Genomic DNA, 65,202 nt, shown 5'->3' with positions numbered 1-65,202 from the left:
ATAATAACTTGCTGGTCAAAAATGTCATAGTAAAATGTATGTAGCAACATTCTATGTAAAGTTATGAATTCCACCACACCTGGATGATGTGGGTGGCACATGTTGACACTAATGTAGCCCCATTTAGGCAAAACTGGTCAAGCAGCTCAGAACCAAAGGACAAGTTGACACCTCTAACCAGGTGTCATGAAAGCTGATGGGCCATCACCAATCAAGAGGCCACTCTTTGGAAAGAAAGGGGGAAAGAAACAAACAGATCTGCATCTCAGAAAGCAGTAGCATAAAACCTCTCCTGCACCAGACTCCATGTCTCTCTGCTCTTAGCTGCAAAGAACTTTATCTCAGAAAAATGCATTTCAAAGGGTGGCAACTAGAAAACACCCCAAGTTCTTTCTCCTTATCCATCTCTCTTTTCCACCTAAGAAGCCAAAAGAAACAGCATATGGGCTTTGGGAGCAGAGCGTAACCTGAGATTTTGGTCAGCAATGAATTGAAAACAGGTGGTAAAAACTTCACCTTGAACCAAGTCTAGTTAAGTTTAGAAAGTGTTTTATCTTTATTTTTCTTGTGACCAGTTCTGATTTTAATGCCTCATTACTTGTACTCACTTAAAATCTCTCTCTTTATAGTTAAACAAACTTTTATTCTTTAATTAAAACTCATCCAGTGTTGTGAATTGTCTGGGTAACTTTAAGGTAGCACTGTTGTATATTGATGCCCTTAGAGGTGCACAGGACCTAGTATAGCTGGACTGTCCAGGTGAGGACTAGATAGTGCAAAACACGTGTTTTTGGGGGGGTGAATTCAGGACTGGGAGTGTTTTGGGGTCACTTTGCGAATAGTAACAAAGGCTACTGGATACCACAGTGTGGCTGGTGGGTTGCTGACCGGCTGTTGGAGTCATAGCTGTTGTACCCGGGCTGTGGCTATAGACAGACAGTCAGGGTATGACGTGTTTGTGAGGAATCCAGATGGGGAGCTTTAGCAGCAAAGTATTGTGAGGCCCCCCCAGGTTGCAGGGCAAGTGGTGACACAGCCCCTCACTGGTTTGAATTGCACCGCAGAATGCTATAGCTTTTAGCCAACCTGAAAGTACTAACCATTATACAGGTAAAATTACCCTTTCAGTCAAGGATGACAAAGTATTTTGCAATTGTGAATGAGGCTTTGCAACATCCCTGTGGTCTAGGAAAATATTATTTAAACCCATTTTACAATCCTGCAAAAAGGGCACAGAGAGGTTAAGTGATTCGTGCAAGATTGCACAGGAAGTCAGTATCTGAATTGAGACCAGAATTCAAGAATCATTACATTACCTCCTGTTGGAAGGATCTCTTTGCAGCACTTTCTGCCTCCACTATGTGGCTTATTGCCCTTTGGAGTCACCCCAACGTACGGTGATGGGTGAAGTGTATTCGGTATTATGTAATGCAAACTGAAATTCAGGGCGAAATACTTGCAGTCTATGCAAGTTAGCCAGTTTTTGACTGCTAATAATTCATCATTTTTTTCTGGAAGAGGGCAATCAAAATAATGATGCCTGCATGAATCACATTAGGTCTCAAATGAGAATGTTTAAAAGGACATGACATCGTTCCCCCTCATGCTTACCTTTTAAAAAACGGCTAACTTGAGTATGAGATATGTGGTAAAACCCTTGCAGGTTCAACACTTCCATATCAAGATTCATCCCAGATCAGAATAGAATATAAACTCCCCAGGATGTGCAAAAGCAATTGTAATAGAAACATAGCTGGCTTCATAACAATAATTACCGTATACTGCAAAAAGACTTGTTGCATACAGACCTTAATGTCCTGGAAGCCCGGGTACTCTGGAATACTGGGTAAGGTGCACATGCTGATACTATTAGACCATCTCTGTGTCATCATCATTCGAGAGCGGCTCCTGGAGAGATGGAATTGTCCTGGATCGGTTGGCTTTTCACTGAAATGTAATACTCTACAGTCTTTAACAGGAGAAGTTCTCAGGCATATTCTTGAGTCAGGCAGCTCCATTTCAGCCCAGTTCCAGACCTTAGATGTCGTTTGTATTCTGAAATAAATTATTTCCCTAGATTTCACCTAACTCGTAATCATTTAAAAGCACAGATAAGTCCCTGACAAGCTGTAATGCTGAGCTCCAGTGATTGGCTAAAGTGAAGTAGTAGAGCATTTGCTGGCCTGAACTCTTAGAGGTCACAGACAAGCAGTGTCTTTGGTACTCTGTGAGGTTTGAAACCCACCCCAGCCGCAGATGCTGTATTTATCAGCTGAAAGCTGTCCATGGTAGGTCAGTAAAGCCAAGCCACCAGTACAGACGGGGTTTCGGTGTTGGGGAATTTGCAGGGATTATGAAAGCTCTGCCTTCTGGCATTAAAAGTCCCCTTGCTGTCACATCATATAACCTGTTGTGACTGACGGTGTGAGAGCAATTTGAGGTACTCAACAGACAGCATGTGCAAAGAGGGTGCTGATGCACTTGCATGACATCAGTACCTTTCAGACTCTTTACCTCCAAATTAGCAAAACATTAAGATCTTTTTCTAAGAGAGCTATACGAGAATGTGTGTCCTATTAACCAAGAGGTCAAGAAGTACAGTATAAATAACTGTAATGTAAAGTTCTTCTCAAGAAATCAAAGGTCATTAGGGCTCCTCATTAAGGGTAGATGTAGGTCCTAGAATTCTGACCTGAATCCAAACTTCCCCATTGTTTGCGGGACTGGATCACTGTTTGTGCATGGAGGGCTAGAGTGCCAATAAATTAACATTCTTACACTAGTAGCTAGAGGCCTCAAGCAAGATGGAGGCCCCGTTAAGCCAGGCACTGTCCATACTCATAGTAAGAGATAGTCCTTTCCCTGAAAAACTTACAATCTAAATAGACAAAAAGCAGGAGGGGAAACGGATCTGGGGCTTCGGTTTGATTAAATCCCAACAAGTTTGCATGTTAATAGTCTCCTGTAGAACTGTGCATATATATGTGTGTGTGTGGATACAGACACTGTAGCTGTGTATATGTATATGCGCATGTTCAACTCAAGGTGTTGATATTGCTCTATAATAAACCCACTGAGAGACCTTCTTTCTCCCACATGCGCTAGTTGCATTCAGCTTGCTACCTTTGGATGTTTGATAACTAGATGCACAGCAGTCTCCTTGGAGAGCCCTGAACAATGAAATTCAATCTCACTGTCGGTCAGAGCTCACATCGGCCCTTCCAGTCTCCTCTGAACACTTGTGGCCAGCATCTCAATGTCAAAAGTCAGTGAAGCTACACTGTTTTACACCAGCTAAGGTTTATAGCCTTGGAGGAATGTGATTATCTAGCTACCTCAGGTTGGATGTTTATTTAGGTTTGGTATTTTAAATAAGTTCATGCACTTAAGGCTTGTTAGAAATGTACATTTAATATAGAGAAACATTATGGGATAGGTCCTCAGCTGGGGTAAAGCAGCCTGGTCTGATTTACTCCAGCTGAGGGTATGTCTCTATATCTTTGTATGAGGCACACAGGAAATCATTGGCAAAGACTATATGAATGCTATGCTGAAATTAACAATTTATATTTACAGAAGTCAGGGGGTACATCTACACTGTGATTAAAAAGACCTGCAGCACTAAGTCTCAGAGCTGGTGCTTACCCGGGTTCCCAGGGCTTGGGTTCTGGGGCTAAAAATTGCAGGTAGACATTCAGGCTCCGGTTGGAGCCTGGGATCGGAGACCTGCCCCCCTTGCGGGGTGTCAGAGTCGGGTTCCAGCCCAAGCCTGAACATCTACATTGCAATTGTATAGGCCAGCAGCCCGAGCCTGAGTCAGCTGACCTGGGCCAGGCCACAGGTCTTTTATCACGTGCATATATACCCAGGATGTTCAAAGAAAGTGATATAATCGTGACTCATCCCTGGTGCATATCTAGTATTCTGTATTATTGTTGTGTGCTATGTGGTGGCAACCAGTATGTCTTATATATAAATACACTGTGACCTCATTAGAATTACAGTTGGAACCTTCACAAAAAGAAAAGGAGTACTTGTGGCACCTTAGAGACTAACAAATTTATTTGAGCATAAGCTTTCGTGAGCTACAGCTCACTGGAACCTTAAGAGTGCATTAATGAAGGCTTCCTGGCATTGAATTTCTTGGACTACTAGCCTTGCAAAAGTCTCTCCTAGTTCAACTCAGTTACGAAATGTGTCCTTATTTTAATCCTTGCCTCCCCATATCTACTCTAAGCAGTGGATTTATATGTTCTCAGAGCCTATGTAATTCTCTGACTACGTTCCAGCCAGACCAGGATTGACCATAACTATGTGGGTGGGCAGGAGGCTTCGTGCTGGGTCACAACAGCCACGTCCGAATTGCGTCAGCCAGTAGGGACAAGTCGAGTGAAATCTCTCTTGTGACGGAAGGTGCTTTACTCAGCCAAGGTGAAAAAAAGAGCAGCAACAGGAGCTAATTTCATATGTGACACAGGGAGTTGTTATTTCTCCACTGCAAAGCAGGAGATTGTGGTACTAATTATATTGCTCACAGTTGTCATCTGTTTCACGGGAATAATTAATTGCCATACAAAATAGCTGTAGTTGACAGAGATGCTTTACGAATAGTGTCCTAGTGTAAGCCCAGAGGCTTCAAAGGAGCCTCCACAAATGTAGCAGTTACTGTAGACGTAGAAAATAGTTTTTCCTCTTTCCATTTCAACCTGCAGCCTGAAAGCCTCTTATTATCAAAATTAATTCCCCATCCTTCACCAAAAGCATTTGCCTGGCTGTTAGTGAGACACCAGCAGTTTTTATCTGTAATTGCTCACTGTACTTAGTGAATATGATAGAGACACACACACTGTGTCACTTGCATGGGGCTTAAAAAAAATTACGAGTTCCCCTTTTAATCTGAGGTTCTGATTCTGCTCCCTGTGGATTAAAACCCGAGCCCATACTGACTGTTCTCCTTTAATCTCATGCTCGTTCCTGTACCCTATCATTACTGCATACAGAGAGGCCAATGTACATCTCTCTATAGTAGCTCTCAATCCTATTTAATATGAAGTTTTCTATTATTCTTTTATCCTCAGGTGAAAAGAAACATGGATTTCTGCAATATGTAAGCCTCATTAATTATTTTACTTATATTTCAACTTCTGCACTTTATTAAAAAGAAAGTTTTTTTCCCAAATAGAGCATCATGTTTTTATTTCCTTACTTGTTTGAGTTGCACTTGTCAATAGCCCTACTACCATGAACAAGGCAAGCAAGATTTGACCTGTCTCCTTATTTTTGCTTTTTAAACACCAGCAAAAAGCAATATAAACAAATAAACAAAAAAAATGTCAGGCTCTCATCCCTTTAAAAGTCTGTGTTACCTCCACTATCCTTCTAATCAATAAGAACTGGATAAATTCATGTTGGAGTTTTTTGACATACCACTTAATCAGAGAGGGATTGTAATAACAGTGATTATAATTAATCATAAGTCATACTCGGCACTAGAGCAGTGATTTAGTTACTTTTTATGGAATCACTGGATGCCAAATAAGTTAATAAAAATGTTTCAATACCAAATCTGAAACAGGTAACCCATGTCACATAATTTGTATAAAAGCTAAGATTATTGATGAGAAAAGCAAACTCAAAGCAATATTTATTTAACAGACCATTGCATAGTATAGCTGTGATAAATAGTTACTGGTTAGATATTTCCATACAATACAGTACCATTTCATTTTTAAAATGCCAGCAGTGTTAAGCTATCAAGACTAATTATTTTAGTCTAGTAGTGCAATAAACCAGGAAAATCTAATTCTTTTATCATTTACACTAGTGCAGCCCCCATAACTTCAATGGAATTATTCCTGATTTACACCAGTGTAGGTCTGAGCAGAATCGGGCTCTCAGAGCACAGTAGACAGTCCATTTTTGACACGGAGGCAGATTCATGTACAAATCAAATCCAGTTCAGGTGTTTGTCACATCACTAAGTAGCATGTGCTTAGTTTATACTGAATTTTTCATCTTCAAAGCACTGAAAACGAAGGTCCAGATTAACTCCCACGCACACATGCAGGGGGTTGCAATTTGTTAGCTGCACCAGCCAGCTCTAGGTCTGGAAAAGCAGGGATTGAAGGCTCTTTACCCGACTTCTGGCAGACTTTCTGCCATTTGGCTTCCACCATCAGCAACCCAGAGGTGATTTTCTCTCTTAGGTGCTTTCCTATCCACTGTTACCACAGTATCTGAGTACCACAGCACAACCTCTAATGTATTTATCTTCCCAATAGGCCTGCAAAGTAAGGGCTATTATCCTCATTTTACAGAGGGAGAACTAAGGCTCAGAGAGACTAAGTGACTTGCCCAAGGTCACACAGAAAGTCTGTGGCAGAAGAGAGACTTGACCTGAGTTTCCTAGGACCCTGGATAGCTTCCTAACCACTGGACCACCCTACCACTCATCTAGCCCATTAGGTAACATTTGCAACTCCCTATTTTGAAGATCAGGAAACTGATGTCCAGAAATGGCAAATGACTTGCCTGAAACCCACAGGGGTCGATGGCAGAACCAGCTTGAGAACTTAGGGAGGAGTTCCTGGTTGCCAGGCTTGCTCTCACACCACTAGAATGTACCACTCTCAGCTGACACTGAACAGAATAAGGCATCTCTCCCGTTACAGGCTGAATGCATCTGGGCTAGGGACTAGATTCAGAGTAAACCTACATCAAATACAGGTCAATATTTATGCAGTTTTTACCCCAAATCAGCAAAACGTGGCCATCCCAATCAATGTAGGTGACCCTAGTGTTCACCACCCTATTTTAGATGCATTGAACCATGCCGTAGCACTTGCCTCCAGGGCACAGGAGACTAAAAAAGGGGCATAAGTGAGCAATTTGTATCTAACCCTGCATCAACATTTAAAAAACGTATTCACAAAGAGAGCACACACTAGGAGTACAGAGAGGGCCTCATGTCACCCCAGGGCAAGTGCTCCCCATAGTAGTGGGGGTAACAATGACTGTCTCCAAAGAGTTTCCCCTACTATTCTGCCAATATGGACGATAGGGGGACTTTGAAATGAAGCGTGACCAATTTCATGTGTTGAATTCTAGGGGAACAAGGCATGGGGAGGAGAGAAAAGTATGAGGGCAACCCCTTTCCACCTTCCCCAGTTTTTTAGTCCAGTACTTTCTTTTCTGTTTTTAGCTGTTAGATTGTAAGAGTGAGCAGAGTCTGCAATCCTTTTGCATCTTGTGTAGCACCAAGCACCTCCCTTGTGCTTAACAAATTATAGTAATGATTTTGGGCTCCAATGTGTGGATTTGAGAAGCTTCAAGGCACCTTTTGCCTGTACAGCCAACATTAATGCAGCCAGTATCCTGACTTGACAGTGTCCTTGGCAGTACTAGGGGGATGAGCTTCCTGTAAGACTGAACTGTTCCTGCATGCTTCCTCCAGTGTATTAGGCTAAAACCATCAGTCACCACCTCTATCTGCTTATCCCAGATGTTTGTTTCTCAAACCAGATGTTGCAATGCTGGGGTGAATTAATTCATCAGGAGCCTACAATGACAGAACCTAGTCTTGGAGAGCATAGAGAAGGGTAAGGCAGTAGGGAAGGAAGCAAGGAAATCCAAATAGTTCCCAATGTCAGACACAATGTGACATTGAGAAAACCCCGTATATTAGGCTATCCTGCTGGTCCTAGACATTTGTGTTACAGTGCTGGGAAAGGTGACCTTTTATTAGTAGGGCTTTTGGGGGGGGGGGTGTTTTAAATTCTTTAAGTTAATTTAGTGGTTGTGAAAGGTGCTGAACTGACAGCATGGGAGATGTCAAGTCTATGTAACAACAGGAAAGGACACAACATTGAACAGCACCCAACATTCAACCCCTGGCTTAGATCTCATCTTTGCATGACACACAACAGGGAGGACAAGGTTGTTGCCATATCATTCACTTTGCCATATCTGAATGTGGGCTGCGTAGTATGACAAAAACCCAGAATAAGGGGCAGCAAAAGATTTTTCATGCAGCAGTGTTAAAGACCATGGGCTTCCTTCCTTAGCACCTTTCTGTACCTCCATTTCATGATTCTATATGTCTAATGTAAAGCATTTCTAACAATAAAAGCAAAGGGACACCACAGAGTGTGGAACATAGGGAGTCTGGGGCCCAAAATGTCTCTTAAAATGAAGGGTAGTTGTGTGGTTCCAACCCCCAAAGGTTCAAAAATCATGTCAGGTCCTAAAGCATCTTGATATTTTAAAATGAATACATTTTGGTTTCTTTGTATTTTCTCTCTAGTGTTGTAGCCCTCATGGGTCACATTTTCCTGCTTCTCTTCACACCCATGAGGACCAGCAATATACTTTTTTTTTTAAATGAAAGCAGAGGGTCTCACCTAATCCTGTGAATCCTGGACCTGGGGCTTTAAGAAACACATCAAATATTGTTAGACTTGCAATGAAATCATGAGAGTTATCAACACTATTGTTGCTCTGCAGCGAAATTGTGAGCACAAGTTACCTTTACAAGTGGGCGCAAGCAAGGTGACTGAGTGGTACTAAGGGTCGAGCACCTTCCATGTCAGTTCTCTTACTTTCAACATAACCCAGTGGTAGGTGCCTCTGGGGAAAAATTAGCGACAGATTAGCTAGAAAAGAAGCTCGGGTTTAATGTGGGCAGACAAAGTGCCAGTCTGAGGAAATAGCGGATTAATTGCAATCATCATCATGCCAATGAAATGCACAGCTATGCCTCTTCCTCTGGCCTTAATTCTGCTAGTAGGCACTCATTAATGCCAAGTCACAGTCCCCCCTAGTCCCCTCACTACTTCATACTTTTCCCTTTAGACCTAACCCTTCATCCCTGCCTCCAATCAAGCCCATAATCAATGTGACAGAAGCTTTACAAGGAATGCATGTTTAAGCCCACAGTGAAGGCCCTTTATATCTCTGAGCATTTGAGTGCTTCTCTCTGTGTCATATCCAGCATATATAGCCCTGTAGCGGTAAGGAGCCCAAACCAGTACTCCAGTTAGGGCTTTGCCATATCCTTGTACAATGGTATAGTATTTTCCCTTAGCTCACTTGTGGCTAGAAAACTGACACCACTTCTGTTTGCTGCAGAACTGTGGAACGTCTTGAGACGAATGTGCCCTGACCTCAGTAGTGCTGAAGGATGTCTTGCTGTTTCTTTTGTGGGGAACAAATTGTCATTGCACTTTAAAGGAATTTGTTATCGAGGGGGAAGGGAAGATGAAGCTTGAGATGTGAGAAGAAGTATATGTCTTTTTTTTAGGCCAAAATGTTCAAACTTGGATGCTTCAGGTTAGGCCTCTACATCCACCTAAATAAGTGGCCTGATTTTCAGTGAGTTGGAGCTGCCACAGGTGTCAATGATTTCAATGGGCAGTTTGGGGGGAGAGGCTGCTTGTATTTTCAAGCTGGCTCATGCTGAACCCAAGACCAAGGAAAGACCAAGGTGATGCTGGTGGAAAGAGGAAATGCTCTGAAGAACTGTGCAAGCCAGCCCTACATTCCATCAAAGGCATACAGCTGGCATTCAGAAGTGATGCAAAGCCTTGGGGTCCTGTTTGATCCTTCATTAAGCTTGGATGACCGGGTAGCATCAGTATCTAAAAATACCGGTTTTTACCTCCAGCTTGTTAGGAAATGTTGTACTTTCCTCCCTGATGAGGACTGAGGCACACTGATCCATTGCCTCTGGACTGAAGTACTGTAAGTTTCTGTATCTGAATCTGATGAACAGGCTCCAGCTGGTACAGAATGTGGCTGCCTTCTCCATGGCTTAGGCTACCCTGAGCTCAAGTCTCTTCTGGCTCCAGACAGCTGCTGATGCCTGTTTAAGGTCTTGGTCCTAATTTTCAAAGCAATTCACAGCTCAAGCCTCAACTACATCAAGGACTGAGTTTTGATCTATGAACCACCATGACAGCTGTGCCCTGTCTGGGGCAATGCAGAGCGCAAAGCTCGGACAATGTTTGGGAGAGGTGGGCACAAAGCATTTGCTGTCAAGGGGATCCGACTATGGCACAAACTCCCAGAGGAGAGCAGGCAAAGCCAGAGACTGGGCATCTGTAGGAAACGCTGCAAAACCTTTCTCTTTGGAAAAGCCATTCCATGCTCAGAGTGACACACAGCACTGGTATCCCCTGCTACCCAATAATCCCCAACTAACCTAAAAAAGGGAAAAGAAAAGAGGAAATTAACAAAATATAAAAATCAAAACCAAAACAACTTACCCTAAACAGTTTTTTCCCTGAAAAGGGAGAAATCCCAGATACTCCAAGAAGCCTACTGGGGCCTCTGCAATTGCTACTGATTTTACATGGAAGGTGCTCAAATACCTTGGTGACAGGAGCCCAGGACATGCCACTTCTACGCTGAGCTGCATGCAATTCTAGAGGTGGGCCACCACCACTTCCCTACCCCTGTCTGTGGACTCCGATGATGGAGTACACTCGGCCATGCCTGAGGATTTCGCGGATGGGGAAGATGAGAAGGAGGAGGAGGACAAGCTTGGGGAGAGCACACAGCACACCGTTCTCCCCGACAGCCAGGATCTTTTTATCACCCTGACTGAAATACCCTCCCAACCCAACAAAGCCGGAGAAGGGACCTCTAGTGAGTGTACCTTTTTAAATATAATACTTTATAAAACCAAGCGTTTTTTAATGATTAAGTAGCTCTGAGGACTTGGGATGCATTCATGGCCAGTACAGCTACTAGAAAAGTCTGTTAACGTGTCTGGGGATGGAGTGGAAATCTTCCAGGGACATCTCCATGAAGCTCTCCTGGAGGTACTCTAAAAGCTTTTGCAGAAGGTTTCTGGGGAGAGCAGCCTTATTCCGTCCTCCATGGTAGGACACTTTACCATGCCATCCTAGTAGCAAGTAATCTGGTATCATTGCATGACAAAGCCTAGCAGCATATGGTCCTGGTGTTTGCTGGCATTCAAGCAACATCCGTTTTTTATTTCTCTGTGTTATCCTCAGGAGAGTGATATCGTTCATGGTAACCTGGTTGAAATAGGGAAATTTAATTAAGGGGACATTCAGAGGTGGCCATTCCTACTGGGCTGTTTGCCTGTGGCTGAAAAGAAATCCTCCCCGCAGTTAGCCACGCTCTGGGAGGGGGACATTGGTGCTGAGCTGTTTGCGTTTGGCTAGCAGGGATCTTCCCTGATACCAGCCACACGGTGGAGGAAGGGGTAAAGCGATCATCCCAGAGAATTGGATGCGGGGGGTAGTTTGATTTCTGCTGCTGCACATTAACAAAAAAACCCCAGAAATAAATGGCCAACTCAAAGTGCTCTGTTTGGTAGGGGAGAGGAGGGTGCTGCTGTTATGAAGGTTGCAGAAGCCAAAAGACTATGGCTTACCACGGCTGCCTGCAAGCCGAATTCTGTTGCCCAGCACTGTGTATGTGATCTCTAACACCAAAGCCGCAGGCACTCAATATAAGATGCAAAATGTGACCTTTTAACAAAATCACATGTGCTATGTAATGTGAATAGTGTTGTTCACCGTGAAAGAGTATAGCCATTGTTCTGTAAAATGTATCTTTTTGAATACTTCACTCCCTTTTTTTCCTCCAGCAGCTGCAAATGTTTCAAGCCTCCCTCCTCCATCCCAACAGCTATCTCAGCTAAGGCAGTGAAAAAAAATGCATGTGCAATGATATGTTCTTTGAGGTCATGCAGTCATCCAGCACTGACAGAGCTCAGCAGAATGTGTGGAGGGACACAATAGCAGAGTACAGGAAAGTGGCCGATGAACGTGAGGAGAGGTGGCGGCAGGAAGATCAGAGGAGGCATGAGGCAACGCTGGGGCTACTGGATCAAACGGACATAATCCAGTGTCTGGTGGAGGTTCATGAACGGCAGCAGGATCAGAGATTGCCACTGCAACTCCTGTTTAACTGCCCGCCCTCCTCCCCAAGTTCCATAGCCTCCTCACCCAGACACCCAAGAACACGGCAGGAGGGAAGGGGTTCCAGGCACCCAAACACTCCACCCCAGTGGACAGCCCAAGCAACAGAAGGCTATCATTCAAGAAGTTTTAAAGTGGCCTTTTCCTTCCCTCCTACCCTCCTCCCACACCCGACCCAGGCTATCTTGTGAGTTATCTCCCTATTTTTATAATCAATTAATAATGAATACATGTTTTTTAAACGATAGTGACTTTATTTCCTTTGCAAGCAAGCTGTGATCGAAGGGGGAGGGTGGGTGGCTTACAGGGAATTTAGAGGCAACCAAGGGGGTGGGTTTTCATCAAGGAGAAACAAACAGAAGTGTCACACAGTACTCTGGCCAGTCATGAAACTGGTTTGCAAAGCTTCTCTGATGCGCAGCACTTCCTGCTGTGCTCTTCTAACCGCCCTGGTGTCTGGCTGCACATATTCAGCAGCCAGGTGATTTGCATCAATCTCCCACCCCATCATAAACGTCTCCCCCTTACTCTCACAGAGATTATAGAGCACACAGCAAGCAGCAATAACAATGGGAATATTCGCAAAAAGAAAAGGAGTACTTGTGGCACCTTAGAGACTAACAAATTGATTAGAGCATAAGCTTTCATGAGCTACAGCTCACTTCATCGGATGCATTTAGTGGAAAAAAAAATGGGAATATTGGTTTTGCCAAGGTCTGAGCGAGCCAGTAAACTGCACCAGCGACTCTTTAAATGTCCAAAAGCACACTCTACCACCATTCTGCACTTGCTCAGCCTATAGTTGAACAGCTCCTTACTACTGTCCAGGGTGCCTGTGTACGTCTTCATGAGCCACAGCATTAAGGAGTAGGCTGGGTCCCCAAGGATAACTACAGGCATTTCAACATCCCCAACAGTTATTTTCTGGTCTGGGAAGTAAATCCCTTCCTGCAGCCATTTAAACAGACCAGAGTTCCTGAAGACGTGAGCAACATGAACCTTTCCCGGCCATCCCACATTAATGTTGGTGAAATGTCCCTTGTGATCCACCAGTGCTTGCAGCACCATTGAGAAGTACCCCTTGCGGTTTATGTACTGGCTGCCCTGGGTGGTCCAGTCCCAAGATAGGGATATGCATTCCATCTATAGCCCAACCACAGTTAGGAAATCCCATTGCAGTAAAACCATCTAGTTTGACCTGCACATTTCCCAGAGTCACCACCTTTTATAGCAGCAATGATTGCGTTGGCTACTTGCATCACAGCAACCCCCACAGTAGATTTGCCCACTCCAAACTGATTACCGACTGACCGGTAGCTGTCTGGCATTGCAAACTTCCACTAGGCTATTGCCACTTGCTTGTGAACTGTGAGGGCTGCTCTCATCTTGGTATTCTTGCGCTTCAGGGCAGGGGAAAGCAAGTCACAAAGTTCCATGAAAGTGCCCTTACGCATGTGAAAGTTTCGCAGCCACTGGGAACCATCCCAAACCTGCAACACTGTGCAGTCCCACCAGTCTGTGCTTGTTTCCCGGGCCCAGAATCGGCATTCCATGGCATGAGCCTGCCCCAGTAACACCATGATCTCCAAATTGCTGAGGACCGCGGTTTTTGAAATATCTGTGTTCATGTCCTCATCACCGTGCTTCCGTTGCCTCCTCGCCTGGTTTTTCAGGTGCTGGTTCTGCATAAACTGCACGATAATGCGCAAGGTGTTTACAATGGTCATAACTGCTGTGGTGAGCTGAACGGGCTCCATGCTTGCTGTGCTATGGTGTCTGCTCGGGCAATCCAGGGAAAAGGGTGCAAAATGATTGTCTGCCTTTGCTCTGACGGAGGGAGGGATGACTGACAACATGGCTTACAGGGAATTAAAATCAACAAGGGGGTGGCTTTGCATCAAGGAGTAACATCATCTCCTGGGTGCTGGGCAGAAGACAGTGCAGTATGACTGCTGGCCATCGTCGTCTCCTGGCTGCTCATTAGAAGATGGTGCAATAGGACTGCCAGCAGGACTGAATCGCCATGAGACAAAACTTAAAAGGGAAATGACCTGGCTGAGTCACTCCCATGTTTGCCCAGGCGCCCCTGACTGACCTCACCGAGGTCAGCTAAAAGAGCACCCTGGAGTACGGCGATGATAGCTACCAGTCATACTGCACTGTCTGTTGCCAAAAGGCAATAAGCTGCTGCTGTGTAGCAATGCAGTACCACATCTGCCAGCATCCAGGAGACATATGGTGACAGTGAGCTGAGCGGGCTCCATGCTTGCCGTGGTATGGCGTCTGCACTGGTAACCCAGGAAAAAAGGCGTGAAATGATTGTCTGCCGTTGCTTTCACGGAGGGAGGGAGGGAAGGGGGGGCCTGATGATATGTACCCAGAACCACCGTGACAATGTTTTTGCTCCATCAGGCGTTGGGATTTCTACCCAGAATTCAAATGGGCGGCAGAGACTGCGGGAACTGTGGGATAGATACCCACAGTGCAACGCTCTGGAAGTCAACGGTTGCCTCGGTACTGTGGACGCACTCTGCCTATTAAATGCAGACTAAATGCACTTAGAGCATTTGTATGGGGACACACACAATCGACCGTATTAAAACGCTTTCTACAAAACCGACCTCTATAAATGCGACCTAATTTCGTAGTGTAGACATGGCCTCAGACTCTTTTTCACCTCACACCAATTGTCATGCATCTCTTTGCCTTTATTAGATGGCTAATAGTCTTATGGGGAGAAACAGATGGCACTTATTTGCAAATGTTGGGCACATGTCTCACATAGCATGTTTACTATTGGATTTCCACCGGAGAGTCTGAGCCCAGATGGTTATACCTCTGCTGTAAAAAACTGAAGCAAACAGTCACTGATCACGAGGAGCCATCATAAGCTATCACTTATATTTCTCAGTGTTTGTGTGTTTCGAAAAAGCTTGTATATACCAGAGTACAGGAAAGAGATTAGAGATGCTTACAGTCCAGTAAGTAATGTATTCGGCTAGGATGTTAAATAAAGCACCAGCAAGGAAGTGGAACGTGGGGTGGGAGCCACAAAGGGACTTAGGCATCGCAATGCTGAGCATCATGGTGCCTAACATAGGAACAATACTGCAATCCCCAAAGCCTGAGTTTGGTGCCTAGGCTCCCTATACAATGCATGGGGAGAAATAGGTACTTAAGACTCTGATTCACAAAAAGCAGCACACTAGATGGAGCGCTGCCTACACTAGCCAATGGGAGGTGTCAAGGGGGAGGAGGCTAAACCATCCACCAGTTAGGTGTCTGCCTTGCTCCCTACAAAACAGGGGAGAGGGAGCCCCCCACCTTATAACTTTCAGCTGAAGTTCCATTCTCCCCTTGCTGCCAGAGGGAGAGAAAGGATTTGAACAGGGCCCCACCCCCACCTCTCAGGAGCATGCTCAAACCACCGAGCTCGGGACATTCTGGTGTGGGGTTCCCTCAAGCCTCTCCTAGGGAAGCTGTTCCAAGGTGGAGACATCACTAAATAGTCATTGGGCAAGAGAGAGAGAGAGAGAATAGGAATGTCTCTGTGGTCCAGTGGCTAAAGCACCTCCTGAGAGGCGGGACACCCCCTGCTCCCCCCCCAACAGGCAGAGAAGGGGGAACTGAAGCTGCAGCTCCTACATCCCAGATGAGTGCGGTAACCAATGAAGCCAAAAGTTACAAGGTGGAAACCACTACCATCACCACTTCCTCCTTCTTCAGCCAGATTTTAAATGGTACCCAGAGGGCATGCGCCGAGGCCACCTACAGCAGTGGGTCCCACCCACAAGATAGGTGTCCAGATGCCTGTCTTGTCCCAGGTTGTGAATCATTCAGGGGCTTAGGCAGAGAGATAGGCAGCCGAGCCAGATGCCTAGAGGCAGAAATTTAGGCATAGAGGGAGCCAAGTGAGTTTAGTACCTACAGCTGGAGTTTTGTGGCTCACAGTGGAGCCATAGTTGGGATTTAAGTGCCTAGGTACTTTTGTGCACCCCACCCTTAATCTCTGCTTTCCTGGGAAAGGAGCTATACCACAGGAGCACTAGGGTTACAAGGGGAGAAGAGATGCATCTCTTGGTATAGATGGTACTTGCCTTTGCTGCCTTTAAAAACAGGACTCATAGCAGGTTTATACTTTTATATGGAATTTCTTTACACTGGGAAAAGCCCCTTCAAACCACAGTCCTCTGAAGTCAAAGGTGCTGTGAGTGATACAATCCCTGTAGCAAAAACCACGAGGAGTACTTGTGGCACCTTAGAGACTAACAAGTTTATTTGGGCATAAGCTTTCATGGGCTAAAACCCACTTCATCAGATGCATGGAGTGAAAAATACAGAAAGCAGTATAAATATTACAGCACATGAAAAGATGGGAGTTGCCTTACCAAGTGGGGGGTCAGTGCTAAGGAGGCCAATTCAATTAAGGTGAAAGTGGCCTATTCTCAACAGTTGACAAGAAGGGATGAATATCAAAGGAGGAAAATTACTTTTGTAGTGCTAACGAGGCCAATGCAATCAAGGTGGACGTCACCCATTTCCAACTGTTGTCAACTGACATTTGCCACAGAATCCACCCTTTGTGCCAGAATGATGCTCTGATTTGTTTGGTTTTTTTTTAATGTGTGTTTCTAGGCCTCCTGACTGGGAAGAGGCCCCTGAAAAACATGACAAGAGTGTGCACTGACATGTATTTAGTCTTTTCTATTCTGCATAAAATTACCCCTTGTTGACAACAGGTGCAGCTGGCCTGTGGCTTCTGCAATGGTGCGGAATATGGCGTTGTCCTTGTCTGTGTTTGCTGCTAACCTGCGTTCAGAACTAGTTCAGCTGCACCTGTCCACAGCAGCGGGTGTTTTGCTGCTGGCCCCTGACTCTGCAGGCAAATGGCGCTGAAAGGTACAAATGGCCCTATTCACTTAATAAGGTTTTAACTCTGAAAACAAAAATGCTTATCCCACAATCCCAAATTGCCTCCCACCCATCAGCAGCTGTGCCCAACTATTCCAACAACTTCTAGGATGAATTTAGGTGTTGGAAACTCTGTGGCATATTAAAAATGAAAATGCAGTGACAGCGTAAAATTTAAATTCATTTTCTCTCAAAATAGCTAACATGGGGCTACTGTACTAACTCTAGTATTCATGTCTATACTTAATTAAATTATATTAATTAAAACCTCTAGGATCTAATTGAAATGAAGCCACCACAGCATTTCCCTCCGGCTCTACCAGAGTAACTGCAGCATAGAGCTTTAAAGTGGCTTTCCCACAGCTATACAACAAGCAGTAGCAGAACCAAGTCTCCTGACTTCCAATCCCTTGCACTCACCTGTAGACTATACTGCTTCCCAGGGACAAATTAACCTGAAAGTAACATGGAAAAGCAATGTAGCCTTGACAAACTGATCACCCCTTCAAAGAGCAGCTGTCAGCAGAATACGATCAAAATGGGAGTGAACAGTGTACATATAAACTGAACTACAAAGGAGACAAGTAAAATTTACTTGCAAGTATCTATGTATTCTTAGCTGTATTTTTTCACTTTTGAAACCAGAAACCCGTGATTACACAGCTTACTTTTGCTCTTTGTTTTTTCTCCTCTCACTTCAGTTCTGTTGCTCTCTCTGCCTTTTCCTTTGATGTCACCTAGTTCCCCTTCTCACCTGTTGCCCTGCACCTGTTCCTCTAGTGATAGGTTCTCTTCTCCCTTGCTACCAGAGACATTCTCTTCCCACTTGCAGTTCTGGTACCATTGCTGCTCCTGGCTTCTCCCCTGTTGGTCCTTGCAGGTGCTTTTTTTCCTCTCCTGTTACTCAGTAACAGCCCCTTCAGGAGGCAGAGGGGCTGGCTGCTCTGCCTTATTGCCAGCTGCTTATGCAACCATCCATGCTTTTCTTTCACTGAGGAGTCCAGACACCAGTAGAAGAAGTTCCCAATAAAGAGGAGGCAACACCATGGGGCTGGCCAGCTCCCTATGGCCACAACTTAGGAACTGCTGCTTGAGTGACTTTCACTAGATGTTGCTTGTAGAGAGGGGAAACCAATGGAACCACGAGTGGATTCTTGGTTATCTCCATGATAATAGACTGTTCTCTGTTCCAACACACACGCTCGCTGATGAGGGAGGGGGGTGGCAAAGGGGGCAATTGCCTAGGGGCCCGGGCAATTTAAAAGAGCCCGGGGGCCCCGGCCACTGCTGCCACCACTGGCAGCGCAGCAGGGCTAAGGCAGGCTTCCTGCCTGCCCTTGCTCCATGCTGCTCCTGGAAGCAGCCGGCACGTCCCTGCGTGTGGCCCCTGGGGAGGGGGTCTCCGCGTGCTAACCCCACCCCGAGCACCAACTCTGCAGCTCCCATTGGCCAGGAACTGCAGCCAATGGGAGCTGCGGGGGCGGTACCTGTGGGCAGTGGTGCATGGAGACCCCCACCTAGAAGCCGCTGCCAGAGGGGTGTGCTGGTCGCTTTTGGGAGCTGCCCGAGGTAAGCAACGCAGCCCCTGACACACACACACTCTCCTGCATCCCTCACCCCCTCCCCCCAGCCTAGAGCCCATACCCAACCTCCCTCCTGCCTCATCCAGCCATGCCGCATGCTGGTGTCAGGCCTGGCTCCCACAGTCCGTTCCCAGGGGACAGCTGGAGGTGGGGAGCAAGTGACATCAGAGGCAAAGTAATTAATACATCTGTGACAGTGTGCTGGGCAACACCAGCTGAGCCAGCACTCTGGTTACTGCAGCTCCAATTCAACACTGCAGAACAGACCTGGTTTAGAAGACCTGTGCCTAACTGGTGAATAGAAGTGAATGGGAAGGCTAAGTACGCCATTAGGCAGACAATATAAAAAGGCACAGGAAGGAGGTTGGGGGAGGAAGCAGGGAGAGAGAAAGCAAGCAAGCAAGCTCTCTCTCTCTCTCTCTCTCTCTCTCTCTCGTCCCTGCTTGCCTCAGGAGCTGAGGGCTCCCCAAGACCATAGGAGTAAGGCTGTATTGGTGGGAACCAACATTGTAAATAAACTGCATTGGGTGTTTTACCAACATAAAGGTCTCGGTGCTGTTTGTGAGCTTAAGCAGAGGCAGGAGCAAGTGGGCCCTGCCACAACACCATAGAATAAATAGCATGTTTATTACACGAGGTCTGTATGAAGGATATGTATCTCTGAATATATGTGTATGTATATGTTGATAGACAGCAAAGATCACCTGCTGCCTTATACAAATATGTAGCATTGCTCATAAGTTTGTAGGTTTGCTACATCTGTTATGCACTGCAACTGGCTTGCTGACCAGTCTGAACAAGTCTGAGCCACTAAAATACTCTGACCCTTCCCCTGGCTGAGCTTCTAATGTTAGATGATAACAAATGTGCTATTCTCTGATACTAGACATGGCATCAGTGATGGGGCAGATGCTGGCAATGAGACTGCATGATGTGTGCACAAGGTCAAGCAGCTATCACATGATGTTTATCCCTCCCTCCCCTGTGAATTGCACAGTACATTGTCCTATCTGGATAACTGTTCCCAGTACGTGTGTTAGATATCTAGTGCTGCAAACGCTCCTAGCCCGTAACGTTAGTTATTAGTACTGCTTCTTGCGTCTAATGCTAGTTACTAACATTGGGCTCTGAAAGTTTTACCCGCCTTAGTTTATTATTATTTATTATTTTGACTAGAGTATCACCTAAAGGCCCCCAACTGAGACTAACTCTACTGTGGTAGGCACTGTGCAAAAATATCATATGAGGCAGTGCCTGCCTTAAAAAGCTTACCATCGAAAGTGACAACACAGACAAGGGAAGTACAATTATCCCTGTTTTAGAGAGGAGGAAGTGAAACACATTAAATGATTTGTCCAAGGTCACAAAGATAGTTTGTAGCAGACCCAGGAATTGAAGCCAGGTCTTGTGAAACCTAGCGCAGTGCCTCAATCACTCGTAGGGCTAGCAGTGATCCAGTGGAGACACCATGCTATGCAATTTTGAGTGCAGGGAAGGATAACTACCATGATATTTGACTCAACATGTGTGCCTACGATGTAGCCCCCTTGAAATAAACCCAGGACTGCTCTGAAAAAAAAATCCAAGGACTTTCATCTGCTAAATAATGGATTTCACAATTCTCAGCGTGAATTTAATACACAAGTAATAGCCAAACAGCTCTGTATCACACTCTGCATTGACTGACTATTGACTAAGAACACGTCAAGGCAACACTAGCTGCAGAGAGCCAAATATAGTCAAGTACCCCTTTTTTCCAAGGTCAGTTGACAGCACATCATGAGTAGCACTGCAAATCTTTGCTGACTGTACACTCTGAAACCTGTACGGGGCTAGAGTGCCACCTGCTGACTGCAGTATCGCCTCTGCTAAAGCATGGCAGTACCTTTGATAGCTGCAATCCAAATTCTTGTTTGTGTATTATAATTACCTAGCGCATACCAAGACCAAGACCCTATTGTGCTAGGTACTGTATAAACACATAGTAACAGATAGACCCCCACTCTGAAAAAGGTACGGTATTAGACAAGAGAGAGAAAGGGGTGGGAAATAAGGAGTAGTGAAATTATTTGCCCATGGTTACGTAGCAGATCAGTGGAAGAGACCAGGATATTATTCAGGTCTCCTGACCTCTAGTCCAATTGATAACATCTGCTGGACCATGCTGCCATCCTATGTATGCTTGGGGTATTGAGGTTTTTTTAAACCTATATAATAGCCTAAGTCTACTATTTTATTTGTATTGCAGTAACCGCCTAGGAGCCCAGTTATGGACCAGGACCCCATTGTGCTCAGCATGGTACAAACACAAAACAAAAAGACAGTCCCTGCCCCTAAGAGGTTGCAATCTAAGACAAGAGACACGAGGTAAGTATCTGTAAAAGTTTGAGCTGATAGTGAAGCTCTTTGTGCTAAATGTATTTTATGGGAGCTTGGAGAAGGATTTCGTAAAAATGGCCAAACTGGTTCATGTTTGTCAGGGAAGTAAAAGAGCCAAGGAAATGGTTCCAATTGCACTTTGGAGCACCTGAAACTCATGGATGTCCTGCTCCCAGTAAATCCTGACCTCAGTCCTTTGCTAACTTTTGCTACTGGCTAGTTGTCCTTCACTCTGCCTTTGCAATAAAATGTCCTCAGGATGATGCAGGGAGCAACTTCCAGGCAAGAGCACTTTCATAAGAAAAAGGAAACAAGATAACACCTTAGTGTTACAAAGTGCTACCATAGCCTGAGGGTGAGAATGGGGAAGGCTCACGGAGGGGAGCAGGAGCCTGAATGTGAGAATGGGGGAGGCTGAGGGTGAGAATAGGAAAGGCTGAGGGAGGGGAGCAGGAGCCTGAACGTGAGAATGGGGGACAATGGGGGAGGCTGAGGGTGAGAATGGGGGAGGCTCAGGGAAGGGAGCAGGAACCTGAACGTGAGAATGGGGGAGGCTGAGGGTGAGAATGGGGGAGGCTCAGGAAGGGGAGCAGGAGCCTGAACGTGAGAGGCAGGATCAGGAGACACACCCCTCTGAGGTGCTAAGTAATAGAACAGGAGGGAAACAAAGCAGATGGAGGAAAAACTAGACGAGGCGCCAAGATTCTGCCATGAATAAACCTTTTCTGTGCTGGAGGTTGAATCAGAGGCAGTGATTAAGGCTTGTGCAAAAACTCTTCCATTTTGCTTAACAGGGATCTCACAATCAGTCTGGCATCTTTAACAAAATGGCACCTGTGCTTCCCCTACCTAATCAACCATGGCCCTAATCAAGTCTGCATCTCCTTTTAACCTTTTCTTCTGCCCAAGCCCAGTATTTTATCCTCAGTCCTCATGCAACAGAAACTGCATAAGATCCAAGACAGAATAAATTAATTTAGCCCATTTAAATGAATAAACTTTGCTGGCTGCCTTGGACATTCCTGGTAGCTAACGGCTTTATCAACACTCCTTTCTTGACTAGCGAACCATCCATAAACCAATATCTCTTGCTATTACCCATCCTGAATGCCCTCTATTAATGCAGTTTTCACTGTAGTATAAAGCTACAAGTTCTGCTTATGAGAGCACAGTCTCATACACGGCTGCTCTGCCCCAGACACTGGCCAGGTATGTTGCTATTTGCATTGCAGTAATGGCTACAGGTGCCAGCAAGGATTGGGGTCACATTTTATTAAGCATTGTACAAACAAATACTGATAGACAGCTCTCTTAATTTCGGTTGCTGGGTTTAATGTGGGGATGCTGGGTGGTGGTGGCCTATGATACACAGGAAGTCAGACTAGATGTTCTGGTGGACCCTTCTGGCTTTAAAGTCTATGAGTCTACTCCAGCTTTTTAATCTCCTTTCAGTGGCTGCTGAAGAACTCATCAGAACCTGTTGACTGCTCTCTTCCAGCCTTGAACTTTGTTGCAGTTATCAATAGGTGAAGCAGGATTCACTGAAGAAACAGCAGCAAGGAAATCCAGTACTCCACTGATTTCATCTGTCAGCCCTAGGGACCTGTAGGAAGGACATTAAAAAGTGACTTGCATAATCACAGGTTTCAGAGTAGCAGCCGTGTTAGTCTGTATTCGCAAAAAGAAAAGGAGTACTTGTGGCACCTTAGAGACTAACAAATTTATTAGAGCATAAGCTTTCGTGAGCTACAGCTCACTTCATCGGATGCATTTGGTGGAAAAAACAGAGGAGAGATTTATATACACACACACAGAGAACATGAAACAATGGGTTTATCATACACACTGTAAGGAGAGTGATCACTTAAGATAAGCCATCACCAACAGCAGGGGGGGGAAGGAGGAAAACCTTTCATGGTGACAAGCAGGTAGGCTAATTCCAGCAGTTAACAAGAATATCAGAGGAACAGTGGGGGGTGGGGTGGGAGGGAGAAATACCATGGGGAAATAGTTTTACTTTGTGTAATGACTCATCCATTCCCAGTCTCTATTCAAGCCTAAGTTAATTGTATCCAGTTTGCAAATTAATTCCAATTCAGCAGTCTCTCGTTGGAGTCTGTTTTTGAAGCTTTTTTGTTGAAGTATAGCCACTCTTAGGTCTGTGATCGAGTGACCAGAGAGATTGAAGTGTTCTCCAACTGGTTTTTGAATGTTATAATTCTTGACGTCTGATTTGTGTCCATTCATTCTTTTACGTAGAGACTGTCCAGTTTGGCCAATGTACATGGCAGAGGGGCATTGCTGGCACATGATGGCATATATCACATTGGTAGATGCGCAGGTGAACGAGCCTCTGATAGTGTGGCTGATGTGATTAGGCCCTATGATGGTATCCCCTGAATAGATATGTGGACAGAGTTGGCAACGGGCTTTGTTGCAAGGATAGGTTCCTGGGTTAGTGGTTCTGTTGTGTGGTGTGTGGTTGCTGGTGAGTATTTGCTTCAGATTGGGGGGCTGTCTGTAAGCAAGGACTGGTCTGTCTCCCAAGATCTGAGAGAGCGATGGCTCGTCCTTCAGGATAGGTTGTAGATCCTTGATGATGCGTTGGAGGGGTTTTAGTTGGGGGCTGAAGGTGATGGCTAGTGGCGTTCTGTTGTTTTCTTTGTTGGGCCTGTCCTGTAGTAGGTGACTTCTGGGTACTCTTCTGGCTCTGTCAATCTGTTTCTTCACTTCAGCAGGTGGGTACTGTAGTTGTAGGAATGCATGATAGAGATCTTGTAGGTGTTTGTCTCTGTCTGAGGGGTTGGAGCAAATGCGGTTATATCGTAGCGCTTGGCTGTAGACAATGGATCGAGTGGTATGATCTGGATGAAAGCTAGAGGCATGTAGGTAGGAATAGCGGTCAGTAGGTTTCCGATATAGGGTGGTGTTTATGTGACCATCGCTTATTAGCACCGTAGTGTCCAGGAAGTGGATCTCTTGTGTGGACTGGTCCAGGCTGAGGTTGATGGTGGGATGGAAATTGTTGAAATCATGGTGGAATTCCTCAAGAGCTTCTTTTCCATGGGTCCAGATGATGAAGATGTCATCAATGTAGCGCAAGTAGAGTAGGGGCATTAGGGAACGAGAGCTGAGGAAGCGTTGTTCTAAGTCAGCCATAAAAATGTTGGCATACTGTGGGGCCATGCGGGTACCCATCGCAGTGCCGCTGATTTGAAGGTATACATTGTCACCAAATGTGAAATAGTTATGGGTCAGGACAAAGTCACAAAGTTCTGCCACCAGGTTAGCCGTGACAGTATCGGGGATACTGTTCCTGACGGCTTGTAGTCCATCTTTGTGTGGAATGTTGGTGTAGAGGGCTTCTACATCCATAGTGGCTAGGATGGTGTTTTTAGGAAGATCACCAATGGACTGTAGTTTCCTCAGGAAATCGGTGGTGTCTCGAAGATAGCTGGGAGTGCTGGTAACGAAGGGCCTGAGGAGGGAGTCTACATAGCCAGACAATCCTGCTGTCAGGGTGCCAATGCCTGAGATGATGGGGCGTCCAGGATTTCCAGGTTTATGGATCTTGGGTAGCAGATAGAATACCCCAGGTCCTGGCTCCAGGGGTGTGTCTGTGCGGATTTGTTCTTGTGCTTTTTCAGGGAGTTTCTTGAGCAAATGCTGTAGTTTCTTTTGGTAACTCTCAGTGGGATCAGAGGGTAATGGCTTGTAGAAAGTGGTGTTGGAGAGCTGCCTAGTAGCCTCTTGTTCATACTCTGACCTATTCATGATGACGACAGCACCTCCTTTGTCAGCCTTTTTGATTATGATGTCAGAGTTGTTTCTGAGGCTGTGGATGGCACTGTGTTCTGCATGGCTGAGGTTATGGGGTAAGCGATGCTGCTTTTCCACAATTTCAGCTCGTGCACGTCGGCGGAAGCAGTCTATGTAGAAATCCAGGCTGCTGTTTCGACCTTCAGGAGGAGTCCACCTAGAATCCTTCTTTTTGTAGTGTTGGCAGGAAGGTCTCTGTGGGTTAATATGTTGGTCAGAGGTGTGTTGGAAATATTCCTTGAGTCTGAGACGTCGAAAATAGGATTCTAGGTCACCACAGAACTGTATCATGTTCGTGGGGGTGGAGGGGCAAAAGGAGAGGCCCCGAGATAGGACAGATTCTTCCGCTGGGCTAAGAGTATAGTTGGATAGATTAACAATATTGCTGGGTGGGTTACGGGAACCATTGTTGTGGCCCCTTGTGGCATAAAAAGAAGGATTCTAGGTGGACTCCTCCTGAAGGTCGAAACAGCAGCCTGGATTTCTACATAGACTGCTTCCGCCGACGTGCACGAGCTGAAATTGTGGAAAAGCAGCATCGCTTACCCCATAACCTCAGCCATGCAGAACACAGTGCCATCCACAGCCTCAGAAACAACTCTGACATCATAATCAAAAAGGCTGACAAAGGAGGTGCTGTCGTCATCATGAATAGGTCAGAGTATGAACAAGAGGCTACTAGGCAGCTCTCCAACACCACTTTCTACAAGCCATTACCCTCTGATCCCACTGAGAGTTACCAAAAGAAACTACAGCATTTGCTCAAGAAACTCCCTGAAAAAGCACAAGAACAAATCCGCACAGACACACCCCTGGAGCCAGGACCTGGGGTATTCTATCTGCTACCCAAGATCCATAAACCTGGAAATCCTGGACGCCCCATCATCTCAGGCATTGGCACCCTGACAGCAGGATTGTCTGGCTATGTAGACTCCCTCCTCAGGCCCTTCGTTACCAGCACTCCCAGCTATCTTCGAGACACCACCGATTTCCTGAGGAAACTACAGTCCATTGGTGATCTTCCTAAAAACACCATCCTAGCCACTATGGATGTAGAAGCCCTCTACACCAACATTCCACACAAAGATGGACTACAAGCCGTCAGGAACAGTATCCCCGATACTGTCACGGCTAACCTGGTGGCAGAACTTTGTGACTTTGTCCTGACCCATAACTATTTCACATTTGGTGACAATGTATACCTTCAAATCAGCGGCACTGCGATGGGTACCCGCATGGCCCCACAGTATGCCAACATTTTTATGGCTGACTTAGAACAACGCTTCCTCAGCTCTCGTTCCCTAATGCCCCTACTCTACTTGCGCTACATTGATGACATCTTCATCATCTGGACCCATGGAAAAGAAGCTCTTGAGGAATTCCACCATGATTTCAACAATTTCCATCCCACCATCAACCTCAGCCTGGACCAGTCCACACAAGAGATCCACTTCCTGGACACTACGGTGCTAATAAGCGATGGTCACATAAACACCACCCTATATCGGAAACCTACTGACCGCTATTCCTACCTACATGCCTCTAGCTTTCATCCAGATCATACCACTCGATCCATTGTCTACAGCCAGCGCTACGATATAACCGCATTTGCTCCAACCCCTCAGACAGAGACAAACACCTACAAGATCTCTATCATGCATTCCTACAACTACAGTACCCACCTGCTGAAGTGAAGAAACAGATTGACAGAGCCAGAAGAGTACCCAGAAGTCACCTACTACAGGACAGGCCCAACAAAGAAAACAACAGAACGCCACTAGCCATCACCTTCAGCCCCCAACTAAAACCCCTCCAACGCATCATCAAGGATCTACAACCTATCCTGAAGGACGAGCCATCGCTCTCTCAGATCTTGGGAGACAGACCAGTCCTTGCTTACAGACAGCCCCCCAATCTGAAGCAAATACTCACCAGCAACCACACACCACACAACAGAACCACTAACCCAGGAACCTATCCTTGCAACAAAGCCCGTTGCCAACTCTGTCCACATATCTATTCAGGGGATACCATCATAGGGCCTAATCACATCAGCCACACTATCAGAGGCTCGTTCACCTGCGCATCTACCAATGTGATATATGCCATCATGTGCCAGCAATGCCCCTCTGCCATGTACATTGGCCAAACTGGACAGTCTCTACGTAAAAGAATGAATGGACACAAATCAGACGTCAAGAATTATAACATTCAAAAACCAGTTGGAGAACACTTCAATCTCTCTGGTCACTCGATCACAGACCTAAGAGTGGCTATACTTCAACAAAAAAGCTTCAAAAACAGACTCCAACGAGAGACTGCTGAATTGGAATTAATTTGCAAACTGGATACAATTAACTTAGGCTTGAATAGAGACTGGGAATGGATGAGTCATTACACAAAGTAAAACTATTTCCCCATGGTATTTCTCCCTCCCACCCCACCCCCCACTGTTCCTCTGATATTCTTGTTAACTGCTGGAATTAGCCTACCTGCTTGTCACCATGAAAGGTTTTCCTCCTTCCCCCCCCTGCTGTTGGTGATGGCTTATCTTAAGTGATCACTCTCCTTACAGTGTGTATGATAAACCCATTGTTTCATGTTCTCTGTGTGTGTGTATATAAATCTCTCCTCTGTTTTTTCCACCAAATGCATCCGATGAAGTGAGCTGTAGCTCACGAAAGCTTATGCTCTAATAAATTTGTTAGTCTCTAAGGTGCCACAAGTACTCCTTTTCTTTTTATTAAAAAGTGAGTGATTTGTTACTTTCTTTCATTGCCTGTCAACCAATTAGGCTGGATTGTCAAAGGAGCTGAAGGGAGTTAGGCACCCACCTCCCATTGAATTTGGATGAGATGAGGGCACCTACGTCCCTTAAGACCAGATTTTCAAAGATTTTTAGGCACCTAAAGATAGAGATCGGCACCTCGTGTGATTTTGAAAAGCACTGCAGTGCCTAACTCCCACCAAAGTTAATGGAGTTAGGGACCTAAGGGCTTTTGAAAATCTAACTAAGTGACTATTTGAATCATTAGGCTACTAAATACCTTTGAAAATCTGTCCCCTAGACACCCCTGAAAATACCAGCTTCAGTGTAATGATGGAAGTTGTATACCTGGGCCCTGTAAATTCAAACCCATTGCATCATGAAAAGGGCTTCTCAAGCCACTGGAATGTAAATCTGGATTCTTTTGTTTTCATAGGGCAATGGCTGGTAGAAGTGTTGATGTAATAAAACACACAACTGAAAAAGGCCCATTAACCACTCAAAAATCAACTCACCTCAGTAGAGAAGGTATTTAGAATCCATTCATAGTGAATTTAGTAGTGGCAGTGTTTATCAGTGTGCAGATCAGTTTTCTGCATGCATGATTTGCAGCAGGATAACTGACATGCAAGCTAAGGGAAAATGTATCTCTGCTATAATTCCATCAAAGTCAACACAGTTATGCCAGGAGTAAATTCCATCTTCAGTCTCCAACCACCCTAGAAAATAAAAAAACCAGCACAAGCAAAGGCCTCTCATATTCAAAGAAACTCTCTTCTCAGACGCAAGTCGCTTTATCAGTCCCCAGCATCTGCTCTGTCCTCATTCCCTTAATGTTCCAGAGATGCTCACCAACACAAATAATGAATCACACATACTCTGTAAAACCTCCCTTGTTGTTGAAACTGTGACTAGTGTCTTCCGCTCTGTGGAACAGACAGTGTTCCTCTTGTGTTGTGATGTGAAGCTGGAGATTGATCAGAGGCCTGTTTAATGGTGCCTCTGTCTCCCAGGGGTGGGCTCAGCATCTTGGTGCCCTCCCTCTGTTTCAGTGATTCTCTCAGGGATGACTAAGATTCAGCATGGCCCATGCGGAACATGGTCTCTGTGAGGCAAGGAAGGAGGGAATTACTACTAGGGAAAAAATGTGGCCCTGAAATTATGAGGAAGGGGGGACATCTTCAAGTCCTCAGGTTTGATCACACCTTATCCTCTTCTCATGTCTTTGAAGAGCACAGAAAAGCAGCTTTCTAAATATAGGGTTTTTTCATGACTCTACTGCTACTGGTACCTGCTTGACAGCACTGGTGACCAAAGTCCTCTCCCCACAGAACAGAAACAGCATGGGACCCAGCAATATACATACCTCTCAACCCTCTGGTGGCACCTCACTCATTCTACTCACAAAGTTCCCTGTGATCCACATGTATGTGATATCCCAGCACTTTGACTGATGGAAATTATTTACCTCCAGACTGCACTCATATAATGAGTGTACTGAGTTATTTACACTAAAGGAAAGAAGACCACAGCATAAATCTCTTACCTGAATCAGTTTTGAGCCTCCTCACTGTGTGTCTCTGTCGCACATTGCAACCAGTTCTTGGGTCTTGGCAAGTTGTGAGGTATAGTGGTGCAAGCCTCCTCCACGGTGCCTGCTGACATGCCTCAAGCCTGGCTTGGGCAGGCCAGCTCTAGGATTAGTTGCAGTCTCCTTGCCTATCCAGTCCTTGGCCTCACAGCTAAGAATGACAGCCAAGGTCCCAACTGTACTGACGACACTAGCTAGAAAGGGTCTCTTATTTTACGCTTCCCTTTGCAACGAGGCTTCAGTTCCCAGATCACTGCATCGTCAGCCAAAGCCACCAACAATGCCCAGTTGAGGAGCAGTTTTTACATTGAAGTCACAGACACCAGTGGAATCCCACCAATCTTTATTTTACTCATGACATTTGAACTCAGATCTGCAGGAAGAACAAGACCAGCTTTTTAAGTCACCTACCCCACTGCAATAGCTGTCTCAGTACCGTGTGATGGATCGTGAAACTTTTTATATATAGGCTGATATTTTCCCTCCCCAGCCCATGAAGCAGTGCAAAGGCAATTGAGCGCTTAACAGTAGAACGCTTTAAACAAACTCTATTGTTGGCAGGTCATTCACTCAGAATCCCCTTCCCTGGCTTTCCACTTCTGCATGATGGGATGCAAGTATGCCACAGGCATCCCTGTTCTAGAATGTTGAGACCTTAAAAAGATCGCCCCTTCCAATTTCCATTTTTCCAGCTATTTGCTTCCCTTCCAAACTGAAAAAAGACTGATTTAGTCATAAGCATCAGTCCTCTCACAGAACAGCATTCCTCACCTTCACATTAAAGGGATTTTTAGCAATCCAGAGCAGAATCAAAATAACAAACACAAACAATAAAAAATGATGGCATACTCAGTAGTTTCTGTGACTCCTGTGTATGGCCTAGTGAGAATTTGGTTCATTGCCTAATCTTGGACTCAGAGAAAGACATCTTTAAGTTTAAAGCATTATTGGCCCAACTACAAAGGATAAACTTTCCCTTAAGCATTTGCCCAGGGCCTAACGATGACTCCAAAAATAACAAAACTCCCTGAGGTTGGAAACTTCAGTTCAGAGGGATTTTGTTCATGTTTTTGTAAATGATACACAAATATTCATCCAAGTGAATGGAAAATGCTTTAAAAGTTTAAACATGATGTAGTGAACAAGACCAACACTAAGATCGAAATAATTTACTTAATTCTTTGCAGTGCTGCTGTTATTTCCAGGCAGCTCTTTGCTGAGACTTCACTGATAATCTATTACTAACTTGGGAGATGGAATTCTATGAAAGCACAGATCACAGACAGTTCATTGATTTCTCTCTAGTAGAATAGGAAGTGGGAAGGGGTTGGGGAAGAGAGAGAAAGGAAGAAAGAAACATACAATTCATGCCGCTTCAGTTTCAGGGGTGAAAGAATTGCACTTCCTTTCAGAGTGAGACAGCTGCTGATTGCTTTCATAGGTAAAAAGTGACTTTGGCAATAAGAATATAGGATTTGCCATTTTTGATCAGACCAGTGGTCTAGGTAGTCCAATATGCTGTTTCTTGACAGTGGCCAGTAACAAAATGCTTCAGAGAAGGGCGCAAGAAATGCTATAGTGGACCATTATAGAATTACTTGCCCACAGGGGAAGTTTCTTCCTAACCCTGTCACTAAATGGATTGTTCATACTATGAGGCATAAGGGTTTATCCTGCTGAGCTCTTGGTCTCAATGATATCGTGTGGCAATGAGTTCCACAGGTTAATGTATGTTGTATACAAACCATTTCCTTTTGCACTTTTAAATATGCTGCTTTTCGATTTCATTTAATGTCCCCTTGTTTGTGTATTATGTGAGAGGGCAAATAGGAGCACCCAATTTCTCCTCTCAGTTAGCCCATTTATTATCTTGCATACCTCTATAGCATTTCAGAAATACACAGAACTAATTCCTCGAATTGTACTGATCAAAAATAGCTGGTATATGTAACGTTAAACATTGTCTATTGATTGTCTAAACACAGTATCCATACCTTGCAAAAAGGAAAAATTAAAAGCATAGAAGGTGAACAGCGAAAACCTCATTCATCAATATGTCCCTATGTTCCATGGATTGCATAGCACACCCCTACAGTCTATAGGCTGGTAATTCACTCCAGCGGCACTTGTACTGAAAAATGGGGATTACATTTGCTGTTGTAGAAACATCTTTAGACTGTGGTCCTAATGCTGGGTCACACGTACAGAGTAATCGCTATAGTTCTGCAAGTAATGCTGGCGAAAATGACCATCCTGATGCCGCAGGAAGTTTATTCCAGAAATGAACAGGTGCCGTTTTTTAAATAAAGGGACATCTGATCTTATGACATTCCATTTACAACACCTTCAGTGTATAGAGCATCAGGATCATTCATATTCATTAGAGAAAAGCAGAAGTTTTGTAGCCCTGGTACATCCCTATTGGTCACATAAATTTCCATAATAGAGTCTCTTTCAAATGGATTCAATTCAGGACACGTTACTGGGTAATACTTCCCTATTTCTAACCAACATGGAGTTACATTTCTCAGCTAGATTTTTGTAACACAAAATTATGATTATCATGAATAGACAGACAATTAAAAATGCCTCTGGAGACCAGACTGGATCACAAACATGCAGATAGCTATATTTTTGCTCTTAAATATTTTATATCCAAAACAGGGAAAGCAATGAAAAAGTGCAGCTAGGAGAAATAAGTATTTAAAAGCATACAATGGGTTAATTTTATAATGTGTATAATTTTTGTGGTTAACAAAAATCAGCATGCCAGTCACTCTTTACTTTAGGAAATGTACTGTCATACATAGATAATATTGAATATAAACACACAAAAAAACAGGCAAGGAGAGAACAATAGTGGAAAAACAAATGCCAACCCAAGTCTAAGGTTATTTTTAGATTTATCAGGTCTATAGTATTCTATGTTGGTCTAAATTATACACGTTACATTGTCAGCTTCAAAAGAGAGTTTTTATTTCAGTTTTCATATATTAGGAGATACACTGGAAATAGCAAAGTACAGAAAAATGTCAATCCAATGTACATTTCATTATTATTCATTACCTTTCAATAATGAACTGAGCAACCTTATTGTACCTTGACAAGGTGAATTCTAACTAAGCAATAAATATATTGATATTTCCACCACCTTTAAGAAACAAACAAAAAACAGTTATGATCTCTCTTCATTTGCTGGCTTACTTTATAACCTTATCAATATCTCCCAAAAGTTATCTATTTTATTCTTTAGCAGCCAGTAGAGGGTGGTGTTAAATTTGGCAATGAGTTCCTTTCCCAGAGGCCAAACAAACCCTGCAATATACAGATCTCTATTTCTTCCCTCACACCCTAAAGGGCATAGGATTTGCGCTAATCTGCAACTACTAGCTTTGACATGGCAGCTGCTCATCTGCCAGGTCAGCTAACACAAAAGTATTTTCTACTATTGATTTAAAGCATCTTAGATTTTGTCTTAATAAAATAGTTATGCTGCAGCAATGAAAATTCCTGAACCTGCTGTCAAGACGTATTAATTACTATTAGTAGTATTACTGTAGCACAGAGGAATCCTAGTTATGAACAAAGGTTCCATCATGCTAGGTGCTTTACAAACACATAACAAAAAGAAAATGATCCCTGCCTCTCGCCCCCAATTCCCCAGTTTAATGTGTTAGCAAGGTACTGTGTTTGCCACAAAAAGATGTAGGAGGAATGCAGTGGAATCAAGGAAAGGAATAGAGACAAAGAAGGTGAGGTGCAAGAAGTGCCTCGTGGTTCATCACTGATCCCTATTGCTATTTAATTAAAAGTATTCACTACCTCTGAAGGGAATCCCAATCTAGCTATCTGCACATCTAAAATGCCCCCATTACAGTAGTATCTAGGCACCAATCCTCCTCCATCACAGAAATGTTGCTGATGGGAAAGTGAGAGGACACAGGCTTCGAAGGCCTGAATCTAGAAGATGGATGGAGGTGCACATCATAGGCTGCAGCATCCTTACAACTGGTATTTAAAACATCAAACAAGCTTCAACACACAGCTCTCGCTTATTTGTAAAAGAGTCTCATTTTTAGTTCAGAAACGTATGTGAGGGTAGCCATTGGGGGTTTTGGAAAGAGTTAGCTCTTATGATTTCCATGTATTTCAGACTGTGTCACTTAGAGAACTGGGGATAGATATGAAGCTTGCAGTCACTGTTAGAATTAAGATTTTATGCAAATGGAAATGTACATTGTTTTAGATCCATGCAATTTGTATCAGCCTCTTACTGTACAGAAAGGATCTGTACATGTTACAAAATTAATATGGTAAGTGATATGCAGCACTAACCCAAACACGTTTCAGAATAGCAGCTGTGTTAGTCTGTATTCACAAAAAAGAAAAGGAGTTCTTGTGACACCTTAGAGACTAACAAATTTATTTGAGCATAAGCTTTCGTGAGCTACAGCTCCAAACAAGATAACCCCTTCTGAATCCACATCCCTGATAATATTCATCTGTTTGCAATGCTGCACTTTGATTACTCCTGGGAAAATTACAGGTTCTCTTAGAGGTGAAAAAGCTCTTGAGTTTTGCATCTTGCAAAGATTTTGGAATCTTTCAAACCTTGATGAGAGAGAGAACAGGATCACAAACTTCAACAGTAGAAGGGAGAAAGATATTTTTAAGACAACAGAACTGTGAAGTTTTAGATATGTTTCCTTTTTAAAAAAATTAGACACAAATAAATACATTTCTATTAGTCTGACTTCTTCTCATAATGCCTAGATTCATACTTAAGTTTTCTGTATTAATTTTTTTCTTTAATTTTAAGAAAAACTGTAGTTGAAGACTTCTCTACCTTGCCCATCTATTTGGAAAACTATATGAGTAATCATAAATATATTTCACATGTGTAATTACTAAGGCTGTGGGTTTGTCACAGAGGTCACAAATTCCATGACTTTCTGTGACTTTCCATGACCTCTGTGACTTCTGCAGTGGCTGGTGTGCCTGGCCCGGCGGCAGCTCAGGAAGCCCCTGTGTCAGTTGCATTAGCTGCTGCTGGGGCAATCTCAGGCCACTGCACCCTCTCCCCCAGCAGCAGCAGGAGTTTGGGTGTGGGAGGGGGCTGGGGCACGGGATGGGACGGGACTGGGTCAGGCGGGCTCTGGCAGTGCTTACCTCGGGGGGCTCGCTGGAAGTGGCAACATCCCCCTCACTCAGCTCCTAGACAGAGGCATAGCCAAGCAGCTCTGCATGCTGTCTCTGCCTGCAGGCACCACCCTCAGAGCTCCCATTGGCTGTGGTTGCAAAGCTGGCACTTTGGGCAGAGGCAGTGCACAGAGCTACCTGGCCACACCTCCACCTAGGAGCTGAGCAAGGGGGATGTCCTGCTTCCAGGGAGGCACAGAGCCAGGTAGGGAGCCTGTTGGCTCCACCAACCCCCCTCCCAGCACCAGTGGGGGTCCTGGGCAGTGGGCCACCACCCATGCACCACCCCAGAACCAGCGGGGGTCTAGTGAAAACCCGTTAAATCAATGGCAGAGGGCTCTCCTATCAACCCCGGTACTCCAGCTCCCCAAGAAGAGTAAGGGAAGTCGACTGGAGAGCGTCTCCCATTGATGCAGCGCAGTGAAGACACTGGGGTAAATAGACCTAAGCTGTCGACTCCAGCTACGTTATTCACGTAACTTAGATCGACTTACCCCCATAATGAAGACACTTCCCTCAAGTGTGGGAAGGCAGACACTCACTCTGCAATGCTTGAGCTACTGTGCTAAAAATAGCAATGTAGCCAGGGGTAGCCTGGATGTCACAACTGTAACTGTACTCATGTAAGTTCTATTGATGGAAATTTTGTGTGAATAAAGTTACAGCTGTGCATAAGCGTTTGTAGGACCGGGGCCTAACTTAGCTATTCCCAAGAGGTGTATCTAACATCACCTTTAATGTTTTGCTTGTTTGTTGTCTATTATTACTTATATGTCTTGTCTTTTAGACTGCAAGCTCTTGGGGCAGGGACTGTGTACCACCTAGCATGATGAGAGGGGTTCCCCGCAACTTGGGACCTTTCAGCACTACTCTAATGTAAATAATAATAATGAGAATTATAAACCAAAGTCCACGCTGTAAATGTTGGATGCAGATTTCATCTTTCCTGAGTTCCAGGGGCTTGGTTTGGGCCCATCCCTCAAAAGATTTGACAGGCAAACATTTGGACAAAAGCTAAATTTCATCCAATGCCACCCTTCCTATAAAAGATTAAGAATAACATGCACTTTCTAATCATGAACATGCTGAATCTGGCAAATGCTTTCAGCATGGGAAACCCAGCTCATTCTGTCAAAGTTTAAAAAATATCTTTGCATAAACTGAAAAGTTTAAGTAAGTCCTATCAAACAAAAATAAACGGATGTATATGACCTTAGAAGTAGATTGTGTCTGACATCTTGGCTCCACTGAGGTCAGTTGACTTCAATGGGCCAGGATTTCACCCTGTGTTCTTTGGGGCTAGGATGTGGCAGTTACATAACCAAAATTATTTTAATTAGAAGATCTAGCATGATAACAACTGGCTGCAGGGAGGAGGATTATAACTACTCACCTAGTCCCCAATACAGTCAAGCATTTAAACATGTGTTTAAATACATTCTTATTCAACAAAGCATTTAAATACATGCTTTACTTTCAGCATGAGTCGACGTCCCACTGAAAACTGATGAATCATGGTCCTAAACCTTTGGTTCTGCCATTTTCTCCTTTGTAAATATGATGGGAAAATGTACTCAATGCATCTGACCTACAGCTCAGAAAGTGCAAATTGAAAGATAGCCCTCCTGCTTAATTCCCTAAAAACTAACAAATCTCTTTATTCCTTGATAAGTTTTCAGAACTCCCACTACCATTATATGAATGGATTAAGTGGGAGAAGAGACCACAGCAGCCATTTTCTTTAGACATAGGCTATAAAGGTGGCTTAGAGAAAGACAGTGTCGTATGTCATAAGGCAATATAGAAAGTTTTCCTCCTAGAAAATTACAACCTACCCCTGGCTTTTAAGATGTTGATAGCAACAGTAATGAATATATACAACTCACCTTCCTGAGAAAGAGAATTTTAAAATAATCAAAATTAATTGTGCAATCTGACTAGACAGCTCATTAATACAAGCTCAAGAAAAGCCTGCACTAACACAAAAAAATGAGTAAATAGTGAGTCAATGTGAGTCAGAGCTAGATGACACATGGCGAAGCTTGTAAATAAAACATGCCAGCCAATATGTTCTCCCAATTCCAAATGGCATTTTAGTACTTTGGCATTGAATTAATGAATTCAAAAAAATATAAACACATTAAACATTTACGGCAAAAATGCTTTTCACTTCCCAAACTGCTCCAGACGGACAAAGAGAACTCTTTGGTGGCGATTTCCACCAGCATTTTCCTTTATTATCCTAACATTTCATCATTGCACGTTGATTTTCTCAGGGCAGATATAAACTGTCCTTCATCTCAAGCATGGAGTGGAAATGGCTAAAATCACAATGAGAATTCACAGTTCTGTTGGACTTCCCAACATCTGCACAGAGGAAAACCTAAAACACTTTTTGGGGGAAAACAAAATCAGACAGTATGTGACCAATCAATTTTAGCAAAGCCAGACTGAAGTTGAAAACTGTTGTTTTGTGCCTCTGCAGAAGGACTCCTGGCAGCCAGGGCACAATTCCTCAGGAAGTTTGGGGAAGACCTAATGCTTACTAGTACTTGCATGTGACTTCAGAATAAGTGTGCTAGCTGGTTGAAGTGCTGAGCCAACCTGAAGGTGTGATGTCCAGAAGTGGGCAACGGGTATCAGTTCTCCTATAGCTTCTTGAGTGCTTTGAAGGAATCCTTCCTATTTTGGTGCTTTTGTTCCATTATAGTTTAGGCGCTATGAAAACACTAGAGGTTTTATTGTGTTTTTAAAGTTGACATGTTATTTCTGTCAAGGCTGGCGGTTAGCCTCTGTCATCTGAAGAAGCTGGCTGGCTGTTGTGGGAAACATCATGAAATCAAAGAAATACAGTAATGAAAATCCTGACCAACAAACCAAGCCTTCTGCTTCAATAATAAAGGCAAACCCACAGTTTCCAAAGTCAAAATTGAAATTGCTTTTCAAAGTCTCACAGACAGATTAGTTTCAAAGAAGAGATTTACATTTGGGAGGACTGAAACTGGGTTTTATTAGGAGTAACCCTAAATTACACTGCCCCCTAATAGTATTCAATGTATGACTCATCCACAGAGTTACCAGAAATGCTGCTCTGCATTGGCTTCACAAATGTACACACAGGATAGCTATAAAATCAGGAGGCAAAAGCAACCCTATCTTCCATTTCTCATGTTTGTGATGCCTCCCAAAATCACAGTGATTGGAAAACATTTTAATTTCTGAAATATGGGATGTAATTCATGCTACATAGGGATACCTCAGCATTTTAGCTTAGAAAATGATATTTTCAAGAGTGTTTGGTATTAGCCATCATGCAAAAACAAATTAGTTGTTCAAGCAATTAAGAAGGTAAATATCCCCTAAAAGGGTATTGTGCTTGTCAAGCCTTAAATGCAACAGTTATAGACCCAAAGACTGTTCCTGAGAGTTAGGTTATTTTTTGTTGCTTGTCTGAATGGATTTCTTTGGATCATGTGTTGTAAATCCTTGAAGCTCTTTTAGCTACGGTTTGAGCTTCCGATGAATTCTCTTCTTGTTCCTCAGCCCTCTTGTGTTTTAAAAATATGTCTGACTTTAAGAAGCGGCTGTAGCTGTCATACTTCATGAGATTGAATATCTGGGGGAGGGAAACGAAACAAAAACAATGACTCAAATAAAATAGATCCTAAACCAGAAGGATAATAGGAAAGTTCTAAAATTTTGTTCTGTCAGCAAATGTATACACTAACATTTATTGGTCAGAAAGCATGACATTAAAATAAATCTTATATACTCTTAAAAGTGATTGTGTATAACAAACAGTATTATGGGGCTCCATGTTCATTAATGTCCATATCAAATTTGATCAGCTTATGGGTCAAATGGTGGTTTTCCTGCCTGAGAACACGGCAGATGCAACCTGATGTTTGAAAGCTAGATTCTCACATCACCACCTGTAGTAAATGGTCTGGAGCTGGCACTTAGTTACTAATTGTATATGATGTACAAGTGAGGACATAACCCAGCTCCCACCCATAGCAAGGTCAGCTCTGCAGGGGCCACCTGGAGAAAAAACGTAACGAAGATGGCATTTGGGTGGTGCAGTAAAAAGATGCAACTCAGAATGCACAGAAGGGGCAGAGCTGTATACACTCACCTTTCTGATCATAGCCATACTTGAATATCACAGTAGAGCCTGAGTGCACACACACAGCACTAAGATATTAACAAAAGAGCCTCTAAATAATTTAAGCAGACAAATGGTTGCAGGTGCAAATGTGTCACTGATTGAAATAGCTGGCTTCTCCAACACTCCTGTAGCTGAGCTCACACTTATAACTGGTTTAGCCAACACTTGTTACTCATGCAAGGGGCGATAGCCTGGTTTCATTCAAAGCAATGGAATTTTGCCATTGACTTCAAGGAGACCAAGATTTGACCCACAGTGTGTACAGGGGCACAAGGCACTATATAATAATAAGTATTTCACCTGAAAACTCTTCTTGCTTTTTGTTTCAAAATAAATATTTTATCCCCATTTCCCCACCACCCTTTTTTAGGTATTTTTGGGAGCTAGTCACGTTGTCTTTTCTCTTCCAGGACTTCCAATTCCCTGACGTTCTTGAACTCCACTTCATCCTCCAACTCAGTTGTTTTCTACCCTCTTACTTCCATCTATTTCTAAGCAAACTCCTACAACTTATTTGGATTTTTACTACCACCATGAAAAAGTCTTTAGTGTTCTCAGTTGTCTAGGTCGTGACTATTTTGCTTGGGCTAGAAAAGCTAGGGGAGAAGAAAAAATACTGCAAACCATATCTCCAAACCATCATTAAAACAAAACAAAAGCATACATCACCCTCTGGCAATGAGTGCACTAGAGTAGCCTCTCTGAGTCACGCTTCGTGACTGATTACATTTTATGGTGCCCAAATTCCCTAAGCTAAGCTTCCAACAGGAATTTTTGGATTCTCAGCTGCTTCAATAAGTAGGGTTACAAATTCCATGTGTGGATAATTGAAGCTGTAGCTTTATGGGTCTCATTTCTAAAACGTTTCAAACTGTTAGTGCAACTGTAGCTTTCCGCCTTGTAGAGAGAACACTTGTTCTTTTCACCTCCACAGTAATCTTAGCTACAACCCTCAATCACATAAAACATATAGGTGTATGACCTGTAGTATCCTGCTTGCAAAATAAATGACACAGGGGCTTTCATACTAATTGTTGTTCATTTTTTACATAAACCAGTGGAAACCTCCCTGCTTTAATTTAAATGCTAAATGGATTTAAATGAATTTTAACTCAAGTTAGCTACCTCAATGTAGAATGCTAGCAGTGACAAGGCACAGGTAGTTTTTACTTTGATGTGGCTAGTTGAGGTTAACCCTATACCTCCCACTTGGGGTTGACCTTGATTAGCTACATCAAGGTAAAAATTACCTGTGCCATGTATCTACTAGCATTCTACATAGAGAGAGCAATCTCAATATAAAAATACACCTTTTTTTGTGGTGAAGACATAGCACATCAGAGGTTCATGAGCCAGAGTTTGGGACTTGTATTAACAGACCCCCTCCTTTTCATGGTGGACAAATACTATAAAGATTAAAACCAAGTTGGTAACAGTCCTGGAGTATGACAGCTACGCAGATTGCCGAGGTTTTTATAGTCATGTGCAGAAAGGGAATTTTCTTGCTCTTTAAACTGAATGGATGAAATTTTTGGAATCTCTGCACAGAACAGGTGCATGTACCTGGGCAAAGAGTTTGAAATTCACAAGGATTCTATGAAACACTAAAATTCCACTTCCATATACTGAATAGCAGCCTTTGTGCTGACGCTGTACCCAAATAACTACATACACAGGGCCAAATACTGATATTCTTACTAATATTTAAAAGTACTTTACCCCAACAAGAAGTCCCAGTGAAATCAATCAGTCTACTCAAGAAGTAAATTGCTACTCGCCATGAATAAGGTCAGAGTCTGGCCTTCAAGCTATGCCCTTTTATACTTTATAAACACAGTCATATCTCAGATTGTCCTCGTGGGAGCAAATTATACCACTCCTTGCAACTTAATAAGGATTCAAGCCAGAGAAGAGGATAATTGCTGCTGGAGTACTGTGTAGCAGGATCAGACAAAAGCTGCATTCCATACAGTGGAAATCTGCAGCAATTCCCAGATGTCCTGTGTTTAGTTTTAAAACATTTACAGACATTCTTGAGTAGCACATTAACGGGGCTCCCCTAGAACCTGGTTTAGTATATGTCTCTAATTTGTGCTTCTTTGGCTGTTCCCATCTATGCATGGATCCCTCGTCTAAAATGGAGAACAGGTAAAGTCTTTTGTACTCACTCCAATTTCATTGTCACAGTCATGTAATCACCTACTATGTACAGTAACATCGGGGTTTACGAGGACACTTTCTTTCCCATTCCCCCCCATAAGTCAAAGCTATAAGCACAGATTCTTCCATGAATGATTTTGCTTTGTCACACTGAAATTGAGCTTTAGACATTTCCACTGTTAATCATTTGGAATCCACTTCAAGGGGAGCTGAACCTTTTCTCATCAGCCCACTTCAATACCTGACAGATGCATTCAGCATGTAATGTCAACTCTGTTAAATATGCTGTTTAAATCAAAGAACTGCTTTGCTGTAAAAGACATGAGCCAAGGGGAAAATATTCAAAAATCCTGAGGAGGGTGCAACTGGAATTGGCAATGGCCACACTCTTTGGAAGCTGCAGATGAGAATCAGTGACTCCACAGTCTATGGCAAAGTAGGTTAAAAAAAATGAAGAGACTGTCTCCAAAGTGGACAGCTACAAAATTCTGCCCAAAGTCTTAAATTGCCAGATGGGCTGGGATTGGAATCCCAGGAATGAGCTCCCTCAAGCTCTGAGGATGTTCAGATCTGCACTAGCAGGTCCAAACCCTTCCTCGACCTATAGAGATTTTTGGATCGGGATACAGAGGCTCACTTACCAGCTCAGCCCCCCTCTCTAAAGCACAAGGAGATGATAGGGGATATTCCAGGACATCTGTCCCATTTTGAGTCAATGAGCAGCTGAAATCAACCAAGGAGAAAAGTCCTGAAGCAGACTCCAGCGACCACAAGGCAGCCAGTAACAGAATTCAGTGTTACTGAAATCACCATAACTGGTGTCTCAGTCCAAGTGAGTGCACAGCAAAACATGGACATAAAATCAGTCAGCTGCTGGGTTCTCCAGCTGATGACAAAAAACACAGAGGCAAATCCTACCAAGCTTCCATTGAAAGCCCCTTTAGCGGAACAGGTGCAAAGGTGGGGGCATCACATTAGGGGGCTGTGGCAGAGGTGGGGAGAAAGGATGCAACACTTCACACATCCTCAGATGCTCACTCCTGCATGATAATTATTTCAGCAGAAGTAACCTCCAGAGAAGGGCTGCAACACCTCTCCATGCCTGATGGGAGTCCTCCACTTCCACCTTCCATGCATCTGCTAAGTGCCCAGCCCCGGAGCTGGACTGAGGATTTGATCCATAACAAATGCAGAGTGGCACGCAGACACCAGGTCCCAACTTTATTAAGGAACCTTATGTTATCACAGATGACGTACGAGTTTTCCCCGAGCGAGGGCTGCAGCAGCAGGCACTCTGTAGAGAGTGCACAATATATAATGTTCCCTTTAGGGTATGGAGTGCAGTTGAGAAGAATAAAGAATTTAACAAGCTGTTTTATTCTTAGCAGCTTTTCACTGTCATTTTTAAAAAGCTAACTAAGCCAGAATAGACTGAACTGGAGCCTGGGCTCTTCTGTGCTAGCCAGTACGTGGGTAGTGTCCTCTCCACCACATTGTCATGATAGGTTGCCAGAACAGGACTCCTCTGGTCCCTTTTGCCTAATTCACCTTCCGTCACATTCAATTCTGTCCTTTGAAGCTTCCAACTCAGCAAGCCACCATAGAGTACAGCACACGGCATCCAACCACTTCGTTCTGCCCCGAGTCCAGTGAGCGTTAGTGTGCATCTTGTAAGATCATCTGCTTTCATACACGCATGGGAGCTCATTTTACCAGTTAGCTGGCAATGCGCATGCTCCAGCAGAACTGACACTATATACAGCAACAGTCCAGGCCTTATGGTCCTGCCACCTCCCTGTCATCTTCAATGCATCCTTTCACACCAGCCATAAAATATATCCTCAAGTGAGCAGGGTAAATGTAATAACTTTACCTGGTCCTGCAGCTTTTGAAACATTAGTGGGTGAGGTTCTCCCAATATCGTCTCATTCAAACGGGATTGCCCTTCAACATTGACTTGGCAGGAAGCTTTACTGGACAGGAAAGTCGTGTAAATTTCTTTAGCTTTTTCTTGCATCTGTGAAAGGTCAAATATTTACAATGGGAATATGCAACTTTGCCAGAGTCCTCCTTCAAGACATGCTAACTGCATGGGAGATGCTTCTATCAGGGGCAGTATCTTAGAAATAAGATGTATAGTCAAAAGAAAGAAAGTGTGCAGTAAGTCAGTTTTTTCATGTACATTCTAGCTGGGATTTCCAAAGGATCACAAGGGAGTTAGTTACCCAGATCGAATCTGGGCACCTAACTCCTTTAGGTTCCTTTGACTATCCCAGCTCCTGACTTCTGTTCTGAAATGTTTATAATTAAGTACAAAGGACCTGATTCTCCTCTCACTTACACAGGTGTGAATCAGGAACAAAACTGGCAGGAGAGGAGAATCAGGCCTCAGAATGCTATATCATGCAGTAAATTCTCTTTCCTCTTTTGTACTGTAGAAACAAACAGGCAAAGAAAGCAACCAAACAGAAATCAGATACTTATGGACACACTATAGCTAATAGTGACGTATGGATCATTTCATATCTAAGAGACACTCCTTAAAGAAAGGCCCAATCCTGCAACATGCTGTGTTTTCATTTACTTTAATGGGAGCTAACAGAGCTCAGCACTTCATTCAAGAAGTCAATACCTTCTAATGATCATGCCCTGATCATGCAATTATGTAACTGCACAGAGAGGGCTTATCACTGTAACTGAAGAGGTTAGGTGTGGCTTATTTGAGGTAATTTATTTTTCATTGTTTGCTCTGACTGCAGCAGATGTTCTGTTTTAGTGGCCTTCTCTTCATAAAGCAGGAATAATAATGATAATGCTTAGCACTTATACAGCACTCTTCAACTTCAAAGCACTTTATTAAGGACCCCAATCCTGCTCCCACTGAAATCAATTACAAAACTCTCCTTGCTTAGGAAGTTCATGGAAGCAGATAAAAGAATGAGCACAGTGGGAGACTATTTATTTTAAAGCCACCTGAGATGAAAATCTCAAACTGGTGTTCTAAATTTTTCATGCTTAGCGCTGCATACCAGCAGACACTAGAAGATAATTAGCAATGGGTAACCATAAATATTCTGCATTGTATATTTAATGAGGAACAGTATTCATAGAGCAGCACAAGCCAGAACACTGCATCTGTGATGGGAAGTGAGACTGAAGAGGAAAGCACTTAAACCCTTGGCCATGAACAAATCACAGGAATACTTTTATGTTTTACAATTCAAAATAGACACGTGGGGATAATTTTTTTAAAAAGCTATGCACGTCTATCTTAGTGTATTCCTAAGGTCTAAAAAATTAACTGTCTCACAGCTGAGAGCACACACATATTGTGTGGCAACATTTCTTTTTAAAAGACAATCCTTCATTCAGGAGAATGAAACACCGGGATATAACAGATACAGTAGATCATACCAAAGAAATATATTTAGGAGTCATACTGCGTAGGGATGTGATCTTTGTCAATTTCATACTAAAGTGGGTAGGGGTCACTCAGGCCTACTCTAACTAAAAAAGTTATACTAATATAACTATGTCCATTAGATGTGTTTAACCAATAGCGTTATATTGCTATAAACCTACTGGGAATGCAGTTACACTGGTATAAAGGTGCCTTTTATGAGGATAAAACTTATTTCACTTCCTCAACCAGAATAAGCTATACCAATATGCCAAGCACTTTTATATCAGTATAACTTCATCCACACTGGGGCAGGGAGGGTAGGCAACTTTAATTATACTGGCATAGTTAAAGCAGCAACATCTGCTACTGTACAGGAGCCTTCAAGGCAGGGGTAGTAAATTATTTTTTAATCAACCTCCAAATTTCTTAGCCAGGGCATAGTCAAGGTCCAGACTCCGGAGAAAATAATAATAAAAAACAACAATAATAGTGATAATAAGTAAATAAAAAGATTTCCGGGTACGTTCAAAAGTGTCCAATGATCTGGATTTGACCCATGGTCTGCCTATTGACGACCCCTGCTTCAGGATTTGCTTATGCTGCAGCTGGAAGGTGTGATTCCCAGCACAAGTAGACAGATTCATGCTACCTTCACTTGAACTAGTGCACTAGAGTGGCAGTGTGAATGTTATGGCACAGGCAGTAATACAGGCTAGCCATCCAAGTCCAAGCTCACCTCCCTGGATCCTAGCTTAGGTGGCTAGTCCAACTGCAACACCTACACTGCTATTTTTAGCATGCAAGCTCAAGTGAAGCTACCGTGAGTCTGTCTATCCAGGCTGAGAATCACAGTGCCCAGCTGCAGACATGCCCTCAGCGACCTTCCAGGAAAACCGACTGTTGAGCAGGAAGTAAGGAAGTGATGTCAGTGATTCAGTAGGTGGCACTCTTCCTGCTTTCTGTGTCAGCTGGGTGGTAAAAAGGGAATGTGCGACTGGAACAGTCTTCTTTTAAATAAGATTTAAAACTGAGATCTCACTCGTGTGTGGTCATTAAAGATCCCATAGAACTTTTCATTAGTATACATGTGCTTGCTCCACTGTCCTGGCCAAATTCCAATTTGGACAATAAGGTTCTGTCTACAGAAATCCCCCTTGCTGTTTCAAATGGATATAAATTCCTCTTTACTTCCTTTCCCAGAGTCAAGTTCTGCTCTCAGACACATGTACGGTTCCCAGAAGAAATAACCGGGGAACCCCAGATGTTCATCAGAAGCCAGACTTTGATATTTAAATTATTTAGCATCGCTGAGCTCTGTTTAACCATTACCACGTTCCATCCTAGAAGTGGCAGCAGAGATTCCTGAACATATGAAGTTTGCAAGGTGCTTTGAGACCTTTTGAAATGAAAGGTGCTATATATATATATATTTCTGTTACCATAAGCAACAGGAGAATCTTCACTGTAGCATTTTGCTAAATTTTTCCTGTGGTTGAAAAAGTGAAAAAGATTCCATATGATTGGATAGTTCTTACTCCCTATGTGTGTTTACTTTTAAAGTGCATTTGAAAAGGAAGAAATATTTTAACATTGTGAGCACACACAAAGGGTTGTGATGTTTGTTTGTTTTTAAATCAAACATACAGCAACTGCACACAACTGATTCTAATCAAATACTCACCCTTATTTTTAATACAGAAAACGCCTTGTTAATTAAACAAGAATCAGATTTGCTCTATAAAATAATAGTGTCCACGTGCTAGAAGAAGTGTACCAGGCACTAGTGGTGGGGCTTTTTGTTATTGTTTTTAAACATATTTTTAAAACTGTTGAGTTGTTTGAAAGCTGGCTACTGAACATAACAATAATTCTACTTAAGAACACTAATCAGCATTTATACAGCACATCCTGTGATCAGCTTTGCTGACATTAACTAATTAATAGAGGGGTGACTATAAAAAAAAAGAGCTAGTGTGGAAGAGGTACTGAAAATGACACTGCATGAGTCCTCAGCCCAGTTGTGGAGGGCACTGATGGTGAAAAGCTGCAGAGAGGTAGCACGTCCCTTAACGAATACAAGCAGTAAAGGTATTTCAAAAACTTTTTACCATCACATTTATGTCATCATCATCCTGACATTATACAGACTTATGCAAAGCCAAACTATGCTACAGATTGACGCAAGAGGTCACAATAATGTGCCATAGAGAGATGCTCTTTTAAGCCATTTAGGCTACTAGGGGGGCCTGAACTCATCTGGAGGGTGTCTGTGCATGAATTTGCAACAGTTTGGTTAACCAGCCTGTGTGTGTGAACTTTTTTATTTTTTTTGGTTAAAGAATGATTTATTCTGCTTTAGCTTAATTTGATAAAGAAAGGGTTTTAACTAAACCAAAATAAGCCTGGTTTAAACCGAAATAAGAGTGTCCACACTGCCTTCTGTGCCAGTTTAAACTGGTTTAAAATGACACCATAAGTTAAATCAGTGCAGGTGTGTGTACAGAAGCCGTCGGAGGAGACAAATATGTAAAATGTGGTGGGAGATGGCTTTAATAAACTTTGAATACATAGACATAGAGAAATAGGGACAAAAGACTTAGGCAGCTAAGGAAGGAAAGAGCAGAAAAGTCTCTTTCTTTGAATTTTTTGAACAGATGTGGGGCAGAGCCAAAGCCCATGGGAGTCTTTTCCCTTCTTGCTAATGGGCTTTGGATCCGGCCCTATAAGAGTGTGAACTGGACTTCTGAATTTATAGTGAAAACTACTGCCCAAGGGGTACAGAACGCAAGGTACCATCCTGCCATGTCAGGCATCTTAACCTACATGAAGGAGCAGAGCAGGCTAGCAGTTAAAGCCCTGGGCTGTGTCAGTAGTCCTGTTCCTGGTTCTGCCACCAGCTTGTTGTGTTCTCTTCGAATTTTAACATTGTAAGCAAGTGGCACTTATTTGCAATTCTAATTCTGTCCTAAATGTTTTTCCTGTGAATAATATTTGTTGAGAGAGAAAACACTGCAAATTATACAGGGCCAAATTATGGCTGCTCCAGTGGCTGGCGGGGCACTAGAAGAGGAAGGCAAAAGATATGCACTAATTTAGCAGTTGGCCTCCTTCAGGTACAGGGTAGGGGGCTCCAGTGTTGCCAGCTAGACACTGTCCTTGCCCACACGACACACTGATAAGGGTAGGCAAGGTTACGATGCATGAGCATATGTAGTATTTGCCATAGACAGTAGTAACCGTTACTCATGAACATACTTTCCACAGTGTGCCTGGAGGTACCATGCCGGCTCCTGGTCTCTGCAGGCATAATGTCTCCAGTAGCTGTTGCTAGTAAGGCAGTACACCTCCTCTAACCCCTAGTACCGCAGGACAGGCTCCATCTGACAAGAAAATAGGCCCAAAAGGCTGGGGACTCAGGGCTAATTCAATCAGCATATAGAATAATGGATATCCATGGAGACAGGGTGTGTTTACTGTAGGGGCCAGGTGTTTGCCTTAGAATTTACAAAGAAAAAAGAAACCCAAAATAATTCTTTGAAGAGGAGGCCTCCTTGGGCAAGAGACAATAGTCTGCAACTGTGTGTAAAAAAAAAAAAAAAAAAACAAAAAAACCAGCATGGGGGACAAGATTTTATCCTCCACTGAGGAAGCAAGCTCATGGTGTGGCTGCCTTGTGAAAAGAGGGTCACAGCCCAACTGTAAAGCACTGATCTGCAATATTTTATTAGACAGGAGAGTATCTTGTTAATTAAACCTAAGCTCTAGAATGCATGTTATGATTTTATTTCATATGTAACAATTTATTTCCAATAGTTCTACTTCCTGTTGCTTGAATCTGTATGCCTTGTTAAATAACCCCATATTTGATTTCACTATAAACACATCACAGGCTACGTTTTCCCTACAACCTATGTTGACATAACTTATGTCACACAGAGGTGTGAATAAACCACCCCCAAGTGACATAAGTTACACCAACATAAGCACTTGTGTGCACAGCGCTATGTCGGCGGGAGAGCTTCTCCCACCAGCATAGCTTCTGCCCTCTCTCCCATCAGCATTGAGTGTCTTCACCAGACACGCTGCAATGGCACAGCTGTGGCTCTACAGCGCTGTATGTGTACACCTGCCCTACGTGTTGTGTTAAATGGAGTGGTGATCTGAGGGGAACTCATAAGCTGGGTGTACTGCTTCTTGGAAGCAGCAAATCTGTGAATTCTGTGATTGTCCAGTGGACCAAGGGCTTGACACTCCAGGGAGGCACTGGGAGGACTCAGCGTTAGAGTGGGCCTATTGCTAACCTGCAGAGTGACAGCAAGGCCCCCAGCAGACACAGACAAGGCCTCCTCACACTAAGGGCACGTTGTTGCAAGGTGCCTCACAACTCTGGGTATCCCTGGGAAGCATCACATTAGCAAAATATACAAGTTAACTCCCTCATTGATGTAGTATTACAGTGACTGCTGCAGAAATCACTTTCAGGAGACAAATTAGTGTTTCATGCTGTAATAAATACTGTACAGAATGATTTCTATCTTTAAAGTTTCTGTTTAATTCTGTAAAGGAGATAGATAGATCTGCAATAACTTTTAAACCCTACTGCAAATCTATAACGTATTATAATTCTTCTAGCCTCCAGAAGCTTTGCTAGTGTTAGACTGCTGACTGCATATATTGACTAAAGACTGGTACTGAATAATTGAAGATAAATGGGAACTAGTTAATCATTGTCCGTTCAATATGGCAATCCATCTGAGGATTCATTGCACTGTTATCTCTGTATATCTGTTTACCATTTCCTGTGTCTGTGTGCACAATCCTAAAACAGAAACAATGAAAAAAAGATGCAGATTATTTTATAAAAGGAAAAAAGTGTCATCATCCCACTGCAAAATCCTACATAGGGACTTTTCATGCAGTATCCATCTTAGAATACAATTTGGTACTTGTTTAAGCAACAATGGAGGCTACCTAGCTCCTGAGCAGGGCCTGGGCCACTGTGCATCATACAGACAGAAAACAGCTGGCCTGTGTGAAGAAAAAGATATTCCCTATTTGCAAACCAGCTGCAATGCCAGATCCACATCCACCAGTGAAGAAAGTAAGTTCCCTTGACAGAAGAGGGAACAGGCATATCTAGACACCAGGCCTTACATACTGCACATATCATACCAAGGTAATATGGTGCACAATGGGTTACTTTCAGCCTTGATTTGTAATAACAAGGACCGAACAGGTGCTATGTGTAATGGCTTTTGTGCCAAGGTTAAACTAGGTCCCGTGAGTCTTGTCTTGCAATTAGCTTGTTGAGGTGAAGACAGGGCACAGACAGCTTCTCAACCCTGTGCACAACAGCCAGGCAGAATGCTGCCACTTGTGTTAGGAGGGCTTGAAGTGAGAGCTAATTAATGTACCCAGTGCCAGTCTAACTTAAATGGCTGCCATCATAGTAGTATCTGAGCAGTTCCCACATATTCATAGCTTCTAAGCCCTGAAGGGACCATTGTGATCATCTGGTCTGGTCTCCTGTATAACACAGGCCATAGAACTTCCCCAAAATAAATTCCTGGAGCATCTCTTTTAGAAACACATCCAATCGTTATTTCAAAATGGTCAGTAATGGAGATTCCACCACGACCCTTGCTAAATTGTTCCAATAGCTAATTATTATCACTATAAAAAATGTACACCTTATTTCCAACCTGAATTTGTCTAGTTTCAACTTACAGCCATTGTAGGTTGTACCTTTCCGAAAGACTGAAAAGTCCATTATTCAATGTGTGTTCCCCATGTAAGTACTTATAAACTGTAATCAAGTAACTCCTTAACCTTCTCTTTGTTAAGCTAAATAGATGGAGCTCTTTGAGTCTATGGCTAGGTATATTTTCCTATCCTTTAATCATTCTTATTGCTCTTCTCTGAACCCTGTCCAATTTATCAACATCCTTCTTGAACTGTGGACACTAGAACTGGACATGGTAAAAGAGCAGCAGTTGCACCAGTGCCAAATGAAGAGGTGAAATAACCTCTCTACTCCTTCTTGAGATTCTCCTGTTTATGCATCCTTCCTGGGACAGCATTAGCTCTTTTCATCACAGTGTCACATTGAGACCTCATGTTCAGCTCATTATCCACCACGACCTCCAAATCTTTTTCAGAGTCACTGCTTCCCAGGATAGTGTCCCCCATTCTGTAAGTCTGAACTACATTCTTTGTTCCTCGATGTATCCGTTTAACCATATTAAACTGCATATTGTTTGGTTGCACCCAGTTTACCAAGTGATCTAGATCGCGCTGAATTAGTGACCTGTCCTCTTCATTACTTACCTCTCCCCCTATTTTTGTATCATCTGCAAACTTTATCAGTGATTATTTTATGTTTTCTTCCAGGTCATTGATAAAAATGTTAAATAGCATAGGGCCAAAAACCAATACCTGTGGAGCCCACTGGAAACACACCCACGTGATGACAAGTCTCTCTTTTCAATTAAATTTTGAGTCCCATTTAACATGTACCATCTTAATTTTATATTAGTCTAGTTTTTTTAAAATCAAAATGTTGTGCAGTACCAAGTCAAATCCTTTGCAGAAGTCTAAATATAACATCAACTCTATTACCTTTAACAAACTTGTAATCTCATCAAAGAAAGATATCAAGCTAGTTTGATAGAATCTATTTTCCATAAACCCATGTTGATTTGCATTAATTACATTGCCCTCCTTTAATTCTTTATTAATCAAGTCCCATATCAACCACTCCATTATGTTGGCCAGGCTAACAGGACTTTAATTACCATGGTCATCCCACTGACTCTTTTTAAAAATTAGCACAACATTATTTTTTTTCCCAGTCTTCTGGAACTTCCCTAGGGCTCCAAGACTTATTAAAAATCAACATTAATGATCCAGCAGGCTCTTGGATGCAAGTTTTTGGGAGCTTCTGATTTTAAAATGTCAAACTTTAGTAGCTTCTGTTTCACATCCTCCAGAGATACTAACAGAATGGAAAGAGTGTCATCACCATATGATGAGACTGTATCATTTGTTTTTCCCCAAATACAGAACAGAAATATTTAAAATAGAAACAATCATCCCCCCATCAGCCCAATCTCTCTCTTCTTTCCAGACTGTAGGAAAAACAGCCTGATTAGTTGTTTCTGTTTTGAGTGTGTCCATCTATATGTGTATACATAGACCTTACTGAGGGAAAACCAATCCCAAGACATTACTTCCGGGTAGTTCTATGCATGGTGAGGTCTGTTGTTGAGTTGGTTAAAAAATGTGTTTCCTTTCCTGCAAAAAAATTTTTTGGCAGAAATTTGAAAAAAATATTTTGGTTTTCAGTTGTTCATTTTTTCTTTTTATGACATATCAAAATTTCCTGTGGAAAGCAGACATAAGAACGGCCATACTGGGTCAGAACAAAGGTCAATCCAGCCCAGTATCCTGTCTTCCAACAGTGGCCAATGGCAGGTGCCCCAGAGGGAATGAACAGAACAGGTAATCATCAAGTGATCCATCCCCTGTCACCCATTCCCACCTTCTGGCAAATGGAAATGCTTTTCAAAAAAAAATTAATTTTGATGAAAACCCAATTTTCCACTAAAACACAGTTCCATGGAAAAATTTTCAACCAGCCTTGATCTATAGTCATTCCTGTGTCTTGTGAGAACGAATATCATAGTCAAGGTTGGATCTAGACTTTCAACTGCAAAACTTCCTCAGAAGGTTAACAATTTCATGGTACTAAGGGTACCATGGGGATGAGACCTGTGTCCCCATTCCCTCCTGTTTCTGATGGTTCCTGGCACAATGGGGAGTGTACATGCACCTTTCTAGAGCAGGTGTAAAGAGTTCTGCTCAGTAAACTCCCTACCCCTATCTTCCTTTGGCCAGCAGAGTACCACCACTTGAATTATCCAGCTGCAAAGTGCTCATCCAGCAACAAAGGCCATAATTTAGCCCTTGATATCCACATAGAAAGTCTAAAGCTGGGATTCTCAAACAGGCCTAAGGGAATTAGTCACTCAGCTCCCACTGACATGCAATAGGATTCTGGCATCTAACTTCCTTTGGACGTCTCAGCCTAAAACAATCAAATTACACGTTTTGATTGTCAAAACATTCTCCAATATTTACAGGAGCAAACAAACAGAAACCCAGTAAACATTTCAGGCCTGATTCCACATAACATGGTTCTGATCCCGCAATCAGAAAATGCAGCTAGACCCCTGTGCTCATGTGAATCTAATTGCAGGACTGGCACCTCTACAGCAGAAAGAGGTTATGATTAGAGCTGACTAAAAAAAATATTCAATAGAACAGTTTTCTGTCAAAAATGCAATTCAGTCAAAATCTAAAGAATTCACAGGAATATGTTGATTTTGAAGAAATTTTTGATGGGGGAAAAGTCTAAATAAATGGTTTCCACTGTTTTAGTTCCATAATGTCAAAACATTTAATTTTGATACGTAAAAATGTTTCAACTTTCTTGTTTTGATTCATTTCAATTTTTATATGGTAAAATAATTAATTACATGTATTACAATATATTTAATATTTTATATATAATACACTATATGTAGTAAAGTTACACCATTATTAAAACAAAACATCTTTCACTTATCAAAGAACAATGATTAGACATTATCAAAAACAAAACATTTCAGTGGTTCCAAATTGAAATTTTTTGGAATTTTTGTTTCATGGGAAATATCAATTTTGGCTTTTCATTCTGATGCAGAATAAAATTTGTTTTACTAGCTAGATACAACTAGCTCTAGTTTTGATGATTTCTGATACATTCCTTCAATATATTTGTTTGTACATACATGAAATACAGCTGAATATCTACGCAAGTAGGAGACAGGTTATATCCCCTAATGCTACCATGGAATCTTTGTTGGCAGGTAAAGTTTAATTTTGAAGGAAATACCTGTTTCTTGTCTTGCATTTTCTTAAATTCTTCACACGCTAACCAGAACAAAACATTTTCTTCACTAAATTCTTTCTTTAAAAATTCCTGAGGAAAGAAAAAAAAAAAGTACAATGTTAGAATCTGATTTTTCAGATGTTTGTTTCCCCTCCCACTATTAATCTGTAGAAACTAGATGCTCTTTGGGCCCAGGACTGTCTTATTTTTTGTACAGCACAAAATGAGGCTACCAGCTGGGGACCAACAGGTGCTACTGAATTATAAACAAACAACATATTCAATGCTTTAAAAAATACAATCCATAAGAACTAGCCTACCTACATTTTAGTCTTAAATTCCGCCAGCCAGCTAATGAGAAGAATGCATCTATCATCATTAAATAACTTGATCAATTTAAAATTGTTACTCAGAAAGAACGCAGGAAATACACATACTCAGTAGTAATAAGTATACAGATCTCTTTTAATGAGCTTCATAGATCACTTGGGATTCTAGTCTACTTTCATTTGACATTCTTTACTGGCAAAAACTGCAAATGAAAGTGCTTCTAAACATAATCATCAGTAACAATAAATTATCTTAAAAGTAAATTAAATCAAGAGATATATTTGCACTCTCCAAACAGTGTTTAAACGAACCACATTCCTCCTAACGAGAAGCATTTTTTAAAATGGAAAAAAATATATTTATTTAACATGTGTATAAAAATAACGACTGAAATATTTATAGTTCTGGGATGTTCAATTTTCACTGTCAAATGTGAAAAAAGAAAGATTAAATTATTTGCTGGCACCAGGAATTCTAAAAGCATTTGGATCAGTCTAGTAATAGCACTAGCACTTTCCTGCGTGGTCAGGTATAAAATCACTTCACTCCAGCCTCTGGGTTTGATTGGGCAAATCATTACTCAAAACAAATAGTTTTTATTTATGCAAATAGTTACACTGATTATTAGCATGATAAAAGACTTGAGAGACTGAGGGTTAATGGGCCACCCCCAACATTCTTGAGCCACAATCCTGCATTGTGATCTGTGTGGGCAGACTGCTGATCCCACATGGAGCCCTACTGAAATTAAAGGAGCTACGCTCAGTTCACCTGCCTGGGTCACAACACAGGATGAGGCCCCTACTGAGTTACTCTTGCTCAGTAGCAGTCATTGGAATAATTTATATGGATAAGGGTTACAGGATCAGGCCCCAGTAGTGGATATTACATGACAGGAGACGGTAATATTTCAGAAAAGACCAAGTTTCCTCCTGCTCCATTGTTTAGCCCACTGTGGCTTTCCAACACTTACTCCTGTTGTACCCATGACATTGCCCGTCATCTTTTTTCTGGTTAGAAAGGTGCAACCAATCATTCAGCCTATACCCAAAGATAGGCTGTTGGCAGAGGATACCATCTGAGAAGCATAGCAAATGCACCAACTCAACTATTCTGTCACCAATGCTTAATTCACACATCTAGTTATATACAAATGTATACCCTCATGCCATTGGTACACCACCATTATTTAATGCGGATACATATTAAGCTTCAAATGCTGTTTAAAGTCTATGCAACCATTAATAGTTAAGATAGCAACCCTAAATTGTTTCACTCCTTCTGGATCTTCTAGGAGGTTCTCTAGTGATGTAGTCCACTTTGAGGTTCCTTTTAGGGTTTGTTGGCTGCTGCTTGGGTTGCCATCGCTGTCATTTATCTCTGAAAAGTAAACAAACCAGCTTTAAAAAAAATGAATAGTCTCACGTGCATTTCTCTGATCCCATCACTACCCTCCTCAACACCTTCAAGTCGTAGCTGCTTTCTTAAAAGGAGATGTGATCCCACTGAAAAGAAACATGTATTTCTCCATTCTGCATCGTCGCTAAGAGCTTGTCTTCGCTGCTACAGTTTGCTCAGAGTCCGTACACTCCGGTTACTCCACTCAAACTAACCTAGCTCGAGTGGAGCAACCACACTGCAAAAGAACACTCAGGCAACAAGAGCGATTTGATTAGCAGCTGATGTGCTGTTGTAATTCCTGCAGCTGCATTCCCACAGCATTACAAGTTCAAGCATCAGAAGCACTCAAGCTTCAACCCAGCCTGACGGCCCAGTGAACGAGCTAGAAGAGAAACTGTCGTGTGCGGATGGGGGCTGGGTTCAGGACAAAACCTCAAGCTAATCCTGCAGCGAAGACAAAGCCTAAGAAATGTAAAAGCTGCTTTACAGTCAGGGAACTCAAGAGCGGATAATGTCATTGTCTTATCTGAGTTAATTTGCCTTATGGACATGGAACATTACTACCAGAGCCTCAGCTGTAAAAGGGCTGTGAGCTTGTTTCTGGCACTGTCAGTGCTATCGGCTGGTTTAGATCTCCCACACTGAAGTTATGAGACAAATCTTGGTAAGCTGCCTAGATGAGATTTCTTTTAGAAATGAATGCTCTCAGGGTAGAACGGGGGTCATGGATGAAGAAAGAAAAGCAATGCTTTGTTTAGGAGGAGACGAGGCCTACAAATCAAACCATTTTACTGGGAGGGCAGCTAGACAAGTGGTGGAATGGTCTCGTGCAGTCTTGGAGAACACTTAATGTCGGGCAGTTTACTTTTGATTTTCTTAAGTCAATTGGAGCTTTTCCAGAGTGCAGAGTTGTACCTGACTAATATGCCAGCCAGCATTCTCACAAATGTTCCGAAGTCTGAGGAGAAGGAAGAGATGGTCTAACTGCTGAATCTACATCTGACTGATTGTGCCAAGAGATGGGTTTATTAAACCGCAGGCTGCTGAGGCCAGATAGAAACAGATTCTTCACTGGCTACCATTCTGCAGTCCCTCTTCTTGGAAAGGCTCCAAGTATTTTACTGCTGAATTGAAAAGTTTTACAACAAACACAGAGAGAGTGTGGTTTCAGAGTAGCAGCCGTGTTAGTCTGTATTCGCAAAAAGAAAAGGAGTACTTGTGGCACCTTAGAGACTAACAAATTTATTAGAGCATAAGCTTCCGTGAGCTACAGCTCACTTCATCGGATGCATTTGGTGGAAAAAACAGAGGAGAGATTTATATACACACACACAGAGAACATGAAACAATGGGTTTATCATACACACTGTAAGGAGAGTGATCACTTAAGATAAGCCATCACCCACAGCAGGGGGGGGAAGGAGGAAAACCTTTCATGGTGACAAGCAGGTAGGCTAATTCCAGCAGTTAACAAGAATATCAGAGGAACAGTGGGGGGTGGGGTGGGAGGGAGAAATACCATGGGGAAATAGTTTTACTTTGTGTAATGACTCATCCATTCCCAGTCTCTATTCAAGCCTAAGTTAATTGTATCCAGTTTGCAAATTAATTCCAATTCAGCAGTCTCTCGTTGGAGTCTGTTTTTGAAGCTTTTTTGTTGAAGTATAGCCACTCTTAGGTCTGTGATCGAGTGACCAGAGAGATTGAAGTGTTCTCCAACTGGTTTTTGAATGTTATAATTCTTGACGTCTGATTTGTGTCCATTCATTCTTTTACGTAGAGACTGTCCAGTTTGGCCAATGTACATGGCAGAGGGGCATTGCTGGCACATGATGGCATATATCACATTGGTAGATGTGCAGGTGAACGAGCCTCTGATAGTGTGGCTGATGTGATTAGGCCCTATGATGGTATCCCCTGAATAGATATGTGGACAGAGTTGGCAACGGGCTTTGTTGCAAGGATAGGTTCCTGGGTTAGTGGTTCTGTTGTGTGGTGTGTGGTTGCTGGTGAGTATTTGCTTCAGATTGGGGGGCTGTCTGTAAGCAAGGACTGCTGCATGCCCAAAACTTCCAATAAAGACAGTGGGAGTCTTGGCCATTCAGGGTCAGGCCTAAAACCCTATCTAAGATTGCTAGACATTATAAGACTAGGAGTCAAATCACACATTCCTTGCACACTCAAAATCCCACTGTAATCAATAAAGCTCTTACTTATGACACCGTATTAATAATAAATATAAAAAGGGCATTTGTAATTGAAAGCTACGGTAGTAGCAACCAATCCTGCTCACCTTTCTCACCCAAGTAGCCCATTGAAGTCAATGGGACTATTCGTGTAAGGAAATTGAACAGGATTAGGCCCCTCTTCTATTAACAGTTTGGCATCTCATTTCTATTTATTGGCATGTTTTTTTTTTTTTTTATAAGTCCTTCATTTCACCTTAAAGCAAGTGTTCAAAGATATGGATCTTCTCAATACATATTTGGATCTAGGTTAGGGATCTTCCTCAAGTGTGGAGCTAAAACTATTATAATAGTTGTCCAAAAAGAAAAAAAAGAAGAAGAAAATGAAAAAGCATTATACAGAGTAGAGAGTCAAACATCAGCAGATAGCTAGAATGATAAATGCCAAGACTAAAAGCCTATGGAAAACTGGCATTCCAGAAAAGCCTATTGTGCTAAGTGGCTTTTGGTTGTTGGAGGCTTTGGTGAGTTCTTTTGATGTGTTCCCTCTGATAACAGTCAGATGGACATCTGCTTGTAAAAGCATAATAATCTCATTCACTCTCCACAAGGCATCTATCATAGGAGTTTCCCTTTCCATGGGGAATACAACTGTGCAAGAGGGTGAAAGCATCTAAAGTTGCACAAACTCCATTCACATATCGCTGCGTAAGGAGAAGGAGAAACCCACCCTCATGCGCCAAATCAATAAAATATATAGAGACTAAAAGGAGAATATTTTAAATTAACCTAGCAAGTGGGGGACACACTTTAAGTATACTATAAAATACAAGCCATGTCATTAGCATGTCCCTCCTTCATCTGTTGTGATCTCTCTTTTTGTCATCTCCAAGTAAGCCCCCAATCCTATACTGACTTGATGTGTGAACTTGAAGAAGGCACTTTAACTTCACCATGCATCAGTTTCCCTTTTGGGGAAATGGAAATAATACTTCCCTCCTCAAAAGGGAGTTGTGACATTTAATTAACATGTCTACAAGGCATGTTGGGATCCTGGGGTAGAATGTGCAAAATATTGTTACTTGTATAGAGTCAGATTCTCATGTTCTGCAAATATCCACTGTCTGTACACAGGGACCAAATCAGAATGGCAGTGTTTTCCACCCACAAGTGTAAATGACTACACAAGGGGTGGGCAACTTTTCAGAAGTGATGTGCCGAGTCTTCATTTATTCACTCTAATTTAAGGTTTCACATGCCAGTAATACATTTTAACATTTTTAGAAGGTCTCTTTCTATAAGTCTATAATATATAGCTAAACTATTGTTGTATGTAAAGTAAATAAGGTTTTTAAAATGTTTAAGAAACTTCATTTAAAATTAAATTAAAATGCAGAGCCCCCCGGACCGGTGCCCAGGAGCTGGGCAGTGTGAGTGCTACTGAAAATCAGCTCGCATGCCACCTTTGGCACACGTGCCATAAGTTGCCTACCCCTCAACTACAGGGAGCAGTACAGGGAGGCAGAGCAGTGGAGAACCAAACCTATTAGATATACTCTTTATGGGAGTCGGATTTTAGTCTGGTCTTCTTTTGCTGTACCATGCAAAATGGACTGTAATGGTTACTCGTCCGTTGTTCTTTAAAAAGCATGGCAGAAGCAATATGGATATTCACTTCTAAGAGGACTCTGAAGCAGACTGACTTTAGAATCCCAAGCTAGACCTGTGCTTCTGATTTTCCATGATATCTCTAGAACACTAGATGACAGACCACATTGTGGCCTACCCTGGGGATGAGGAAGGGAGCAAAGAGTTTCCTCCCCACCTGATGCCTCTCTGCAAGGACAAGGCACAAGGATTGCACTAGTCTGGTGACACTGGCAATGCTAACTTCCCCCAAGTGGGCATGGAGTGGTGGGGCTACAGTCCGATGCGGCAGCCACTTTCCTCAACAAGCCATGAGAGCTTGGGCAAAAAGAAATTCCAGGGAATCATAGAATCATAGAATATCAGGGTTGGAAGGGACCCCAGAAGGTCATCTAGTCCAACCCCCTGCTCAAAGCAGGACCAAGTCCCAGTTAAATCATCCCAGCCAGGGCTTTGTCAAGCCTGACCTTAAAAACCTCTAAGGAAGGAGATTCTACCACCTCCCTAGGTAACGCATTCCAGTGTTTCACCACCCTCTTAGTGAAAAAGTTTTTCCTAATATCCAATCTAAACCTCCCCCATTGCAACTTGAGGACCCAGCCCCACCTGGGCCAGAGAAATTCTCTACCCAGAAGGAGTAATTGCAGCAGGAACAGACAATGTCATCAGACTGCTTTCTACAATTTGTCTCCCCTGTGCTCACGGTCCATTCACTCCAACCCCCTCCCTCAGAGTCTTCATTTCAGCCTTACTCTACCTATCCTCTAAGTTCCCCTGCTTCCTACCCTCCTTCTTTTCCCCTGCCCTAACCTTCAATGTCCCCTCTCCCTTCTCTTATCTTTTCATTTAGCTATTCTCCTCCTCATTAAACCATACCCAAAGAATTTTAAAAATTTAAAGGAGATATACCCACTCCGCCATTCCCCCCACCCCTCCCAAAAATACTGTAGTACTAACATGACATTTGCAGACCACCACTGTTCACTCTGCTTGCATGTTACTTCCCTTTCCCCCTATCCTTTATCTTTCCTGTCTACTTTCACAGAAGCTCTTTTGGGCAGGAGCGATCCAATACTGTGTTGCACAGAGCTTAGCACAATGGGGCCCAATTTTCAAATGGTCACTTCCATAACACACATTATAAATAATAGGCTTTTTCCCCTTCTACACAAGCGTAAACATCTACACAAGGTACAAGGCCATGGGGGAACAGGTCCAAAATACTTCTGATAATATTAGAATCATTGTAGCTCTGTTTTTTCACTGTACACAGTTCTAAGGCACCCCTCAGCTCAGTTACTGGGCACTCACATACATATTTCTACTATAAGAATTGTTCCCAATAGGATCATAGCTCTCCACTCTATACACAATTGCTTAAATCCGTCTGATTCAACAGGTTCATGTGTACCATATAGAGAATACTTCCTTATGTCTTAAAATAGGCAAAAGGTTTTCCTGGACCTTACCCAAAGGACTAATCTCTACATTTCTATCTACTAAAGTTCTACTGAACTGTCTAGAAAAAAAAAAAAATCACCACACTTGTAGTGGAATTTATATACAATTCTTCACAACTAATTTATTTTTAGAATGTAACAGTGAAATATATTTTAGTATATGAAATATGCTAATCCTTAGTTATCCCTCTTCTTGCCATTAATAAGATCATCTTATTCCATCAGAAGCCCTGCAATTATGCTGTCCTGTAGTTTACACACAAACTGCATGCTTGCCAGTGCCACCAGTACCTAATATTCAAATGATAGAGTAATTCACTTCTTTTTTAAACAGCAGATAATTATGTGCACCAGTAAGAAGACCGCAAAGGAACTACAGAAAAAGGGATCTTTTCTATTTGAACTTTTGTAGAAGATAAAAATGTACAGTAGTAGATAAAGATGTAAAATAACTCTGATCTTTCTTGTTTTGGTGGAAAAAACACTCACTATCTTTTAAACAGACAAGGAAACCAATAAGTGGAGAAAATACTATTATAAACATTCACAACATAGTTGTACGCAGGACCCCACCATACAGTCTTTACTTCAACAAAACTTCCACTGACTATAGGATCACAATGCATTTTCTTATATGACGTGCAGTGGCCAATTGCTTGTATAAACAAAGCTAACGTTTGGAAGTTATACTAGTTGCAGCATTATTTTAGGGAACAATACTATATGATCCATTTTTGACCATCATAAAATACTATTACACAAGATACAAAAACACCTTGTAAATAAATATTTTTATAAGTGATAAATGAAAGGGCATATGTAATTTTTTAAAAAGTTCTAACTACCACACTTGGACACTATCAGTATCTGAAATAGCAAATATTTGTATTATACAAACAAGTTCCATGCTAACATTAATTAGCAAATCAGAACTCCAGGCTCCGGACCTTGCTTTGAAAGGATAGTGGCAAAAAAACAGAAGAAACCACCAATTAGCATTACATGCTTACTGTTTCAAATAATAAGGTGATTCAGTACATGGGGTGAGATCTTCACACACTCCTAAGTGATTTAGCAGCACAAGTCCGCTCTGAATTTCAGTGGAAACTTTGTGAACCTGTTAGAAAGACACTTTGGAAAATCCTACCCATAATTCTGAAGTGTTGCAACTACAGACATATAACAAATCTTTAATAAACTGTGCCCTGCAGCAACATATCACACAGCAAAAATTCGTGCATCTTATAAAACTATGTTACATCAGCCATTTGATGCATGTTTGCTTATCCCTTTCCATATATGTTTTCTGCAAAGTTATTAACAAAAGACAGCAGACATGACCAGCTAATCAGCCAAGTATGTACCCATATAGCATCTTATAAATAGCTTTTTTTCCTTTGTTCACGTTTAAACAAATAGCATCAATTCACAGAACAGTTAACAAAATCTTTCCCATTCTCCTATAAACTTATCTTGAGAGAACTTTGATTGCACCACATGCATTTGCTCCTTCTTCACACAGAATCAGGCCTCAGTCCTTTGGGAAGCTGTGAATACTGACAGATGGGCCTTTTATTTTTTAAAGCGCTCTTAACCGTTTCTCTGTGATCATCAGAATGCCTTTCCACTCACAAGCAACAGTCCTGAATTAACCTGAATTAAACCAAGGTTTATTAATGCATCCAATTAAGTGAGCTGTAGCTCACAAAAGCTTATGCTCAAATAAATGTGTTAGTCTCTAAGGTACCACAAGTACTCCTTTTCTTTTTTACGAATACAGACTAACATGGCTGCTACTCTTAAACCAAGGTTATGAAACAATGAGAAATTGTTCTTAACTGTTCCGTTTAACAAGGGAAAGTTCCCTTACTTTCCATGTACGCAAGTGCCACTTGAGGAGTCCAATAGATCAACTTTTTCTAGTAGCTGCTGTATTTTAAAGGACCTATGGGCTATGAAGAGTTGTCCTTTGCCTGTTTTGGTTTATTCAAAGTATAAGCCTTAACATCCTCTTTTGAGTGTCTCCAACAACAGATGGCAATTGGATTCTAGTTTTAACTATACGGAAGGAAATTAAACGTATGTTCTGCATTTGTAGCATCTCTGAAAGCATTCACCAAGAACTTAAAAAAAAAAAAAAAAAAAAAAACCCCAAAAAAACCTAGACTAAAAGCCAGACTCAATTTTTCTTTGGAAGGCTTTAATGAGGAACTTGCAAGTTAGTAATCTTATTGTACATTCCAGAAGTAATGTTGGTGCTCAGGATTCTCAGTTTGTTATTTTTATCCAAACTATTCCACAAAGAATAATATATGTTATGTTCAATTCCTTGAGCCACTGAACCTGCTGTGTCAGTGAAATTCTGTTGTAAAATGTTCTGTATTAAAGTGCTGTAATATTCTGAAATTGTGTCTGTAAAAATGGCATTCTGGGGTTCCATGTCAATGACTTCCTTACCAAATGTAAGAAGATGGTCTTTCTAGATGACAGCTCTCCAAAGTCAACTTGCGATCTGAAAGTCAAACTAGGTTCTTTCTGGTTAGGAAGTCACCACCACTAACACAGATGATCTAATCAGAATGTCATTAAAATTTTGGTTGATGTAGGAGCTACAACAGAATCCAACAGCCTCTCCTGTAGAGAGTCTACAATGGAAAAGACTATGCTACACCTAAATTATAGTTTCTGAATCTTGTGCTTAAAACATAACCTATCAGTTATATATTATAGCCCCAGAAGCATACAAAGCGTTAAAAGGTGCATAAAGACAGAAAATGCTACCTGGGCTGTGTCCATCTGCATCAGTGAGGGCAAACACATACCCTCCCCCCCAAAGTTCACTTTGTCCTGGGAGCTATTAAGCATCTTAAAAGCAATGGATAGGTCTACAGCAATATGAATCATCAATCATACCCTGTACTCAGTTAGTTTAAGTCTAATTAACATAATTATATCTGAATATTGTAAAAATCCAGATACACTGACATGTTTCAGATATGAAACTTGCCACCACTGCTTTCGGCCACTGCCTGTTTTGAGTCGCTTTGTAAGTATTACCAAGTCCATTACATGAGAATTAGACAGCTAAAGCCATGTATTTGCTATTTTAGAACTGCACAATTGCATACTTTGAGAAATTATAGTGGACTTTTACAGTCATACTAAACCTCATAAACAGCTGTCATTGTTCATGCATAACTCAGAGGAAAGGCAGTAACAAATTCAGGTTGATACAGTGAAACCATACATTTATACCTTCTTTCTATTCATCTGTATCATCCAGCTGGTTAAAGCACCTGAATGAGACTTTATCTACTTGATTTGTAGAGATGCTGAGCACCCACAACTCGTTTAACTCAGTGGAGCTGTAGGGGTTCAGCACTTCTGAGACTCAGGCCCTATTTGAACCTGATGTCATTTAGCACTGTTACTTTCACTGGTGTTTGTTACAGTTTCTTCTCATGTAGCCATCCCTCTGCCACAGAGCAGCTATGACTCATATGCAAAGAAAACAAGACAGTTAACAAACCAAAGCACATCTGGAAGCTGAGCTCCGTGTTCCACTTCAGCGCGCTTTATTTTTCAGACACACTAAAAAGAAAACTCCATCCTTCCTCTTTCAGCTAAACTTCCTCTTGGTCTTGAAGCAGCTTGCGGCTACCAGCAAGAAGTGGTTGTGTCTTCTCAACGCAAAGTCAAAGCTTCCTGGGTCAAAAGGCGGCTGCAAATTAGAGGAGTCTGGAGAGGCACCAGCACCCCTGGCTCCCACTTTGGGTTAATCATTGGTTTAAAAAAAAAAAAAAATCCAAAGAGCAAATTCTATGATCTGCACTGGGACGGGGGCGGGGGGGCGTCACCTCCGATCTGGACCCAGCGGCGGAAGGCTGGTGCTGGCCAGAGTCATGCCCGGCATGGGCTGATTCTGGGGGCGCAGGTTCGCGGCCCGGGGTTAGCTCGGGCTGACTCACACCGCGCGCGCGAAGCCTGGCGCCGGAATGAAGGTGCCCCCCGCCCGCTCGGGACCCCGGCTCGCCCGCGTCCTCCGCGCAAAGCTCTCCTTACCTGACGGCGGCCGCTTCCTGCTGAGCCGGCTCACAGCCCGCGTGAACATGTCGGGGGGTGGCTGCCCAGCTCCAGCCGGCCAGCCGCAGGAGGCGGTGCCCGCGACGGGAGCTCCCTGCGCCCCAGCAGGCGCCTCCAGTCGGTCCCGCGGCGAGGGCTGGGCGCGCCTGGCACTTCCCCGGCCAAATGAGACGGGCCGGCCTGCGGTGAGCGCCCTCCCTCCGCTGGGACTCCCCTAGGAGGCGCCCCACGTGGGCGCCCTCCGCCTCCGGCCGCCAGGCTCCTGCGCTGCCCGCGATGCGCCCCCTGCTGCTGCCCTAGGGGGCGCCCTGGCGCGCGCTCTGCTGCCGCCGCCGCCGGTCTGCCCCGGGGCGCTGGCTCCGGGGCTGGGCGCATCCTCCTTCCTCCGCCGCCGAGCTCCCTGCGGTCAGCAGCCGCATCGACGCGCGGCTGCCGCCTCTTCCTCCGCCAGCTACAAAAAAAATAAATAAAGCAAAGCGGCGAGCAAGGGAGGGAAAAGCACCCAGGAGCCGCCAGGGGCGTCAGCAAGCGGGGCCCCTTCCCAGCTGTGCCGCGAGCCACGTGTGCCGGGCAGCTCTGCAAGCTCCCGCCCCCTGCAGGGAGCTTGAGCCGGGTGATGGGGACCAATCAGGGATTTCCCTACACCTCTCCCCGTGGGGGTGTAACTCCCCCCCCCCAATGTTCCCAACCCCTCCACTGTCAACTAGTTACATCAGAGTGGCCAGTTTAGTAATTGGGTGGAAATTTGAATTGAAATTGCAACACTAATACACACTTTAAAAGCATAGGTTTCAGAGTAGCAGCCGTGTTCGTCTGTATTCGCAAAAAGAAAAGGAGGACTTGTGGCACCTTAGAGACTAACCAATTCATTAGAGCATAAGCTTTCGTGAGCTACAGCTCACTTCATCGGATGCATTACTTCATCAGACGAAATGCATCCGATGAAGTGAGCTGTAGCTCACGAAAACTTATGCTCTAATAAATTGGTTAGTCTCTAAGGTGCCACAAGTCCTCCTTTTCTTTTTTTAAAAGCATAGACAGTGTATGATGAATTACTTGCGCCTGGAAAAGTAGAGTAGGTTTGAAAAGTACGAACAAAGACAAGTGTCTTCACACAGCTGTTGTTTTTTTCTGACAATGGCGGCACGCTGGTTTCCGCAATGTTGGCCAATCTAATCATTTATAATGATGATTTATAAGCAAGGTCTGACTAAATGAGCTCTCTCCTGCCA

At 42.9% G+C, this 65,202-nt stretch overlaps 1 protein-coding gene across 3 annotated transcripts; it reads right to left on the bottom strand.

The window, feature by feature from the left end:
• Positions 1–33,714: 33,714 nt before the first annotated feature.
• Positions 33,715–64,548, bottom strand: RGS10 (regulator of G protein signaling 10). Of its 3 annotated transcripts, XM_043518821.1 has the most exons (6): positions 63,950–64,548; positions 54,455–54,573; positions 52,867–52,953; positions 42,402–42,545; positions 41,170–41,251; positions 37,679–37,816 (listed from the first exon to the last, which is right to left on the bottom strand). In XM_043518821.1, the coding sequence occupies exons 1-5, from the start codon at positions 63,996–63,998 to the stop codon at positions 41,174–41,176; spliced, it is 477 nt and encodes a 158-aa protein (XP_043374756.1). In that variant the 5' UTR covers positions 63,999–64,548; the 3' UTR covers positions 37,679–37,816; positions 41,170–41,173. The 3 variants fall into 3 exon arrangements, with proteins under 3 accessions (XP_038267025.1, XP_043374755.1, XP_043374756.1); XM_038411097.2 differs by lacking the exon at positions 41,170–41,251 and having other exon boundaries at positions 33,715–37,816; positions 63,950–64,533; XM_043518820.1 differs by lacking the exons at positions 41,170–41,251; positions 63,950–64,548 and adding an exon at positions 61,758–61,779 and having other exon boundaries at positions 33,715–37,816.
• Positions 64,549–65,202: the final 654 nt, after the last annotated feature.

This window comes from Dermochelys coriacea, chromosome 7, assembly GCF_009764565.3.
Source record: "Dermochelys coriacea isolate rDerCor1 chromosome 7, rDerCor1.pri.v4, whole genome shotgun sequence".
NCBI classification, from domain to species: domain Eukaryota; kingdom Metazoa; phylum Chordata; order Testudines; family Dermochelyidae; genus Dermochelys; species Dermochelys coriacea.
The sequence above is the reverse complement of the archived record's forward strand: the minus strand, read 5'-3'. Positions and strand labels throughout refer to the sequence as shown.

Excerpts from the sequence above, each read along its gene's own strand:
- RGS10 (XM_038411097.2), bottom strand. The coding sequence starts at position 63,998 with ATGTTCACGCGGGCTGTGAGCCGGCTCAGCAGGAAGCGGCCGCCGTCA. Across the intron at positions 54,574-63,949 it reads CAGGAAGCGGCCGCCGTCAG|AGATAAATGACAGCGATGGC; the intron begins GTAAGGAGAGCT and ends TTTACTTTTCAG. Across the intron at positions 37,817-42,401 it reads TTCAAAAGCTGCAGGACCAG|ATATTCAATCTCATGAAGTA; the intron begins GTAAAGTTATTA and ends TCCCTCCCCCAG.